Below are 72089 nucleotides of genomic sequence, written 5' to 3'. Positions count from 1 at the left end.
TATTGGTGTCCTGCATGACACTCTCTTCAATGTCTATACCTTTTAGATATGAAAAGGATTCTGCTGTCCATTTGGAAGAACCTGGTGTGGACTCAAGCAGTAGGTGAAAAGAAAACTCTACATGACCAAACAGAATCTTACAGAATATTGCACACTAGTGTCACACCAATTACTGTTTAATGCAGACAATTTATTATGTACACATGTTGTATTCAATGTGTCTTTGATTACCTTCATCTTCTAATGCTTGTTCTGTCCTCTGCTGTTCCGTTCGAGTTGTGCTCAAAAGGTATGGGTGGAAAAATGAAAAAGACCAAGTCAGCCAAAACTCATAAAGAGTGAAAAACATAAAATGTCATTGCAACAATCATGATTCAGTAATGAAAATGTTGGTGTCCTGCATCACACTCTCTTCAATGTCTGTACCTTTTAGATATGAAAAAGATTCTGCTGTCCATTTGGAAGAACCTGATGTGGACTCAAGCAGTAGGTGAAAAGAAAACTCTACATGACCAAACAGAATCTTACAGAATATTGCACACTAGTGTCACACCAATTACTGTTTAATGCTGACAATTTATTATGTACACATGTTGTATTCAATGTGTCTTTGATTACCTTCATCTTCTAATGCTTGTTCTGTCCTCTGCTGTTCCGTTCGAGTTGTGCTCAAAAGGTATGGGTGGAAAAATGAAAAAGACCAAGTCAGCCAAAACTCATAAAGAGTGAAAAATATAAATTGTCATTGCATCAATCATGATTCAGTAATAAAAATGTTGGTGTCCTGTATCGAATTCTCTTCAATGTCTTTACCTTTTAGATATGAAAAGGATTCTGCTGTCCATTTGTAAGAACCTGATGTGGACTCAAGCAGTAGGTGAAAAGAAAACTCTACATGACCAAACAGAATCTTACAGAATATTGCACACTAGTGTCACACCAATTACTGTTTAATGCTGACAATTTATTATGTACACATGTTGTAATCAATGTGTCTTTGATTACCTTCATCTTCTAATGCTTGTTCTGTCTTCTGCTGTTCCGTTCGAGTTGTGCTCAAAAGGTATGGGTGGAAAAATGAAAAAGACCAAGTCAGCCAAAACTCATAAAGAGTGAAAAATATAAAATGTCATTGCATCAATCATGATTCAGTAATAAAAATGTTGGTGTCCTGTATCGAATTCTCTTCAATGTCTTTACCTTTTAGATATGAAAAGGATTCTGCTGTCCATTTGGAAGAACCTGATGTGGACTCAAGCAGTAGGTGAAAAGAAAACTCTACATGACCAAACAGAATCTTACAGAATATTGCACAGTAGTGTCACACCAATTACTGTTTAATGCGGACAATTTATTATGTACACATGTTGTATTCAATGTGTCTTTGATTACCTTCATCTTCTAATGCTTGTTCTGTCCTCTGCTGTTCCGTTCGAGTTGTGCTCAAAAGGTATGGGTGGAAAAATGAAAAAGACCAAGTCATCCAAAACTCATAAAGAGTGAAAAATATAAAATGTCATTGCATAAATCATTAATCAGTAATGAAAATATTGGTATCCTGCATGACACTCTCTTCAATGTCTATACCTTTTAGATATGAAAAGGATTCTGCTGTCCATTTGGAAGAACCTGGTGTGGACTCAAGCAGTAGGTGAAAAGAAAACTCTACATGACCAAACAGAATCTTACAGAATATTGCACACTAGTGTCACACCAATTACTGTTTAATGCGGACAATTTATTATGTACACATGTTGTATTCAATGTGTCTTTGATTACCTTCATCTTCTAATGCTTGTTCTGTCCTCTGCTGTTCCGTTCGAGTTGTGCTCAAAAGGTATGGGTGGAAAAATGAAAAAGACCAAGTCATCCAAAACTCATAAAGAGTGAAAAATATAAAATGTCATTGCATAAATCATTAATCAGTAATGAAAATATTGGTGTCCTGCATGACACTCTCTTCAATGTCTATACCTTTTAGATATGAAAAGGATTCTGCTGTCCATTTGGAAGAACCTGGTGTGGACTCAAGCAGTAGGTGAAAAGAAAACTCTACATGACCAAACAGAATCTTACAGAATATTGCACACTAGTGTCACACCAATACTGTTTAATGCTGACAATTTATTATGTACAGATGTTGTATTCAATGTGTCTTTGATTACCTTCATCTTCTAATGCTTGTTCTGTCCTCTGCTGTTCCGTTCGAGTTGTGCTCAAAAGGTATGGGTGGAAAAATGAAAAGTCATCCAAAACTCATAAAGAGTGAAAAATATAAAATGTCATTGCATCAATCATGATTCAGTAATAAAAATGTTGGTGTCCTGCATCACACTCTCTTCAATGTCTATACCTTTTAGATATGAAAAGGATTCTGCTGTCCATTTGGAAGAACCTGATGTGGACTCAAGCAGTAGGTGAAAAGAAAACTCTACATGACCAAACAGAATCTTACAGAATATTGCACACTAGTGTCACACCAATTACTGTTTAATGCGGACAATTTATTATGTACACATGTTGTATTCAATGTGTCTTTGATTACCTTCATCTTCTAATGCTTGTTCTGTCCTCTGCTGTTCCGTTCGAGTTGTGCTCAAAAGGTATGGGTGGAAAAATGAAAAAGACCAAGTCATCCAAAACTCATAAAGAGTGAAAAATATAAAATGTCATTGCATAAATCATTAATCAGTAATGAAAATATTGGTGTCCTGCATGACACTCTCTTCAATGTCTATACCTTTTAGATATGAAAAGGATTCTGCTGTCCATTTGGAAGAACCTGGTGTGGACTCAAGCAGTAGGTGAAAAGAAAACTCTACATGACCAAACAGAATCTTACAGAATATTGCACACTAGTGTCACACCAATTACTGTTTAATGCGGACAATTTATTATGTACACATGTTGTATTCAATGTGTCTTTGATTACCTTCATCTTCTAATGCTTGTTCTGTCCTCTGCTGTTCCGTTCGAGTTGTGCTCAAAAGGTATGGGTGGAAAAATGAAAAAGACCAAGTCATCCAAAACTCATAAAGAGTGAAAAATATAAAATGTCATTGCATAAATCATTAATCAGTAATGAAAATATTGGTGTCCTGCATGACACTCTCTTCAATGTCTATACCTTTTAGATATGAAAAGGATTCTGCTGTCCATTTGGAAGAACCTGGTGTGGACTCAAGCAGTAGGTGAAAAGAAAACTCTACATGACCAAACAGAATCTTACAGAATATTGCACACTAGTGTCACACCAATACTGTTTAATGCTGACAATTTATTATGTACAGATGTTGTATTCAATGTGTCTTTGATTACCTTCATCTTCTAATGCTTGTTCTGTCCTCTGCTGTTCCGTTCGAGTTGTGCTCAAAAGGTATGGGTGGAAAAATGAAAAGTCATCCAAAACTCATAAAGAGTGAAAAATATAAAATGTCATTGCATCAATCATGATTCAGTAATAAAAATGTTGGTGTCCTGCATCACACTCTCTTCAATGTCTATACCTTTTAGATATGAAAAGGATTCTGCTGTCCATTTGGAAGAACCTGATGTGGACTCAAGCAGTAGGTGAAAAGAAAACTCTACATGACCAAACAGAATCTTACAGAATATTGGACACTAGTGTCACACCAATTACTGTTTAATGCGGACAATTTATTATGTACACATGTTGTATTCAATGTGTCTTTGATTACCTTCATCTTCTAATGCTTGTTCTGTCCTCTGCTGTTCCGTTCGAGTTGTGCTCAAAAGGTATGGGTGGAAAAATGAAAAAGACCAAGTCATCCAAAACTCATAAAGAGTGAAAAATATAAAATGTCATTGCATAAATCATTAATCAGTAATGAAAATATTGGTGTCCTGCATGACACTCTCTTCAATGTCTATACCTTTTAGATATGAAAAGGATTCTGCTGTCCATTTGGAAGAACCTGGTGTGGACTCAAGCAGTAGGTGAAAAGAAAACTCTACATGACCAAACAATCTTACAGAATATTGCACACTAGTGTCACACCAATACTGTTTAATGCTGACAATTTATTATGTACAGATGTTGTATTCAATGTGTCTTTGATTACCTTCATCTTCTAATGCTTGTTCTGTCCTCTGCTGTTCCGTTCGAGTTGTGCTCAAAAGGTATGGGTGGAAAAATGAAAAGTCATCCAAAACTCATAAAGAGTGAAAAATATAAAATGTCATTGCATCAATCATGATTCAGTAATGAAAATGTTGGTGTCCTGCATCACACTCTCTTCAATGTCTGTACCTTTTAGATATGAAAAAGATTCTGCTGTCCATTTGGAAGAACCTGATGTGGACTCAAGCAGTAGGTGAAAAGAAAACTCTACATGACCAAACAGAATCTTACAGAATATTGCACACTAGTGTCACACCAATTACTGTTTAATGCAGACAATTTATTATGTACACATGTTGTATTCAATGTGTCTTTGATTACCTTCATCTTCTAATGCTTGTTCTGTCCTCTGCTGTTCCGTTCGAGTTGTGCTCAAAAGGTATGGGTGGAAAAATGAAAAAGACCAAGTCAGCCAAAACTCATAAAGAGTGAAAAATATAAATTGTCATTGCATCAATCATGATTCAGTAATAAAAATGTTGGTGTCCTGTATCGAATTCTCTTCAATGTCTTTACCTTTTAGATATGACAAGGATTCTGCTGTCCATTTGTAAGAACCTGATGTGGACTCAAGCAGTAGGTGAAAAGAAAACTCTACATGACCAAACAGAATCTTACAGAATATTGCACACTAGTGTCACACCAATTACTGTTTAATGCTGACAATTTATTATGTACACATGTTGTATTCAATGTGTCTTTGATTACCTTCATCTTCTACTGCTTGTTCTGTCCTCTGCTGTTCCGTTCGAGTTGTGCTCAAAAGGTATGGGTGGAAAAATGAAAAAGACCAAGTCAGCCAAAACTCATAAAGAGTGAAAAACATAAAATGTCATTGCAACAATCATGATTCAGTAATGAAAATGTTGGTGTCCTGCATCACACTCTCTTCAATGTCTGTACCTTTTAGATATGAAAAAGATTCTGCTGTCCATTTGGAAGAACCTGATGTGGACTCAAGCAGTAGGTGAAAAGAAAACTCTACATGACCAAACAGAATCTTACAGAATATTGCACACTAGTGTCACACCAATTACTGTTTAATGCTGACAATTTATTATGTACACATGTTGTATTCAATGTGTCTTTGATTACCTTCATCTTCTAATGCTTGTTCTGTCCTCTGCAGTTCCGTTCGAGTTGTGCTCAAAAGGTATGGGTGGAAAAATGAAAAAGACCAAGTCAGCCAAAACTCATAAAGAGTGAAAAATATAAAATGTCATTGCATCAATCATGATTCAGTAATAAAAATGTTGGTGTCCTGTATCGAATTCTCTTCAATGTCTTTACCTTTTAGATATGAAAAGGATTCTGCTGTCCATTTGGAAGAACCTGATGTGGACTCAAGCAGTAGGTGAAAAGAAAACTCTACATGACCAAACAGAATCTTACAGAATATTGCACACTAGTGTCACACCAATTACTGTTTAATGCAGACAATTTATTATGTACACATGTTGTATTCAATGTGTCTTTGATTACCTTCATCTTCTAATGCTTGTTCTGTCCTCTGCTGTTCCGTTCGAGTTGTGCTCAAAAGGTATGGGTGGAAAAATGAAAAAGACCAAGTCAGCCAAAACTCATAAAGAGTGAAAAATATAAAATGTCATTGCATCAATCATGATTCAGTAATAAAAATGTTGGTGTCCTGTATCGAATTCTCTTCAATGTCTTTACCTTTTAGATATGAAAAGGATTCTGCTGTCCATTTGGAAGAACCTGATGTGGACTCAAGCAGTAGGTGAAAAGAAAACTCTACATGACCAAACAGAATCTTACAGAATATTGCACACTAGTGTCACACCAATTACTGTTTAATGCAGACAATTTATTATGTACACATGTTGTATTCAATGTGTCTTTGATTACCTTCATCTTCTAATGCTTGTTCTGTCCTCTGCTGTTCCGTTCGAGTTGTGCTCAAAAGGTATGGGTGGAAAAATGAAAAGTCATCCAAAACTCATAAAGAGTGAAAAATATAAAATGTCATTGCATCAATCATGATTCAGTAATAAAAATGTTGGTGTCCTGCATCACACTCTCTTCAATGTCTATACCTTTTAGATATGAAAAGGATTCTGCTGTCCATTTGGAAGAACCTGATGTGGACTCAAGCAGTAGGTGAAAAGAAAACTCTACATGACCAAACAGAATCTTACAGAATATTGCACACTAGTGTCACACCAATTACTGTTTAATGCGGACAATTTATTATGTACACATGTTGTATTCAATGTGTCTTTGATTACCTTCATCTTCTAATGCTTGTTCTGTCCTCTGCTGTTCCGTTCGAGTTGTGCTCAAAAGGTATGGGTGGAAAAATGAAAAAGACCAAGTCATCCAAAACTCATAAAGAGTGAAAAATATAAAATGTCATTGCATAAATCATTAATCAGTAATGAAAATATTGGTGTCCTGCATGACACTCTCTTCAATGTCTATACCTTTTAGATATGAAAAGGATTCTGCTGTCCATTTGGAAGAACCTGGTGTGGACTCAAGCAGTAGGTGAAAAGAAAACTCTACATGACCAAACAGAATCTTACAGAATATTGCACACTAGTGTCACACCAATTACTGTTTAATGCGGACAATTTATTATGTACACATGTTGTATTCAATGTGTCTTTGATTACCTTCATCTTCTAATGCTTGTTCTGTCCTCTGCTGTTCCGTTCGAGTTGTGCTCAAAAGGTATGGGTGGAAAAATGAAAAAGACCAAGTCATCCAAAACTCATAAAGAGTGAAAAATATAAAATGTCATTGCATAAATCATTAATCAGTAATGAAAATATTGGTGTCCTGCATGACACTCTCTTCAATGTCTATACCTTTTAGATATGAAAAGGATTCTGCTGTCCATTTGGAAGAACCTGGTGTGGACTCAAGCAGTAGGTGAAAAGAAAACTCTACATGACCAAACAGAATCTTACAGAATATTGCACACTAGTGTCACACCAATACTGTTTAATGCTGACAATTTATTATGTACAGATGTTGTATTCAATGTGTCTTTGATTACCTTCATCTTCTAATGCTTGTTCTGTCCTCTGCTGTTCCGTTCGAGTTGTGCTCAAAAGGTATGGGTGGAAAAATGAAAAGTCATCCAAAACTCATAAAGAGTGAAAAATATAAAATGTCATTGCATCAATCATGATTCAGTAATAAAAATGTTGGTGTCCTGCATCACACTCTCTTCAATGTCTATACCTTTTAGATATGAAAAGGATTCTGCTGTCCATTTGGAAGAACCTGATGTGGACTCAAGCAGTAGGTGAAAAGAAAACTCTACATGACCAAACAGAATCTTACAGAATATTGCACACTAGTGTCACACCAATTACTGTTTAATGCGGACAATTTATTATGTACACATGTTGTATTCAATGTGTCTTTGATTACCTTCATCTTCTAATGCTTGTTCTGTCCTCTGCTGTTCCGTTCGAGTTGTGCTCAAAAGGTATGGGTGGAAAAATGAAAAAGACCAAGTCATCCAAAACTCATAAAGAGTGAAAAATATAAAATGTCATTGCATAAATCATTAATCAGTAATGAAAATATTGGTGTCCTGCATGACACTCTCTTCAATGTCTATACCTTTTAGATATGAAAAGGATTCTGCTGTCCATTTGGAAGAACCTGGTGTGGACTCAAGCAGTAGGTGAAAAGAAAACTCTACATGACCAAACAATCTTACAGAATATTGCACACTAGTGTCACACCAATACTGTTTAATGCTGACAATTTATTATGTACAGATGTTGTATTCAATGTGTCTTTGATTACCTTCATCTTCTAATGCTTGTTCTGTCCTCTGCTGTTCCGTTCGAGTTGTGCTCAAAAGGTATGGGTGGAAAAATGAAAAGTCATCCAAAACTCATAAAGAGTGAAAAATATAAAATGTCATTGCATCAATCATGATTCAGTAATGAAAATGTTGGTGTCCTGCATCACACTCTCTTCAATGTCTGTACCTTTTAGATATGAAAAAGATTCTGCTGTCCATTTGGAAGAACCTGATGTGGACTCAAGCAGTAGGTGAAAAGAAAACTCTACATGACCAAACAGAATCTTACAGAATATTGCACACTAGTGTCACACCAATTACTGTTTAATGCAGACAATTTATTATGTACACATGTTGTATTCAATGTGTCTTTGATTACCTTCATCTTCTAATGCTTGTTCTGTCCTCTGCTGTTCCGTTCGAGTTGTGCTCAAAAGGTATGGGTGGAAAAATGAAAAAGACCAAGTCAGCCAAAACTCATAAAGAGTGAAAAATATAAATTGTCATTGCATCAATCATGATTCAGTAATAAAAATGTTGGTGTCCTGTATCGAATTCTCTTCAATGTCTTTACCTTTTAGATATGACAAGGATTCTGCTGTCCATTTGTAAGAACCTGATGTGGACTCAAGCAGTAGGTGAAAAGAAAACTCTACATGACCAAACAGAATCTTACAGAATATTGCACACTAGTGTCACACCAATTACTGTTTAATGCTGACAATTTATTATGTACACATGTTGTATTCAATGTGTCTTTGATTACCTTCATCTTCTACTGCTTGTTCTGTCCTCTGCTGTTCCGTTCGAGTTGTGCTCAAAAGGTATGGGTGGAAAAATGAAAAAGACCAAGTCAGCCAAAACTCATAAAGAGTGAAAAACATAAAATGTCATTGCAACAATCATGATTCAGTAATGAAAATGTTGGTGTCCTGCATCACACTCTCTTCAATGTCTGTACCTTTTAGATATGAAAAAGATTCTGCTGTCCATTTGGAAGAACCTGATGTGGACTCAAGCAGTAGGTGAAAAGAAAACTCTACATGACCAAACAGAATCTTACAGAATATTGCACACTAGTGTCACACCAATTACTGTTTAATGCTGACAATTTATTATGTACACATGTTGTATTCAATGTGTCTTTGATTACCTTCATCTTCTAATGCTTGTTCTGTCCTCTGCAGTTCCGTTCGAGTTGTGCTCAAAAGGTATGGGTGGAAAAATGAAAAAGACCAAGTCAGCCAAAACTCATAAAGAGTGAAAAATATAAAATGTCATTGCATCAATCATGATTCAGTAATAAAAATGTTGGTGTCCTGTATCGAATTCTCTTCAATGTCTTTACCTTTTAGATATGAAAAGGATTCTGCTGTCCATTTGGAAGAACCTGATGTGGACTCAAGCAGTAGGTGAAAAGAAAACTCTACATGACCAAACAGAATCTTACAGAATATTGCACACTAGTGTCACACCAATTACTGTTTAATGCAGACAATTTATTATGTACACATGTTATATTCAATGTGTCTTTGATTACCTTCATCTTCTAATGCTTGTTCTGTCCTCTGCTGTTCCGTTCGAGTTGTGCTCAAAAGGTATGGGTGGAAAAATGAAAAAGACCAAGTCAGCCAAAACTCATAAAGAGTGAAAAATATAAAATGTCATTGCATCAATCATGATTCAGTAATAAAAATGTTGGTGTCCTGTATCGAATTCTCTTCAATGTCTTTACCTTTTAGATATGAAAAGGATTCTGCTGTCCATTTGGAAGAACCTGATGTGGACTCAAGCAGTAGGTGAAAAGAAAACTCTACATGACCAAACAGAATCTTACAGAATATTGCACACTAGTGTCACACCAATTACTGTTTAATGCAGACAATTTATTATGTACACATGTTGTATTCAATGTGTCTTTGATTACCTTCATCTTCTAATGCTTGTTCTGTCCTCTGCTGTTCCGTTCGAGTTGTGCTCAAAAGGTATGGGTGGAAAAATGAAAAAGACCAAGTCATCCAAAACTCATAAAGAGTGAAAAATATAAAATGTCATTGCATAAATCATTAATCAGTAATGAAAATATTGGTGTCCTGCATGACACTCTCTTCAATGTCTATACCTTTTAGATATGAAAAGGATTCTGCTGTCCATTTGGAAGAACCTGGTGTGGACTCAAGCAGTAGGTGAAAAGAAAACTCTACATGACCAAACAGAATCTTACAGAATATTGCACACTAGTGTCACACCAATTACTGTTTAATGCGGACAATTTATTATGTACACATGTTGTATTCAATGTGTCTTTGATTACCTTCATCTTCTAATGCTTGTTCTGTCCTCTGCTGTTCCGTTCGAGTTGTGCTCAAAAGGTATGGGTGGAAAAATGAAAAAGACCAAGTCATCCAAAACTCATAAAGAGTGAAAAATATAAAATGTCATTGCATAAATCATTAATCAGTAATGAAAATATTGGTGTCCTGCATGACACTCTCTTCAATGTCTATACCTTTTAGATATGAAAAGGATTCTGCTGTCCATTTGGAAGAACCTGGTGTGGACTCAAGCAGTAGGTGAAAAGAAAACTCTACATGACCAAACAGAATCTTACAGAATATTGCACACTAGTGTCACACCAATACTGTTTAATGCTGACAATTTATTATGTACAGATGTTGTATTCAATGTGTCTTTGATTACCTTCATCTTCTAATGCTTGTTCTGTCCTCTGCTGTTCCGTTCGAGTTGTGCTCAAAAGGTATGGGTGGAAAAATGAAAAAGACCAAGTCATCCAAAACTCATAAAGAGTGAAAAATATAAAATGTCATTGCATCAATCATGATTCAGTAATAAAAATGTTGGTGTCCTGTATCAACCTCTCTTCAATGTCTATACCTTTTAGATATGAAAAAGATTCTGCTGTCCATTTGGAAGAACCTGATGTGGACTCAAGCAGTAGGTGAAAAGAAAACTACATGACCAAACAGAATCTTACAGAATATTGCACACTAGTGTCACACCAATTACTGTTTAATGCGGACAATTTATTATGTACACATGTTGTATTCAATGTGTCTTTGATTACCTTCATCTTCTAATGCTTGTTCTGTCCTCTGCTGTTCCGTTCGAGTTGTGCTCAAAAGGTATGGGTGGAAAAATGAAAAAGACCAAGTCATCCAAAACTCATAAAGAGTGAAAAATATAAAATGTCATTGCATAAATCATTAATCAGTAATGAAAATATTGGTGTCCTGCATGACACTCTCTTCAATGTCTATACCTTTTAGATATGAAAAGGATTCTGCTGTCCATTTGGAAGAACCTGGTGTGGACTCAAGCAGTAGGTGAAAAGAAAACTCTACATGACCAAACAGAATCTTACAGAATATTGCACACTAGTGTCACACCAATTACTGTTTAATGCGGACAATTTATTATGTACACATGTTGTATTCAATGTGTCTTTGATTACCTTCATCTTCTAATGCTTGTTCTGTCCTCTGCTGTTCCGTTCGAGTTGTGCTCAAAAGGTATGGGTGGAAAAATGAAAAAGACCAAGTCATCCAAAACTCATAAAGAGTGAAAAATATAAAATGTCATTGCATAAATCATTAATCAGTAATGAAAATATTGGTGTCCTGCATGACACTCTCTTCAATGTCTATACCTTTTAGATATGAAAAGGATTCTGCTGTCCATTTGGAAGAACCTGGTGTGGACTCAAGCAGTAGGTGAAAAGAAAACTCTACATGACCAAACAATCTTACAGAATATTGCACACTAGTGTCACACCAATACTGTTTAATGCTGACAATTTATTATGTACAGATGTTGTATTCAATGTGTCTTTGATTACCTTCATCTTCTAATGCTTGTTCTGTCCTCTGCTGTTCCGTTCGAGTTGTGCTCAAAAAGTATGGGTGGAAAAATGAAAAAGACCAAGTCATCCAAAACTCATAAAGAGTGAAAAATATAAAATGTCATTGCATCAATCATGATTCAGTAATAAAAATGTTGGTGTCCTGCATGACACTCTCTTCAATGTCTATACCTTTTAGATATGAAAAGGATTCTGCTGTCCATTTGGAAGAACCTGATGTGGACTCAAGCAGTAGGTGAAAAGAAAACTCTACATGACCAAACAGAATCTTACAGAATATTGCACACTAGTGTCACACCAATTACTGTTTAATGCGGACAATTTATTATGTACACATGTTGTATTCAATGTGTCTTTGATTACCTTCATCTTCTAATGCTTGTTCTGTCCTCTGCTGTTCCGTTCGAGTTGTGCTCAAAAGGTATGGGTGGAAAAATGAAAAAGACCAAGTCATCCAAAACTCATAAAGAGTGAAAAATATAAAATGTCATTGCATAAATCATTAATCAGTAATGAAAATATTGGTGTCCTGCATGACACTCTCTTCAATGTCTATACCTTTTAGATATGAAAATGATTCTGCTGTCCATTTGGAAGAACCTGGTGTGGACTCAAGCAGTAGGTGAAAAGAAAACTCTACATGACCAAACAGAATCTTACAGAATATTGCACACTAGTGTCACACCAATTACTGTTTAATGCGGACAATTTATTATGTACACATGTTGTATTCAATGTGTCTTTGATTACCTTCATCTTCTAATGCTTGTTCTGTCCTCTGCTGTTCCGTTCGAGTTGTGCTCAAAAGGTATGGGTGGAAAAATGAAAAGTCATCCAAAACTCATAAAGAGTGAAAAATATAAAATGTCATTGCATCAATCATGATTCAGTAATGAAAATGTTGGTGTCCTGCATCACACTCTCTTCAATGTCTGTACCTTTTAGATATGAAAAAGATTCTGCTGTCCATTTGGAAGAACCTGATGTGGACTCAAGCAGTAGGTGAAAAGAAAACTCTACATGACCAAACAGAATCTTACAGAATATTGCACACTAGTGTCACACCAATTACTGTTTAATGCAGACAATTTATTATGTACACATGTTGTATTCAATGTGTCTTTGATTACCTTCATCTTCTAATGCTTGTTCTGTCCTCTGCTGTTCCGTTCGAGTTGTGCTCAAAAGGTATGGGTGGAAAAATGAAAAAGACCAAGTCAGCCAAAACTCATAAAGAGTGAAAAACATAAAATGTCATTGCAACAATCATGATTCAGTAATGAAAATGTTGGTGTCCTGCATCACACTCTCTTCAATGTCTGTACCTTTTAGATATGAAAAAGATTCTGCTGTCCATTTGGAAGAACCTGATGTGGACTCAAGCAGTAGGTGAAAAGAAAACTCTACATGACCAAACAGAATCTTACAGAATATTGCACACTAGTGTCACACCAATTACTGTTTAATGCTGACAATTTATTATGTACACATGTTGTATTCAATGTGTCTTTGATTACCTTCATCTTCTAATGCTTGTTCTGTTCTCTGCTGTTCCGTTCGAATTGTGCTCAAAAGGTATGGGTGGAAAAATTAAAAAGACCAAGTCAGCCAAAACTCATAAAGAGTGAAAAATATAAAATGTCATTGCATCAATCATGATTCAGTAATAAAAATGTTGGTGTCCTGTATCGAATTCTCTTCAATGTCTTTACCTTTTAGATATGACAAGGATTCTGCTGTCCATTTGTAAGAACCTGATGTGGACTCAAGCAGTAGGTGAAAAGAAAACTCTACATGACCAAACAGAATCTTACAGAATATTGCACACTAGTGTCACACCAATTACTGTTTAATGCAGACAATTTATTATGTACACATGTTGTATTCAATGTGTCTTTGATTACCTTCATCTTCTAATGCTTGTTCTGTCTTCTGCTGTTCTGTTCGAGATGTGCTCAAAAGGTATGGGTGGAAAAATTAAAAAGACCAAGTCAGCCAAAACTCATAAAGAGTGAAAAATATAAAATGTCATTGCATCAATCATGATTCAGTAATAAAAATGTTGGTGTCCTGTATCGAATTCTCTTCAATGTCTTTACCTTTTAGATATGAAAAGGATTCTGCTGTCCATTTGTAAGAACCTGATGTGGACTCAAGCAGTAGGTGAAAAGAAAACTCTACATGACCAAACAGAATCTTACAGAATATTGCACACTAGTGTCACACCAATTACTGTTTAATGCGGACAATTTATTATGTACACATGTTGTATTCAAAGTGTCTTTGATTACCTTCATCTTCTAATGCTTGTTCTGTCTTCTGCTGTTCCGTTCGAGTTGTGCTCAAAAGGTATGGGTGGAAAAATGAAAAAGACCAAGTCAGCCAAAACTCATAAAGAGTGAAAAATATAAAATGTCATTGCATCAATCATGATTCAGTAATGAAAATGTTGGTGTCCTGCATCACACTCTCTTCAATGTCTGTACCTTTTAGATATGAAAAGGATTCTGCTGTCCATTTGGAAGAACCTGATGTGGACTCAAGCAGTAGGTGAAAAGAAAACTCTACATGACCAAACAGAATCTTACAGAATATTGCACACTAGTGTCACACCAATTACTGTTTAATGCGGACAATGTATTATGTACACATGTTGTATTCAATGTGTCTTTGATTACCTTCATCTTCTAATGCTTGTTCTGTCCTCTGCTGTTCCATTCGAATTGTGCTCAAAAGGTATGGGTGGAAAAATTAAAAAGACCAAGTCAGCCAAAACTCATGAAGACTGAAAAATATAAAATGTCATTGCATCAATCATGATTCAGTAATAAAAATGTTGGTGTCCTGTATCGAATTCTCTTCAATGTCTTTACCTTTTAGATATGACAAGGATTCTGCTGTCCATTTGGAACAACCTGATGTGGACTCAAGCAGTAGGTGAAAAGAAAACTCTACATGACCAAACAGAATCTTACAGAATATTGCACACTAGTGTCACACCAATTACTGTTTAATGCGGACAATTTATTATGTACACATGTTGTATTCAATGTGTCTTTGATTACCTTCATCTTCTAATGCTTGTTCTGTTCTCTGCTGTTCCGTTCGAATTGTGCTCAAAAGGTATGGGTGGAAAAATTAAAAAGACCAAGTCAGCCAAAACTCATAAAGAGTGAAAAATATAAATTGTCATTGCATCAATCATGATTCAGTAATGAAAATGTTGGTGTCCTGCATCACACTCTCTTCAATGTCTGTACCTTTTAGATATGAAAAAGATTCTGCTGTCCATTTGGAAGAACCTGATGTGGACTCAAGCAGTAGGTGAAAAGAAAACTCTACATGACCAAACAGAATCTTACAGAATTTTGCACACTAGTGTCACACCAATTACTGTTTAATGCAGACAATTTATTATGTACACATGTTGTATTCAATGTGTCTTTGATTACCTTCATCTTCTAATGCTTGTTCTGTCCTCTGCTGTTCCGTACGAGTTGTGCTCAAAAGGTATGGGTGGAAAAATGAAAAAGACCAAGTCAGCCAAAACTCATAAAGAGTGAAAAATATAAAATGTCATTGCATCAATCATGATTCAGTAATGAAAATGTTGGTGTCCTGCATCACACTCTTCAATGACTGTACCTTTTAGATATGACAAGGATTCTGCTGTCCATTTGTAAGAACCTGATGTGGACTCAAGCAGTAGGTGAAAAGAAAACTCTACATGACCAAACAGAATCTTACAGAATATTGCACACTAGTGTCACACCAATTACTGTTTAATGCGGACAATTTATTATGTACACATGTTGTATTCAATGTGTCTTTGATTACCTTCATCTTCTAATGCTTGTTCTGTTCTCTGCTGTTCCGTTCGAGTTGTGCTCAAAAGGTATGGGTGGAAAAATGAAAAAGACCAAGTCATCCAAAACTCATAAAGAGTGAAAAATATAAAATGTCATTGCATAAATCATTAATCAGTAATGAAAATATTGGTGTCCTGCATCACACTCTCTTCAGTGTCTGTACCTTTTAGATATGAAAAAGATTCTGCTGTCCATTTGGAAGAACCTGATGTGGACTCAAGCAGTAGGTGAAAAGAAAACTCTACATGACCAAACAGAATCTTACAGAATATTGCACACTAGTGTCACACCAATTACTGTTTAATGCGGACAATTTATTATGTACACATGTTGTATTCAATGTGTCTTTGATTACCTTCATCTTCTAATGCTTGTTGTGTTCTCTGCTGTTCCGTTCGAATTGTGCTCAAAAGGTATGGGTGGAAAAATGAAAAAGACCAAGTCAGCCAAAACTCATAAAGAGTGAAAAATATAAAATGTCATTGCATCAATCATGATTCAGTAATGAAAATGTTGGTGTCCTGCATCACACTCTCTTCAATGTCTGTACCTTTTAGATATGAAAAGGATTCTGCTGTCCATTTGTAAGAACCTGATGTGGACTCAAGCAGTAGGTGAAAAGAAAACTCTACATGACCAAACAGAATCTTACAGAATATTGCACACTAGTGTCACACCAATTACTGTTTAATGCGGACAATGTATTATGTACACATGTTGTATTCAATGTGTCTTTGATTACCTTCATCTTCTAATGCTTGTTCTGTCCTCTGCTGTTCCGTTCGAATTGTGCTCAAAAGGTATGGGTGGAAAAATTAAAAAGACCAAGTCAGCCAAAACTCATGAAGACTGAAAAATATAAAATGTCATTGCATCAATCATGATTCAGTAATAAAAATGTTGGTGTCCTGTATCGAATTCTCTTCAATGTCTTTACCTTTTAGATATGACAAGGATTCTGCTGTCCATTTGGAACAACCTGATGTGGACTCAAGCAGTAGGTGAAAAGAAAACTCTACATGACCAAACAGAATCTTACAGAATATTGCACACTAGTGTCACACCAATTACTGTTTAATGCGGACAATTTATTATGTACACATGTTGTATTCAATGTGTCTTTGATTACCTTCATCTTCTAATGCTTGTTCTGTTCTCTGCTGTTCCGTTCGAATTGTGCTCAAAAGGTATGGGTGGAAAAATTAAAAAGACCAAGTCAGCCAAAACTCATAAAGAGTGAAAAATATAAATTGTCATTGCATCAATCATGATTCATTAATGAAAATGTTGGTGTCCTGCATCACACTCTCTTCAATGTCTGTACCTTTTAGATATGAAAAAGATTCTGCTGTCCATTTGGAAGAACCTGATGTGGACTCAAGCAGTAGGTGAAAAGAAAACTCTACATGACCAAACAGAATCTTACAGAATATTGCACACTAGTGTCACACCAATTACTGTTTAATGCGGACAATTTATTATGTACACATGTTGTATTCAATGTGTCTTTGATTACCTTCATCTTCTAATGCTTGTTCTGTTCTCTGCTGTTCCGTTCGAATTGTGCTCAAAAGGTATGGGTGGAAAAATTAAAAAGACCAAGTCAGCCAAAACTCATAAAGAGTGAAAAATATAAATTGTCATTGCATCAATCATGATTCAGTAATGAAAATGTTGGTGTCCTGCATCACACTCCCTTCAATGTCTGTACCTTTTAGATATGAAAAAGATTCTGCTGTCCATTTGGAAGAACCTGATGTGGACTCAAGCAGTAGGTGAAAAGAAAACTCTACATGACCAAACAGAATCTTACAGAATTTTGCACACTAGTGTCACACCAATTACTGTTTAATGCAGACAATTTATTATGTACACATGTTGTATTCAATGTGTCTTTGATTACCTTCATCTTCTAATGCTTGTTCTGTCCTCTGCTGTTCCGTTCGAGTTGTGCTCAAAAGGTATGGGTGGAAAAATGAAAAAGACCAAGTCAGCCAAAACTCATAAAGAGTGAAAAATATAAAATGTCATTGCATCAATCATGATTCAGTAATGAAAATGTTGGTGTCCTGCATCACACTCTCTTCAATGTCTGTACCTTTTAGATATGACAAGGATTCTGCTGTCCATTTGTAAGAACCTGATGTGGACTCAAGCAGTAGGTGAAAAGAAAACTACATGACCAAACAGAATCTTACAGAATATTGCACACTAGTGTCACACCAATTACTGTTTAATGCGGACAATTTATTATGTACACATGTTGTATTCAATGTGTCTTTGATTACCTTCATCTTCTAATGCTTGTTCTGTCCTCTGCTGTTCCGTTCGAGTTGTGCTCAAAAGGTATGGGTGGAAAAATGAAAAAGACCAAGTCATCCAAAACTCATAAAGAGTGAAAAATATAAAATGTCATTGCATAAATCATTAATCAGTAATGAAAATATTGGTGTCCTGCATGACACTCTCTTCAATGTCTATACCTTTTAGATATGAAAAGGATTCTGCTGTCCATTTGGAAGAACCTGGTGTGGACTCAAGCAGTAGGTGAAAAGAAAACTCTACATGACCAAACAGAATCTTACAGAATATTGCACACTAGTGTCACACCAATTACTGTTTAATGCGGACAATTTATTATGTACACATGTTGTATTCAATGTGTCTTTGATTACCTTCATCTTCTAATGCTTGTTCTGTCCTCTGCTGTTCCGTTCGAGTTGTGCTCAAAAGGTATGGGTGGAAAAATGAAAAAGACCAAGTCATCCAAAACTCATAAAGAGTGAAAAATATAAAATGTCATTGCATAAATCATTAATCAGTAATGAAAATATTGGTGTCCTGCATGACACTCTCTTCAATGTCTATACCTTTTAGATATGAAAAGGATTCTGCTGTCCATTTGGAAGAACCTGGTGTGGACTCAAGCAGTAGGTGAAAAGAAAACTCTACATGACCAAACAATCTTACAGAATATTGCACACTAGTGTCACACCAATACTGTTTAATGCTGACAATTTATTATGTACAGATGTTGTATTCAATGTGTCTTTGATTACCTTCATCTTCTAATGCTTGTTCTGTCCTCTGCTGTTCCGTTCGAGTTGTGCTCAAAAAGTATGGGTGGAAAAATGAAAAAGACCAAGTCATCCAAAACTCATAAAGAGTGAAAAATATAAAATGTCATTGCATCAATCATGATTCAGTAATAAAAATGTTGGTGTCCTGCATGACACTCTCTTCAATGTCTATACCTTTTAGATATGAAAAGGATTCTGCTGTCCATTTGGAAGAACCTGATGTGGACTCAAGCAGTAGGTGAAAAGAAAACTCTACATGACCAAACAGAATCTTACAGAATATTGCACACTAGTGTCACACCAATTACTGTTTAATGCGGACAATTTATTATGTACACATGTTGTATTCAATGTGTCTTTGATTACCTTCATCTTCTAATGCTTGTTCTGTCCTCTGCTGTTCCGTTCGAGTTGTGCTCAAAAGGTATGGGTGGAAAAATGAAAAAGACCAAGTCATCCAAAACTCATAAAGAGTGAAAAATATAAAATGTCATTGCATAAATCATTAATCAGTAATGAAAATATTGGTGTCCTGCATGACACTCTCTTCAATGTCTATACCTTTTAGATATGAAAATGATTCTGCTGTCCATTTGGAAGAACCTGGTGTGGACTCAAGCAGTAGGTGAAAAGAAAACTCTACATGACCAAACAGAATCTTACAGAATATTGCACACTAGTGTCACACCAATTACTGTTTAATGCGGACAATTTATTATGTACACATGTTGTATTCAATGTGTCTTTGATTACCTTCATCTTCTAATGCTTGTTCTGTCCTCTGCTGTTCCGTTCGAGTTGTGCTCAAAAGGTATGGGTGGAAAAATGAAAAGTCATCCAAAACTCATAAAGAGTGAAAAATATAAAATGTCATTGCATCAATCATGATTCAGTAATGAAAATGTTGGTGTCCTGCATCACACTCTCTTCAATGTCTGTACCTTTTAGATATGAAAAAGATTCTGCTGTCCATTTGGAAGAACCTGATGTGGACTCAAGCAGTAGGTGAAAAGAAAACTCTACATGACCAAACAGAATCTTACAGAATATTGCACACTAGTGTCACACCAATTACTGTTTAATGCAGACAATTTATTATGTACACATGTTGTATTCAATGTGTCTTTGATTACCTTCATCTTCTAATGCTTGTTCTGTCCTCTGCTGTTCCGTTCGAGTTGTGCTCAAAAGGTATGGGTGGAAAAATGAAAAAGACCAAGTCAGCCAAAACTCATAAAGAGTGAAAAACATAAAATGTCATTGCAACAATCATGATTCAGTAATGAAAATGTTGGTGTCCTGCATCACACTCTCTTCAATGTCTGTACCTTTTAGATATGAAAAAGATTCTGCTGTCCATTTGGAAGAACCTGATGTGGACTCAAGCAGTAGGTGAAAAGAAAACTCTACATGACCAAACAGAATCTTACAGAATATTGCACACTAGTGTCACACCAATTACTGTTTAATGCTGACAATTTATTATGTACACATGTTGTATTCAATGTGTCTTTGATTACCTTCATCTTCTAATGCTTGTTCTGTTCTCTGCTGTTCCGTTCGAATTGTGCTCAAAAGGTATGGGTGGAAAAATTAAAAAGACCAAGTCAGCCAAAACTCATAAAGAGTGAAAAATATAAAATGTCATTGCATCAATCATGATTCAGTAATAAAAATGTTGGTGTCCTGTATCGAATTCTCTTCAATGTCTTTACCTTTTAGATATGACAAGGATTCTGCTGTCCATTTGTAAGAACCTGATGTGGACTCAAGCAGTAGGTGAAAAGAAAACTCTACATGACCAAACAGAATCTTACAGAATATTGCACACTAGTGTCACACCAATTACTGTTTAATGCAGACAATTTATTATGTACACATGTTGTATTCAATGTGTCTTTGATTACCTTCATCTTCTAATGCTTGTTCTGTTCTCTGCTGTTCTGTTCGAGATGTGCTCAAAAGGTATGGGTGGAAAAATTAAAAAGACCAAGTCAGCCAAAACTCATAAAGAGTGAAAAATATAAAATGTCATTGCATCAATCATGATTCAGTAATAAAAATGTTGGTGTCCTGTATCGAATTCTCTTCAATGTCTTTACCTTTTAGATATGAAAAGGATTCTGCTGTCCATTTGTAAGAACCTGATGTGGACTCAAGCAGTAGGTGAAAAGAAAACTCTACATGACCAAACAGAATCTTACAGAATATTGCACACTAGTGTCACACCAATTACTGTTTAATGCGGACAATTTATTATGTACACATGTTGTATTCAAAGTGTCTTTGATTACCTTCATCTTCTAATGCTTGTTCTGTCTTCTGCTGTTCCGTTCGAGTTGTGCTCAAAAGGTATGGGTGGAAAAATGAAAAAGACCAAGTCAGCCAAAACTCATAAAGAGTGAAAAATATAAAATGTCATTGCATCAATCATGATTCAGTAATGAAAATGTTGGTGTCCTGCATCACACTCTCTTCAATGTCTGTACCTTTTAGATATGAAAAGGATTCTGCTGTCCATTTGGAAGAACCTGATGTGGACTCAAGCAGTAGGTGAAAAGAAAACTCTACATGACCAAACAGAATCTTACAGAATATTGCACACTAGTGTCACACCAATTACTGTTTAATGCGGACAATGTATTATGTACACATGTTGTATTCAATGTGTCTTTGATTACCTTCATCTTCTAATGCTTGTTCTGTCCTCTGCTGTTCCATTCGAATTGTGCTCAAAAGGTATGGGTGGAAAAATTAAAAAGACCAAGTCAGCCAAAACTCATGAAGACTGAAAAATATAAAATGTCATTGCATCAATCATGATTCAGTAATAAAAATGTTGGTGTCCTGTATCGAATTCTCTTCAATGTCTTTACCTTTTAGATATGACAAGGATTCTGCTGTCCATTTGGAACAACCTGATGTGGACTCAAGCAGTAGGTGAAAAGAAAACTCTACATGACCAAACAGAATCTTACAGAATATTGCACACTAGTGTCACACCAATTACTGTTTAATGCGGACAATTTATTATGTACACATGTTGTATTCAATGTGTCTTTGATTACCTTCATCTTCTAATGCTTGTTCTGTTCTCTGCTGTTCCGTTCGAATTGTGCTCAAAAGGTATGGGTGGAAAAATTAAAAAGACCAAGTCAGCCAAAACTCATAAAGAGTGAAAAATATAAATTGTCATTGCATCAATCATGATTCAGTAATGAAAATGTTGGTGTCCTGCATCACACTCTCTTCAATGTCTGTACCTTTTAGATATGAAAAAGATTCTGCTGTCCATTTGGAAGAACCTGATGTGGACTCAAGCAGTAGGTGAAAAGAAAACTCTACATGACCAAACAGAATCTTACAGAATTTTGCACACTAGTGTCACACCAATTACTGTTTAATGCAGACAATTTATTATGTACACATGTTGTATTCAATGTGTCTTTGATTACCTTCATCTTCTAATGCTTGTTCTGTCCTCTGCTGTTCCGTACGAGTTGTGCTCAAAAGGTATGGGTGGAAAAATGAAAAAGACCAAGTCAGCCAAAACTCATAAAGAGTGAAAAATATAAAATGTCATTGCATCAATCATGATTCAGTAATGAAAATGTTGGTGTCCTGCATCACACTCTCTTCAATGACTGTACCTTTTAGATATGACAAGGATTCTGCTGTCCATTTGTAAGAACCTGATGTGGACTCAAGCAGTAGGTGAAAAGAAAACTCTACATGACCAAACAGAATCTTACAGAATATTGCACACTAGTGTCACACCAATTACTGTTTAATGCGGACAATTTATTATGTACACATGTTGTATTCAATGTGTCTTTGATTACCTTCATCTTCTAATGCTTGTTCTGTTCTCTGCTGTTCCGTTCGAGTTGTGCTCAAAAGGTATGGGTGGAAAAATGAAAAAGACCAAGTCATCCAAAACTCATAAAGAGTGAAAAATATAAAATGTCATTGCATAAATCATTAATCAGTAATGAAAATATTGGTGTCCTGCATCACACTCTCTTCAGTGTCTGTACCTTTTAGATATGAAAAAGATTCTGCTGTCCATTTGGAAGAACCTGATGTGGACTCAAGCAGTAGGTGAAAAGAAAACTCTACATGACCAAACAGAATCTTACAGAATATTGCACACTAGTGTCACACCAATTACTGTTTAATGCGGACAATTTATTATGTACACATGTTGTATTCAATGTGTCTTTGATTACCTTCATCTTCTAATGCTTGTTGTGTTCTCTGCTGTTCCGTTCGAATTGTGCTCAAAAGGTATGGGTGGAAAAATGAAAAAGACCAAGTCAGCCAAAACTCATAAAGAGTGAAAAATATAAAATGTCATTGCATCAATCATGATTCAGTAATGAAAATGTTGGTGTCCTGCATCACACTCTCTTCAATGTCTGTACCTTTTAGATATGAAAAGGATTCTGCTGTCCATTTGTAAGAACCTGATGTGGACTCAAGCAGTAGGTGAAAAGAAAACTCTACATGACCAAACAGAATCTTACAGAATATTGCACACTAGTGTCACACCAATTACTGTTTAATGCGGACAATGTATTATGTACACATGTTGTATTCAATGTGTCTTTGATTACCTTCATCTTCTAATGCTTGTTCTGTCCTCTGCTGTTCCGTTCGAATTGTGCTCAAAAGGTATGGGTGGAAAAATTAAAAAGACCAAGTCAGCCAAAACTCATGAAGACTGAAAAATATAAAATGTCATTGCATCAATCATGATTCAGTAATAAAAATGTTGGTGTCCTGTATCGAATTCTCTTCAATGTCTTTACCTTTTAGATATGACAAGGATTCTGCTGTCCATTTGGAACAACCTGATGTGGACTCAAGCAGTAGGTGAAAAGAAAACTCTACATGACCAAACAGAATCTTACAGAATTTTGCACACTAGTGTCACACCAATTACTGTTTAATGCAGACAATTTATTATGTACACATGTTGTATTCAATGTGTCTTTGATTACCTTCATCTTCTAATGCTTGTTCTGTCCTCTGCTGTTCCGTTCGAGTTGTGCTCAAAAGGTATGGGTGGAAAAATGAAAAAGACCAAGTCAGCCAAAACTCATAAAGAGTGAAAAATATAAAATGTCATTGCATCAATCATGATTCAGTAATGAAAATGTTGGTGTCCTGCATCACACTCTCTTCAATGTCTGTACCTTTTAGATATGACAAGGATTCTGCTGTCCATTTGTAAGAACCTGATGTGGACTCAAGCAGTAGGTGAAAAGAAAACTCTACATGACCAAACAGAATCTTACAGAATATTGCACACTAGTGTCACACCAATTACTGTTTAATGCGGACAATTTATTATGTACACATGTTGTATTCAATGTGTCTTTGATTACCTTCATCTTCTAATGCTTGTTCTGTTCTCTGCTGTTCCGTTCGAATTGTGCTCAAAAGGTATGGGTGGAAAAATTAAAAAGACCAAGTCAGCCAAAACTCATAAAGAGTGAAAAATATAAATTGTCATTGCATCAATCATGATTCAGTAATGAAAATGTTGGTGTCCTGCATCACACTCCCTTCAATGTCTGTACCTTTTAGATATGAAAAAGATTCTGCTGTCCATTTGGAAGAACCTGATGTGGACTCAAGCAGTAGGTGAAAAGAAAACTCTACATGACCAAACAGAATCTTACAGAATTTTGCACACTAGTGTCACACCAATTACTGTTTAATGCAGACAATTTATTATGTACACATGTTGTATTCAATGTGTCTTTGATTACCTTCATCTTCTAATGCTTGTTCTGTCCTCTGCTGTTCCGTTCGAGTTGTGCTCAAAAGGTATGGGTGGAAAAATGAAAAAGACCAAGTCAGCCAAAACTCATAAAGAGTGAAAAATATAAAATGTCATTGCATCAATCATGATTCAGTAATGAAAATGTTGGTGTCCTGCATCACACTCTCTTCAATGTCTGTACCTTTTAGATATGACAAGGATTCTGCTGTCCATTTGTAAGAACCTGATGTGGACTCAAGCAGTAGGTGAAAAGAAAACTCTACATGACCAAACAGAATCTTACAGAATATTGCACACTAGTGTCACACCAATTACTGTTTAATGCAGACAATTTATTATGTACACATGTTGTATTCAATGTGTCTTTGATTACCTTCATCTTCTAATGCTTGTTCTGTCCTCTGCTGTTCCGTTCGAGTTGTGCTCAAAAGGTATGGGTGGAAAAATGAAAAAGACCAAGTCAGCCAAAACTCATAAAGAGTGAAAAATATAAAATGTCATTGCATCAATCATGATTCAGTAATAAAAATGTTGGTGTCCTGTATCGAATTCTCTTCAATGTCTTTACCTTTTAGATATGAAAAGGATTCTGCTGTCCATTTGTAAGAACCTGATGTGGACTCAAGCAGTAGGTGAAAAGAAAACTCTACATGACCAAACAGAATCTTACAGAATATTGCACACTAGTGTCACACCAATTACTGTTTAATGCAGACAATTTATTATGTACACATGTTGTATTCAAAGTGTCTTTGATTACCTTCATCTTCTAATGCTTGTTCTGTCTTCTGCTGTTCCGTTCGAGTTGTGCTCAAAAGGTATGGGTGGAAAAATGAAAAAGACCAAGTCAGCCAAAACTCATAAAGAGTGAAAAATATAAAATGTCATTGCATCAATCATGATTCAGTAATGAAAATGTTGGTGTCCTGTATCACACTCTGTAATGAAAATGTTGGTGTCCTGCATCACACTCCCTTCAATGTCTGTACCTTTTAGATATGAAAAAGATTCTGCTGTCCATTTGGAAGAACCTGATGTGGACTCAAGCAGTAGGTGAAAAGAAAACTCTACATGACCAAACAGAATCTTACAGAATTTTGCACACTAGTGTCACACCAATTACTGTTTAATGCTGACAATTTATTATGTACACATGTTGTATTCAATGTGTCTTTGATTACCTTCATCTTCTAATGCTTGTTCTGTCCTCTGCTGTTCCGTTCGAGTTGTGCTCAAAAGGTATGGGTGGAAAAATGAAAAAGACCAAGTCAGCCAAAACTCATAAAGAGTGAAAAATATAAAATGTCATTGCATCAATCATGATTCAGTAATGAAAATGTTGGTGTCCTGCATCACACTCTCTTCAATGTCTGTACCTTTTAGATATGACAAGGATTCTGCTGTCCATTTGTAAGAACCTGATGTGGACTCAAGCAGTAGGTGAAAAGAAAACTCTACATGACCAAACAGAATCTTACAGAATATTGCACACTAGTGTCACACCAATTACTGTTTAATGCAGACAATTTATTATGTACACATGTTGTATTCAATGTGTCTTTGATTACCTTCATCTTCTAATGCTTGTTCTGTCCTCTGCTGTTCCGTTCGAGTTGTGCTCAAAAGGTATGGGTGGAAAAATGAAAAAGACCAAGTCAGCCAAAACTCATAAAGAGTGAAAAATATAAAATGTCATTGCATCAATCATGATTCAGTAATAAAAATGTTGGTGTCCTGTATCGAATTCTCTTCAATGTCTTTACCTTTTAGATATGAAAAGGATTCTGCTGTCCATTTGTAAGAACCTGATGTGGACTCAAGCAGTAGGTGAAAAGAAAACTCTACATGACCAAACAGAATCTTACAGAATATTGCACACTAGTGTCACACCAATTACTGTTTAATGCAGACAATTTATTATGTACACATGTTGTATTCAAAGTGTCTTTGATTACCTTCATCTTCTAATGCTTGTTCTGTCTTCTGCTGTTCCGTTCGAGTTGTGCTCAAAAGGTATGGGTGGAAAAATGAAAAAGACCAAGTCAGCCAAAACTCATAAAGAGTGAAAAATATAAAATGTCATTGCATCAATCATGATTCAGTAATGAAAATGTTGGTGTCCTGTATCACACTCTGTAATGAAAATGTTGGTGTCCTGTATCACACTCTCTTCAATGTCTTTACCTTTTAGATATGACAAGGATTCTGCTGTCCATTTGGAAGAACCTGATGTGGACTCAAGCAGTAGGTGAAAAGAAAACTCTACATGACCAAACAGAATCTTACAGAATATTGCACACTAGTGTCACACCAATTACTGTTTAATGCGGACAATTTATTATGTACACATGTTGTATTCAATGTGTCTTTGATTACCTTCATCTTCTAATGCTTGTTCTGTTCTCTGCTGTTCCGTTCGAATTGTGCTCAAAAGGTATGGGTGGAAAAATTAAAAAGACCAAGTCAGCCAAAACTCATAAAGAGTGAAAAATATAAAATGTCATTGCATCAATCATGATTCAGTAATAAAAATGTTGGTGTCCTGTATCGAATTCTCTTCAATGTCTTTACCTTTTAGATATGAAAAGGATTCTGCTGTCCATTTGTAAGAACCTGATGTGGACTCAAGCAGTAGGTGAAAAGAAAACTCTACATGACCAAACAGAATCTTACAGAATATTGCACACTAGTGTCACACCAATTACTGTTTAATGCAGACAATTTATTATGTACACATGTTGTATTCAAAGTGTCTTTGATTACCTTCATCTTCTAATGCTTGTTCTGTCTTCTGCTGTTCCGTTCGAGTTGTGCTCAAAAGGTATGGGTGGAAAAATGAAAAAGACCAAGTCAGCCAAAACTCATAAAGAGTGAAAAATATAAAATGTCATTGCATCAATCATGATTCAGTAATAAAAATGTTGGTGTCCTGTATCGAATTCTCTTCAATGTCTTTACCTTTTAGATATGACAAGGATTCTGCTGTCCATTTGGAACAACCTGATGTGGACTCAAGCAGTAGGTGAAAAGAAAACTCTACATGACCAAACAGAATCTTACAGAATATTGCACACTAGTGTCACACCAATTACTGTTTAATGCGGACAATTTATTATGTACACATGTTGTATTCAATGTGTCTTTGATTACCTTCATCTTCTAATGCTTGTTCTGTTCTCTGCTGTTCCGTTCGAATTGTGCTCAAAAGGTATGGGTGGAAAAATTAAAAAGACCAAGTCAGCCAAAACTCATAAAGAGTGAAAAATATAAATTGTCATTGCATCAATCATGATTCAGTAATGAAAATGTTGGTGTCCTGCATCACACTCTCTTCAATGTCTTTACCTTTTAGATATGAAAAAGATTCTGCTGTCCATTTGGAAGAACCTGATGTGGACTCAAGCAGTAGGTGAAAAGAAAACTCTACATGACCAAACAGAATCTTACAGAATTTTGCACACTAGTGTCACACCAATTACTGTTTAATGCAGACAATTTATTATGTACACATGTTGTATTCAATGTGTCTTTGATTACCTTCATCTTCTAATGCTTGTTCTGTCCTCTGCTGTTCCGTTCGAGTTGTGCTCAAAAGGTATGGGTGGAAAAATGAAAAAGACCAAGTCAGCCAAAACTCATAAAGAGTGAAAAATATAAAATGTCATTGCATCAATCATGATTCAGTAATGAAAATGTTGGTGTCCTGCATCACACTCTCTTCAATGACTGTACCTTTTAGATATGACAAGGATTCTGCTGTCCATTTGTAAGAACCTGATGTGGACTCAAGCAGTAGGTGAAAAGAAAACTCTACATGACCAAACAGAATCTTACAGAATATTGCACACTAGTGTCACACCAATTACTGTTTAATGCGGACAATTTATTATGTACACATGTTGTATTCAATGTGTCTTTGATTACCTTCATCTTCTAATGCTTGTTCTGTCCTCTGCTGTTCCGTTCGAATTGTGCTCAAAAGGTATGGGTGGAAAAATTAAAAAGACCAAGTCAGCCAAAACTCATGAAGACTGAAAAATATAAAATGTCATTGCATCAATCATGATTAAGTAATAAAAATGTTGGTGTCCTGTATCGAATTCTCTTCAATGTCTTTACCTTTTAGATATGACAAGGATTCTGCTGTCCATTTGTAAGAACCTGATGTGGACTCAAGCAGTAGGTGAAAAGAAAACGCTACATGACCAAACAGAATCTTACAGAATATTGCACACTAGTGTCACACCAATTACTGTTTAATGCGGACAATTTATTATGTACACATGTTGTATTCAATGTGTCTTTGATTACCTTCATCTTCTAATGCTTGTTCTGTCTTCTGCTGTTCCGTTCGAATTGTGCTCAAAAGGTATGGGTGGAAAAATTAAAAAGACCAAGTCAGCCAAAACTCATGAAGACTGAAAAATATAAATTGTCATTGCATCAATCATGATTCAGTAATGAAAATGTTGGTGTCCTGCATCACACTCCCTTCAATGTCTGTACCTTTTAGATATGAAAAAGATTCTGCTGTCCATTTGGAAGAACCTGATGTGGACTCAAGCAGTAGGTGAAAAGAAAACTCTACATGACCAAACAGAATCTTACAGAATTTTGCACACTAGTGTCACACCAATTACTGTTTAATGCAGACAATTTATTATGTACACATGTTGTATTCAATGTGTCTTTGATTACCTTCATCTTCTAATGCTTGTTCTGTCCTCTGCTGTTCCGTTCGAGTTGTGCTCAAAAGGTATGGGTGGAAAAATGAAAAAGACCAAGTCAGCCAAAACTCATAAAGAGTGAAAAATATAAAATGTCATTGCATCAATCATGATTCAGTAATGAAAATGTTGGTGTCCTGCATCACACTCTCTTCAATGTCTGTACCTTTTAGATATGACAAGGATTCTGCTGTCCATTTGTAAGAACCTGATGTGGACTCAAGCAGTAGGTGAAAAGAAAACTCTACATGACCAAACAGAATCTTACAGAATATTGCACACTAGTGTCACACCAATTACTGTTTAATGCGGACAATTTATTATGTACACATGTTGTATTCAATGTGTCTTTGATTACCTTCATCTTCTAATGCTTGTTCTGTTCTCTGCTGTTCCGTTCGAATTGTGCTCAAAAGGTATGGGTGGAAAAATTAAAAAGACCAAGTCAGCCAAAACTCATAAAGAGTGAAAAATATAAATTGTCATTGCATCAATCATGATTCAGTAATGAAAATGTTGGTGTCCTGCATCACACTCTCTTCAATGTCTGTACCTTTTAGATATGACAAGGATTCTGCTGTCCATTTGTAAGAACCTGATGTGGACTCAAGCAGTAGGTGAAAAGAAAACTCTACATGACCAAACAGAATCTTACAGAATATTGCACACTAGTGTCACACCAATTACTGTTTAATGCGGACAATTTATTATGTACACATGTTGTATTCAATGTCACATTGATTTCCTTTCTCTGCTGTTCCTTACGAGTTTTGCTCACATATTATTTAACAGTATTAATTGAATGTATTCATGCACAACACTGGAAACAAAGACAAGCAAAGCATAAGACCAAACACAGGGTATTTTAACATGGAAGTAAACTAGTCACACATAAAACCAATGAAGTTTGGAGTTATTACCAACAAGGGTGTGACACCTGAAATGAAAAAATAAAACACATGCAACACTAAAACTGGGATATGACTAATAGTTGGGGGCGGGCAAGGCTTAACATAGCGTTGCATTTCTTAAGTAATGGTCTACAAACCTCAAGATGATTGGCTCTAAAAACATATTCCAATGTCTATCCCACTTTGGCAACAGTGTTAAGTATGGTTTTAAAAAGTGACTGAATTGATATAGAATCTATTCACAGATGGAGAAATGTTACTAATCTAACCTTACTAATACTTTTTTGCTGTTGAATAGAAATAAAAACCTTTTTGTCATCATAAGGAAATTCAATGTTTGGTGAAACTCTTCAGAACATTAGAATATTACTTAAGAGAACATTACATAACATACTCTTTCAAAAAATGCAGAACAGTAAATGGCATTTATATTTTCTTTTCTTTCGTAGTCTGAATGACCATTCACTAAAGAGCATCTGTAATTAAAGCCCGTGGATTTTTATAGCGTTAATCAGCATTCATTCACTGCCATATTTTACTCACGTATTGTACTGCATTCAATGATTACCATTTTTTTGGTCTTCACAAGCTTCCTGCTTGCCGTACTGAGGCATTTTACTAGCGGTGGGCTCAAGCAGTCCGTGAAAACAAAATGATAACTAACCATTTTTAAAAAGCACATACCATAGGCTTCTCTAATTCTAACTACTTGACGATCATTTTAACTACTCGATTTAAACGACTCGAAAAGGCCGTCGATATCGTTTTGTGGCCGGTGTGCGATCGGTTTCAGATGTCGGTCGGTTTTCAGCATTCAAGAATTGTAAAGCGCGACGCCAACACAACATATCACAACATGTTGCTGTTTGAACCCAAACATTCTAGACATCTTCACCAGAGCCCAGTCGATCAGAACCACACACGTGTGATGTAGCTCGGGTATATAAAAACCCACATCTTCCCTCTGAGGTCTCCTGTTGATGTTTTTCGATGGTTTTATTAATATCTCTTGGATAAGACATCGTAGCAACATGGTTCAAACATTTCCTGAGTCTATAAAACTCGCCCTTTAAATTTCGTCCAAAGTAGCAGTTACAAACCAATTAACATCCCTACACGTGATTGTAAATTCGTGTCATTAACTTTTAACATACAAACTCAAAAGAAGTGGTGGACATTTATTTTTTTATTACAAAAAATAATGCTGTTGTATCACGTGTTGCCAGTGGCGAGTGAAATAATTATATTACTCGCAAATTAATATTTGTGGTCGCGATTGCGTCCATTTTAGTCGCAGTATGGAGCCCTGATAAACCGTTTCTTAGATGGTTCGTTAGTGCTACAACAAACTAACTAGCAATTTTCACGAGAGTGTTGTGAAAAATCTGCTACCATCGATGTACCGTTGGCCAGTGATGGGACAAACGACACTGGTGTGTCAGCCATTGATCTACACTAATAATAGTAGTAATATACTATAGTATATATAGTAGTAATATATTAATAGTATTAATAATAATAGTAATATAGATCATTGGCGTCAGCACTGTCCGAGCGCACAAGAGTGAAACTTATTGGTGCGTGTATCGCTTTAAACACACGTGACCGATACAGGAAGTGTATCGTTTGGACGTGCAGCGCCAAATTGTGTTTATAAGGAAGCGAACTGTATCGCCATATCGCGGGTTTGTTGGATGGAGTTCAAAATACCTATGAGTGAAAATAGGTAAGCAAACTGATGACATTCACCTTGATAGTTTAGCTCGGTTGTATTCCTAACCAAATTGCACAGTAGCGGCGAGAACGAGTTTTTAAACCTGTTAATTACAAATCGTACGTGTGTTTATATGGATGCAGCCACGAAGTCGCCAGGTTTGCTTCATGGAAAATTCATTTTTAAATACTAAATGTTGGCTTACATTTCAAATCTCATGTTTAGCTGAATAAACACGTTATCAACCCCTTTAAATGTACAGTAGGCTTACAAATTCATGTTTGACTAAATATGCCCTCTTAAAGTATGTAGGCATACAGTACTATTTTCATGTTTAACTGAATAAACCTTTGAACACGTACATTTTATTGAGCTTTTTTTCTTTTCTTCAAGTATCAAAGTAGAACAGCTTCCTCAAGCAGTCATTGATGCAAATTGGAAACAGGAGATGAGCCCCTGGTCTAATGCACCCCCTGTATTAAGAAACCCTATCTCAAAGACTGACTTTTAGTCATTACTTGGGTAGCACGCATATTCTGAATGAGCCATTTTAATCTAGATAAATTTCAAGATTTCAGTGAGATTAATCTAGTAAAAAAAATTTAATCTATGCCCACCCCTACTTTAAACCAAAGCAAAAATACTGACCAGGTCTTTCAGCTGCAGCATCCTGTGATGTTGAAGCTGCAGCTGAAGATGGATGCGATTCTCTGGAGATTACACTGGCACATTCAGAGGTGAGTCGTTTTATTGCTTCATCTGCCTTTGTTGGGCTAAAGAAACCAAGTGATTTGTACCTTGGGTCTAGTAGTGTTGCCAGTGACATAATGCTCATGCTTTGGATTTTGTCAAGCCTTTCCTTAAGGAGTCTGATGAGGTGCTCCCCCAGCTCCCTACACTGTAAAAAAATTTCAGGTTGGTTAAACTTACAAACTCAAGTTCACCTGCTGCCTTAAAAATGTGAGTAAACTCAACTTCATTATAACCTTTGTTTCTACTCAGAATGGTAAGTTTTGGAAGTTGTTTAACTAATGATAAATTAGTTGTTTGAACTTGAAACAGAGAATTAGAATAACTTACCATTTTACTGTAGTAATTCCCTACAATTGACTTTGTCTTGTCAAATATACACATAATTCCTCTTTATTTAGATTCATGCTTTCAAGTGAACTTAACTTCCAACTATATTCACAACTGCCATTTTAAAGTTAAGAACACTAATGCTTTTAAGTAGATTCTATTAAGATTTCTCATCTTGACTAAAAATGGCAAGTTTACCAGTCAAATCCAGTGTTCACTTGTTTAGAAATATTAAATTTATTTGAATGAGGACATTACACATTACATAAAACGTGTATATTTCTAAACAATGCTTAGTGTTGACAATGCATTTCCTCCAAGTAAATGATTTGTGTTACTAAAACTTGAAGAACAATTGCATGCCATGTTTCTGCCTCTAAATCTCACGAGTTGCTCTGCACAAGCAAGCAGATTAACATCGACAAGGATTGAGAGCAAACAAATTAACAAAAATTTTAACGTCTCAACATTCAACAGTGCTTGCTTTTGATATGGTAAATAAAAAGAATTTTGTACAGCAACAGTGTCCAACAGTGTGAGATGAAACAAAAATCTATTGTTTTCAACATTTTGTCAATATCACCCTCCCAGATGAGACTTGGTGTGCAGCCAATCAATCTATAAACAAAATCTCAGCAATTTATTTCTAAGTCCATGTACCCTTGCTGAACACTGGTCAGGGTTCATCTTCATGACGACCTTCTGCAGGAATTCAGATGAGTACTTCATTTTGTGAGGGTACTGCAGATTAAGGCAGTAGATGGTGCCCATTAACATAGCAAAACCAGTGGGCACGTCTCTGATTTCATGAAGAACGACTGCCTCTTCTACCACCACAGCCACGTTGATAATTTCATGAAGGAAAGCATCATGCAGGACACCTTCATGTCCAATTAGAATTCCAACACACTTTCCCTTCATGAGGACATCCAGGGTTTCACCATGAACCTAAAACAAATGCACAAATTTAGTTCTAATGTATCCTGACCTGCTACTTTATTAAAACCACCTCCTTATTTCAGCTCCACTGATGTGTGCACTACTCTTTGACCATTTGAACATGGCTGTTTGTCATCTAACCAGACATACAACAGAAATTTGACACAAAAACTTCAAAGTTTAAACACTGCCAACAACTATCCCAAACATTGCCAACTAGGGTTACTTGTTGGTTAAAATGCTTATAATGGAAGTACTTTTGAAGATAGTGATTAACTAGTCAGCTGAATTCTGAATGAATGCACCCATTATCTTAATGCATAAATATATTTTCTTACATCACACATCCTGATTATGTCAGAGGTGTCTTCTGACAAGAACAGTGGAAGACCAAGCAGGGCAGCCGTTCTTCTGTTCTGATTTGTGTCCTACATACAAAGAGAGACTGAGTAAATACAGTAATTAAACAAGATTCTTTAATGTAGTACATATTGTTAAGTACATTTTCATACGTACCTCCTTATTAAGGCACTGCATAACACTGCTAAGAGTCAACCTCCTGTTTGATGAGACAGCTGCTTTATAGAATTCCAAAAGACTTGACATCAAGGCATCCAGTCCATCCAGGAATGACTGGAGCAGGTCAGCAGTGACTATTCTACAGAACTCTGCCTTTATCTCAAACAGACGTATAAGACAGTAAACATGGGGTGATAAGAGTGTAAAAGTCTAGTAGAGTGTAAAGCAATAGCAAATGAAAATCTTACATATGAATTTACATATTAAAATTACATGTGATCTTTTAACATTAACCAACAGATAATTTCTTTGTTCATCATCCTGTGGATGTATACTTACCTGTCTCTCATTAAACAATGCAGGCCATCTGTCCATAAGTTCAGAGATGAGTGGCTCATCCCCAATTATTTCCTTTCTTCGCTGAGATGATCACAGAAGAAGACCTCTAGAAGCATGGTCTTCTGTTTTTCCTCTGATATATCTGCACTTTGACCTTCAGGTGGATCTGGCAAGAAGTGAATCTCTCCCTTCTTTGACTTCTTGATTGCCTTGTGGTTGGTCTGCCCCTTCTTTCTCTTATTTACAAGAACCTCAGGGCATCCAGCTACCATCAGTCTATGATGGTAATTGCCCATTTTGAATTTCAAGCTGAATACCCAGCAATACCTTTGACAGAACCCGGCTCTCTGAGACTAGGGTGCTTTTCTACAAGAGCTGTGGCTACACTTTCATAGTGGTCTTTTCTTGGATAAGGAGTGATTTTGGAGATCATGTCAGCTAGTTTGTCAAGTATTTCACTCTTAACACTCTTGGAGATGGCCATCACTGTGCCATCTTTGGCACAGGCATCATTTGCTGCACTGAGCTGAAGTTCAACATCATGGGAGGAATCAGGAATAAGAAAAGGGTCAGGCCATTCCACTGAGGAAGCACTACTTGGGGAACTCAAGCTTGCAGTATCTAGTGTTGAGTCAGATACAGAACCAGAAAAAGTGAACAAAATTTTCAGTGTTGCTCGATCATTTGGTAGATCTTTGATATCCGTCAAATTGCAGAGCTCATTTCCAAAGTCTGGATCTTCAAACTGTAAAATGAAGTTTCCTCGCAAAGCCCATATTTGTACGCAGTGCTTCACATAGGTCCTTTACCGAGTCAGGTACACTCTCTAGGGTGACACGCCTGATCTCTTGAGGTGAAACAATGACTCGAAGAAGCATCATGGAGGCACCAACAGCTATAACAGTGTGACACAAAAGGAGAAAAAGTTGAAAATCTGTAACCAGCATAAAATTAAACTATCATGAGTGAAGTGCATGGTCTTTAGTTAATATGGTGTATGATTGTATTAGACCACCTGTGAGTTAAAACACACACAAAATTAATAATAATAAAAAGCAAGGATCTTTTTTCTGTACCTTACTGTATTATAAACGTCCTTGGAGTGACGAGCACCTTTCCATCAACAAGATATGCAGCAAGGGGGGTGTAGTCATTCAGCTGGTCAGGATCAACAACCACAGTTACTGCAGGAACTTTGATGTTGAGCTGGTAACACCTTAGATGCTCAACAAAGCCAGCTTCAAACATTTCAACAATGAAAAATATGTGGCCATCCACTAAACAGATCTCAAGCACTCTCCCAAGATCTGGTATTCCGCTTGTGTAGCCAACAGAGAGCACCTTTGGAATATTTTGTCCCACTTAAATAAGCTGTTGAGGTGAGTGAAACAGAGTCCAGGGCTTTAAACTTGTTTGAAATAGCCACGCTGATTGTAGCATCCAAGATGTTCACAGGTACAACAGATACTCGTCCCGTTTCGATGCTTGGTTTAAAAAGAGTTGGCATCTCCAAATATGCTAACATTAGTTGATGTCTTGTAGCCAAAGTGTGAAGAATATTTTTGAAGTTACCAGAATCACGAACCACCTTTTTAAAGAAACAGTGTTTAGCCTCAAATCTCATAGTCCAAAATTCAATTAAGGGACCACATTTTTTTATTAGCATAGGGTAATGTTCCAAATAATGATGTTTAGGGTGCAATTTAGTACAAGGAAAAACTTCTAAAAGCAACTGTCGGTGGTCAGAAAATTTGGCTTGAAGGTAGCACAGGGTTTCTGTTGTGAACGAGGGGCTGCTTAACAACTCAACAATGTCTTTCAATTCAAGAATTAAATGCCAAGCCTTTTCACTTTCTGGAATGAGATGACCAACTAACAGTGGAAGAAATCTCAGAAGTGTCCAATTCTCATGTCCATTGCCACCTATTGTTCCATTTTTTTTGAAAGTTTGTTTGTATTGTCTGAGGTCTGTTAGTTTTGTCACAGAACTGAAAGGGGAATGTTGTTATTCTGCAATTAAGATCATTCAATGTAAAATACCTCTTTGAAATCAGATGCGAGAGGCATATACAGAGTTCCACAGGTACAATTCCTTCTAATGCATCATGAAGAAAATCAGGTGGAAATCCTTTTGTAGCATGAAAGTGTGTCAGTCTGTTTAAAGGACAGTCCTTCTTCACTCCATCAAAAGAAGTCAGATCACTTTGTTTAAGCACCTTAACAGCTTCATCAAATGATTCTGGTGTTCTCAAGGTAAAAGCCCCACTTCTAACATCATAATGCTGAATATCAGCACGATTTGTCAAACAAAATTGGCACAACTTATCAACATTGAAAGACTCTTGAAATCCAGCAAGCGAGTGTACCCCCAGATTATCGGCAGATATGTACAAAACAGTCCCTTTGACATGAGAGCCAACACTTTGAACACACACACCTTCTCTCTCAAGGAGCTTAAGATCCCTAATTAAGGGCTCTAAAACCTTGCTGTAACCATATTGTTTTATGTGTATGTTTTTGCACAATACAGCTAGATAAATTGATGATAATGTTGAGCGTAGTCTAATAGGTAAATTTGCAATCACCCAATATATAGCACAAACTTTGTGCTTCTTTTTTGAAGTACCTAATGGATTACAAAGCTCAAAATCATCAATATATAGTCCAAGAGCTACACCTAATTCCTCAGCGAGAATTCTGTTTTCTTTAAAGTATTCTCCATCTTTAACTGAACAGTAATTGCCTTCTTGTTCACTGGATCTCTCAAGTGCCTTATTTCTCATTTCTTTCCAACAGTTTACTGAGCAAATCTAAAATAGGAACATAAACAAAAGTGTGCTTTTTTTCCTGTACATTTAACACATACTCGACTGGTTCAATAACAGTAAAATTCTTCCTATAAAATGTCTGTCTTTTGCACTCTGTGCCAAGAGGACCCTGCCTTGAAAGCAATTTTAAGGGGTTCAAAGTTTGTAATTGTTCAATGATGCTACAACAGAGGCCGGTAATTGACATCATAGGTAGACTATGAGAGACAAAATGTGGAAAAAAAAAAAAAATTGAGAAAATCATTTTGTCTGACGTTTAAAGAATTTATTTGCAAATAATGGTGGAAAATAAGTATTTGGTCAATAACAAAAGTTCATCTCAATACTTTGTTGTATATCCTCTGTTGGCAATGACAGAGGTCAAATGTTTTCTGTAAGTCTTCACAAGGTTGGCACACACTGTTGCTGGTATGTTGGCCCATTCCTCCATGCAGATCTCCTCTAGAGCAGTGATGTTTTGGGGCTGTCGGCGGGCAACACGGACTTTTAACTCCCTCCAAAGGTTTTCGATGGATGCAACTCAGCATTCACTGTCCTCCAAACACAACGAGTTATGTTTTTACCAAATAGTTCTACTTTGGTTTCATCTGACCATATGACATTCTCCCAATACTCTTCTGGAACATCCAAATGCTCTCTAGCAAACTTCAGACGTGCCTGGATATGGACTGGCTTAAGCAGGGGGACACGTCTGGCACTGCAAGATCTGAGTCCCTGGCGTCGTAGTGTGTTGCTGATGGTAGCCTTTGTAACGTTGGTCCCAGCTTTCTGCAGGTCATTCACTAGATCCCCCCTTGTGGTTCTGGGATTTTTCCTCACCGTTCTTGTGATCATTTTGACCCCACGGGCTGAGATCTTGCGTGGAGCCCCAGATCGAGGGAGATTGGTAGTGGTCTTGTAGGTCTTCCATTTTCTGATTATTGCTCTCACAGTAGATTTCTTCACACCAAGCTGCTTGCCTATTGCAGATTCAGTCTTCCCAGCCTGGTGCAGGTCTACAATTCGGTTTCTGGTGTCCTCCGACAGCTCTTTCGTCTTCACCATAGTGGAGTTTGGAGTGTGACTGTTTGAGGTTGTGGGCAGGTGTCTTTTATACTGTTAACGACTTCAAACAGGTGCCATTAATACAGGTAATGAGTGGGGGAAAGAGGAGCCTCTTAAAAAAGAAGTTACAGGTCTGTGACAGCCAGAAATCTTGCTTGTTTGTAGGTGACCAAATACTTATTTTCCACCATTATTTGCAAATAAAGTCTTTAAAAGTCAGACAAAATGATTTTCTCAATTTTTTTTCACATTTTGTCTCTCATAGTCTACCTATGATGTCAATTACAGGCCTCTCTCATCTTTTTAAGTGGGAGAACTTGCACAATTGGTGACTGACCAAATACTTATTTTGCCCACTGTATGTACAACAGTTTTAATATTTTGTTGGGTAAATTCTCCAATATCAATAATTTCTTGTATTGCTGAATTTGATACATGCAAAATTGTTTGCATGCGAAGAAATAAACTTCCCAACTGATGCTCAATTACCTTTCCATTTTCAAGTCCATTCTCAATCTCTGCTGCAGAATCAAATGCAGTGTCAGTGTCGGAAACAAAATCCTCTTCTATTAAAGGCACAGGATGAATATTCTGTGCCAATAGCTCCGGTATGAAATTTTCTAAGGTGGAGAACTTATGATTACGACTTCTATGTGCAGTAAAAGTCGACAGCACACTTAAAAGAACTCCCTGCAAATGGACATCTAACAACTTCTCTGTTTCTCAAATGAGTCTTCAGATGAGTGAAGTATTTGTTAATGTTGCTAGGCTCTGAGAATTTACACAAATCACAGGATAATTTGGCTACAGTCTTCTGTGATTCTATTGTATGTTCTTTCAAATGAATTTTAAGTTCTGCTTGGGTTTGAAATGTTTTCAAACAGTCTGCATGAATACAGATGAGGCCTGAACACCTTCGGTAATGTCTGTGATGCTCTTTTTGTAGTGCTGTAGTATTCTTCCTTGACCATTAGTAGAGATTGCACAAAACTTACATTTCCACTTCATGAATGGGACATGCCTGAAAAAATCTGTCAAGGAAAAAAAAAAGATTTTAAGTAATTGCCGTTTGCTAGCTAGCCAATGTATTCTCACAGACCATTCCAAGTTATTTTCATTCTTATGGGATAAGAAAAAGAGAAAAGAGCTGGATCAGTTTTAATGTAAAATGGCTAGTTAGCTAGCATTAACTAGTGAGATAACCTAGCTAGCCAAGTTGTCAGTTCACCAGTTAGCTAAACGAGCTAGCTAACTAGTTAGCTAAGCGTGCAGTCCACTCGTCATCGTTCTCTAGATAGAGCGGGGGGCTTAAGACACATTCTCAGGCTGATAATACAAAGGGTTCAAAAATTCTCTTCTCTTTGAATATTAAAAATCATCGGTTCATTTTCATGTCTGGTCTGAAATGGATTAAAACGTTTCCGTTGAAAAACTACCTCACCTTAGAGAGAACCGTCTATAACTCGAGCTCCGTTAAGGAAAAAAGCGGGAATCCAATTTGTTCGCCTTCTGGAACTTTCCACAGTACTTTATCCGCCTCTAATTGTAGTCCGTAGTGAGGGGTGTCCCTCCGCCACTGGAAGAAGTCCACTATTGTTTTCAACAGTGTAAACGTTGTGATTACCTCTGTCGCAAATAAATAAAAAACATACATAACTGTAAAGGGAAGTTGAAATTGGTTAATCAAACAGATTACCTTTATGAGTTTGGTGCCTCATTAAACGCAGCACCGCACCATTTAACATGGAAAGGAAAATTAAAACAAGGCACTGGCGACTAATAAACAAAATTTTTTAAAGCAGATCTGCTGTATCTGATGTATTAAAGGCTATCAGGCTGATAAACAGCACGAATTAACCAGTTTTCATTTCTAATTTTTAATAGATTTATTTTATCATGTCACGACTAATACAGACTTGTCTGTGGTAAAACTCCCTCACCTCAGAACGAACCGTACAGATGTCTGCCTTTGGTAATGTGTTGACTATAGGGCAGAAAAGACTTACATTCTAGCAGTTTCCACACATAATAATTCTACAACAATCACTCTGCCTCTAATTGTAGTCCGTAATCAGTTAAATATTTCGCTAGAATATTATGGCTTAACTGCCGTGAAAAGCCAGATCATACTTATTGTTTTGTCCAGCTCCAAAATGGCGCCAATCCCCCCTCTCCACACACCGTATTATCAGCATTTCTCCACCTCCACCCTCCTTTTTTAATGATAAACGTCAGTTAAATCAGTGGTTCCCAAAGTGGGGGGCGCGCCCCCTAGGTGGGGCGCGGAGCTATTGCAGGGGGGGGCGCGGAGCTTGAAAGTAAAACGTGCACATGTGTCAATATTAGGGATGCACCGATTCCGATATTAATATCTGAAAAAATTCTAGATCGGGTATCGGGGACAATGTGACCGAACCATAAAAACAGATCTATTCACTCTAATTATATGCTTGTATTGCTTGCTTTTCGGAGTTAGTTCAACCCTAATACTCGCGCTGGTGGTATTCCACTTAGTCCGTTTATTTGCTGGTTGACCAAAATAAACCTGGGCTCCAGCAATACTTCACTGTTCATACATGAACTGGTGAGTTGTCCAAAGCTCATTTAATGCGTTACTTACAGAAATAAATTAAAGAGCAGTGGTCTGACTCGGTCTACGGCGGAAAGCTAAAAAAACAATATTCCATACGCACGCTCAACTCGCTCCCTTAAAGAGACAGTACACATATTTCTGGCCGTTACATGCTTTGTGCTCTGCGTGATGTCTGCGCTTGCAAACTAGCCGCATATGTATTGCTGTTTCTCTTATTTCATCTCCTTATTTATTTTAAATTACATTTAGAATTCTTGAACCATTTAAAATGTTTCTTGCAGTTAATTTTTTTCATGTTTGACCAAAGTTGTGAACCTATTGTTTTTGTAAGTTTTCAACACATCCCTAGTCAATATGGGGGGGGGGGGGGGGGGGGGGGGCGCAAAAATATTCTCATCTACTAAAGGGGGGCACGGCAGAAAAAGTTTGGGAACCACTGAGTTAAATGAACTCTAACAACCCAGACAAAACTCTCAAATAGTCAAGACAATGGATTACCGTAAGTTTAATTTTGGAAAACTTATAAACCTGAGTTCATTATTCAAAACTTGTTATGGCATGTGAAGTTCAAGAGAAAAAATGAGTTCACATAATTAAATGGAGCTGAAATTGGGACTGTTGCCTTTGCTGCCACTTCCTGGAGCATCTTTTCAACCATTTTCAATGATGGCACCACTTTGGAGCCAGATACCTTTTTCTCCTCCGACAGCTCTATAGTAGCCTCATGAAAAGGACAGTATAGACAGGCATGCACAGATATTATTGTAATCATCAGAGGTCAGTGCAGGAATGTCAGTTTGTAAGGCAGCCAAAGCTGCCCCCACAGGCTCCCCGAGTTCTGCTACTCGCTCCAGCATTTGAAATGTGCTGTTCCATCTTGTTTCAACCTCCTGAATCAGTTTCTTTTTTGGTTTTCTCATGTGCTCTTGAACAAGGTCCAGCTTCTCCTTTAAAGATAAAAAGAAAGTGTTAAGTGATAAAATGTGTTACATATGTAGCAATACAAAATGTGTAAACAATATGAAAATAAAAGTTACTGACGTTGGCAGTTGTGCTGCTCCTAAAATAGCCCACCAGCTTCCTTGCCTTTGTACGAATGGTGGACAGCACTGGGGTCAGTTCAAGAGCCTTTTTAACAACTAGATTCAGGGTGTGAGCAATGCAGACTGCATGACGCAGCTTAAGGTTCTTGCCACAGGCAGATGCGCCATCAGTAACCAGACATGTGACTTTTGATTTTATTCCCCATTCTTCCATGAGGGAGGATTTCACACATGCCAAATTTTCAGCTGTATGTGCCTGTGGGAATTTCAAATATGCATCCATATTGAGAGATGTCCACATGTCTGCAGTCAAACTCACTGCAGGGACTTTCAGGACCTCAGCTTTGGCCTTCTCCTTCTCTTGCTGGTATTTGGCCTCAGCCATGGCCTTTACAGCCTAAAGGGAAGGTAGAAAATAATGATTATTTCAGTACTACTTTAGTAGTACTAAAGTATTTCAGTACTTTTTCCATGTCATCACACATACCTTCCTAGTTGGGAGAACATAAGTTGGATCCAATGTAGCTACAAAGTCCCTGAGAACCTGTCTCATCCCCATTACTGCAAAGACTCTATGATTTGATTATTTACTGTTATCATATGCTTTATGAATCATGTTGTGAAAGGGGAAATGTATGTGCACTTGGGAAATGTATACTTACCTGTGTTGGGGAAATGCAAGGGAGTGCGGGTGCCTCTCAGTGCTTCCTTTATGCAGGCCAGAAGAGCCCATGGTCATATAGCATAGAGGGGGGCAGCTGAAGCATCCTGGGAAAAGAATACACAAAGGTAAAAGATACAAAGGGATATCCATGTAAATATTGTTTGAAGGTACCTATGTTGTGTATGTGTTATTATTTGTCATATTATGTATGTGTTTATGTTAGAGTATTCTATTGCATATCCCTGTGAACGCACCCCAGTCAATAATTGGTTTGGTCCAATTAGACAGAGGGCGGGGTTATGGGTTTATAGGGACATGAGAGTGCAGTGAGGAATGAGAGGTTTGTTTGGTTTCTAGAGTGTGTGAAACTGGTGGGGTGAGTAGTCATTGGGACAATTCCATTTCCTTACTGGTTGCAGTAAGCCGGTAACAGAGAGGTTGCTTTAACCTGCTATGGTGCAGTTGAATCTCTGTTGGTAACCCCAGAATTTTAACTTTCATTTGTTTTCTCTTTATACAAGTTTTTCTTTTCCTTTTTTCCACGTGTGCTGTGAATAAATGTACCAATCAGGATTTAAAATATATCCTTCGAGCCCTGCCTGATCTCTCTCCAACACGAACTCAGCGCTCCGATTAGGAAACGCTATGACCAAAAGTGTGGTATTCGGACACAAGGGACCTGAGGGCGACCGGTGCACCCCCTCACCTGTGTGTGTGTGTGTGTGTGTGTGTGTGTGTGTGTGTGTGTGTGTGTGTGAAGGGGACCTGAGGGCGACCGGTGCACCCCCTCACCTGTATATCTGTGTGTGTGTGTGTGTGTGAAGGGGACCTGAGAGCGACCGGTGCACCCCCTCACCTGTATATTTGTGTGTGTGTGTGTGTGTGAAGGGGACCTGAGAGTGACCGGTGCACCCCCTCACCTGTATATCAGTGTGTGTGTGTGTGTGTGAAGGGGACCTGAGAGCGGCCGGTGCACCCCCTCACCTGTATATCTGTGTGTGTGTGTGTGTGTGTGTGTGTGTGTGTGTGTGTGTGTGTGTGTGAAGGGGACCTGAGAGCGGCCGGTGCACCCCCTCACCTGTATATCTGTGTGTGTGTGTGTGTGTGTGTGTGTGTGAAGGGGACCTGAGAGCGACCGGTGCACCCCCTCACCTGTATATTTGTGTGTGTGTGTGTGTGTAGGGGACCTGAGGGCGGCCGGTGCACCCCCTCACCTGTATATTTGTGTGTGTGTGTGAAGGGGACCTGAGAGTGACCGGTGCACCCCCTCACCTGTATATTTGTGTGTGTGTGTGAAGGGGACCTGAGAGTGACCGGTGCACCCCCTCACCTGTATATCAGTGTGTGTGTGTGTGTGAAGGGGACCTGAGAGCGACCGGTGCACCCCCTCACCTGTATATCAGTGTGTGTGTGTGTGTGAAGGGGACCTGAGAGCGGCCGGTGCACCCCCTCACCTGTATATTTGTGTGTGTGTGTGAAGGGGACCTGAGAGTGACCGGTGCACCCCCTCACCCGATGACAACGATATAAAAGAAAAGAATCTATAACCTGTAATAAAACAAACGTCATACTGTGGGACTCTGTGGACTTTTGTTTGCAGTTTCCTGTCACCACACAGTGACTCAAAGTATGTTGGTCATTACAGCACTGAAGAACATGTATAAAGTGTCCCGAACGCAGCTGGTGAAATGCACACGCACGCACTCATGCACACTGTACCTTCATGATGATGTAGAAGGCAAAGTATAATACATGTACATGTGTACATAATAAATTGTCAGCATTAAACAGTAATTGGTGTGACACTAGTGTGCAATATTCTGTAAGATTCTGTTTGGTCATGTAGAGTTTTCTTTTCACCTACTGCTTGAGTCCACATCAAGTTCTTCCAAATGGACAGCAGAATCTTTTTCATATCTAAAAGGTAAAGACATTGAAGAGAATTCGATACAGGACACCAACATTTTCATTACTGAATCATAATTGATGCAATGACATTTTATATTTTTCACTCTTTATGAGTTTTGGCTTACTTGGTCTTTTTCGTTTTTCCACCCATACCTTTTGAGCACAACTCGAACGGAACAGCAGAGGACAGAACAAGCATTAGAAGATGAAGGTAATCAAAGACACATTGAATACAACATGTGTACATAATAAATTGTCAGCATTAAACAGTAATTGGTGTGACACTAGTGTGCAATATTCTGTAAGATTCTGTTTGGTCATGTAGTTTTCTTTTCACCTACTGCTTGAGTCCACATCAGGTTCTTCCAAATGGACAGCAGAATCCTTTTCATATCTAAAAGGTAAAGACATTGAAGAGAATTCGATACAGGACACCAACATTTTTATTACTGAATCATGATTGATGCAATGACATTTTATATTTTTCACTCTTTATGAGTTTTGGCTGACTTGGTCTTTTTCATTTTTCCACCCATACCTTTTGAGCACAACTCGAAGAGAACAGCAGAAGACAGAACAAGCATTAGAAGATGAAGGTAATCAAAGACACATTGAATACAACATGTGTACATAATAAATTGTCTGCATTAAACAGTAATTGGTGTGACACTAGTGTGCAATTTTCTGTAAGATTCTGTTTGGTCATGTAGAGTTTTCTTTTCACCTACTGCTTGAGTCCACATCAGGTTCTCCCAAATGGACAGCAGAATCTTTTTCATATCTAAAAGGTATAGACATTGAAGAGAGTGTGATGCAGGACACCAACATTTTCATTACTGAATCATGATTGATGCAATGACATTTTATATTTTTCACTCTTTATGAGTTTTGGCTGACTTGGTCTTTTTCGTTTTTCCACCCATACCTTTTGAGCACAACTCGAACAGAACAGCAGAAGACAGAACAAGCATTAGAAGATGAAGGTAATCAAAGACACATTGAATACAACATGTGTACATAATAAATTGTCTGCATTAAACATGCCTTCACCATGCTTGGAAACACACCAGTAGATGTCTAGAAGGAGCTGAGTATCACAGTCCTTTTAAATCTGCCTAATTGGTGCTTATCATGCTTGATTGCTGCTCGTTGACATCCACAGATGTTTTCAATACCTGATGGAAAACACTGGAATGAACCTCTGTTCTTAGGAGTGGTAGTCGTAAAGGGGTTGAATAATTGTGTCAATGAAGAAATCACAAAAAGGCCATTTAATACTATATGACAAAAAAAATTGATGCTATCTTTAGTTGCATTTAGTTCTTTAACAAGTCCTTGTAAGATTTCATTATGAACACAATTACAAATGTGCACTGAATTCCATAAAACCCTTCGCAGCATTGGGGGTTGAATAAATTTGATCACAACTGTATTTCTGGAAAATTGTAGTTTAAAGTATGAATATTTTTGCAGCTAATTTTAACAAATTGAACTGTGCAATAAAGAGGTGTAATTTAAATTTTTTTTATACTTCGTGTTTTCAGTTGCACATGTTTTATCAAGATTTGAGGAGAATACAGATTTAAAAAAGAACACATGTCTATTATTTACATTTAAAATATAAATATAAGTCGAAAGGACTTGAAATTCCAAGTTTCAGACTTGGGACTTGACTTGACTGTTGCCTGTCTTGACTCGAGACTTGACTTGACTGTCTTTGCTTGAGACTTGACTCGGGACTTGAGGATAAAGACTTGGACTTACTTGAGACTTGCAAAACACTGACTTGGTCCCACCTCTGGCTAAAGAGTTTGGAGTAGCACACACACCTACACACACTCAAATAAAGCAGGTAAAGTACCTGAGCATGGAGTAGCACACACACACCTACACACACTCAAATAACGCAGGTAAAGTACCTGAGTTTGGAGTAACACACACACACACACACACACTCTCTCTCTCTCTCTCACACACACACACACACACACACACACACACACACACTCAAATAAAGCAGGTAAAGTACCTGAGTTTGGAGTAGCACACACACACCTACACGCACTCAAATAAAGTAGGTATAGTACCTGAGTTTGGAGTAGCACACACACACCTACACACACTCAAATAAAGCAGGTAAAGTACCTGAGTTTGGAGTAGCACACACACACCTACACACACCCACACACTCAAATAACGCAGGTAAAGTACCTGAGTTTGGAGTAGCAGTTGCTGAGTTTTGAGCTCTTTGGTTTTCATGTCCAGTTGCTCCATCATCTTCTGCACTTCTAACTCCTAAACACACACACAAGAAAAACAAACAAATACAAACAACTCTCACCGTCTTTATACACATAAACACCCGACTGGGTACGGCAGAAGAGGCGTTTTTGCGCGTGCGTATCGTGTGGGTGTGGGATCTTACTTTCTGCTTGTGTATTTTGTGGGTGTGTTGAAGCTGAGAGTCGAGCTGTAATCTGAGCTGATCCAGCTGGGATGTGTGTGAAGCCTGCATCCTCTCCCTCTCCTCCAGATGAGCCCTCAACAAGCGTTCCCTCTCCACGCTCTCCTGCACACACACCGTGTGATGAACACACATTGGCTCGGTCTCTCAGGTGATCACTGAGCTGTGAGTAAATGAATTCTCCCTGCCGCACCTCCTCCAGGTGCTCGTGTCTGAGGGTGAGGAGCTGCTCCTGGTGCTCCTGCGACAGCTGCTCCAGCTTCCTGCTGTGCTCCCTCTGCACCTCCTCCCTCACCTCCTGCAGCAGACCAGACAGCTGGCCACAAACACACACAAATAGACACACACACCTTAAACAACTGAAATGAACCATTCCTTCAAGATGAAAGTGTACCAGAAAGCTTAAAAATATGTGGAATCAAAGATAGTTCCACTTTGAACCTAAATTTGGAGTTAATAATTTAGTTCGAAACAACTAAATGAAGATTTTGGCAGGTCTTAACAAAATTAATTAATTTTCCCCATGCACGCTCACTGTCTAACCTCTAGTTTGAGTGAAGCTAACTGTTCCTCTTTCCTCTCCTGAAGCCGTTTCCTCTCAGCGTTAAGCTCCTCCTCTGACTCCGCCTTTAACTTGTCCAGGTCCCGCCTCCTCTGCGCCTGCAGTCTCTCTCGCTCTGCTTCCAGTTCAGAGTGCATCTCTCTCGACCTGGCCTCATTCTCCTCCCTATAAGCTCACACATACACACGTGTCATTGTGTTTCAGTGCGTTTGGATCATTACACAGCGGGATTTAACGCTGAAATCATGAAGCTCACTTAGTAAGCAAGTGTTGCTGTTCAATGTATAGTAATGCTAATTTCTGTTGGCACGGTTATGGGATTTCAGGATAGGTTTAGCTCCAAGCTAGTGGCAGTGGTTTTCCCGTTGGATTTTACAGTAGCTCTAATGCAGGGATGTCAAAGTCAAATACACCGAGGGCCAAAAAACCAAATTTGCTACAAGCCGAGGGCCGTACTGGTTCAATGTTTATTAAAACATATTGAAATGATTGCACATGGCCTATTGAACCAAGACCTAACACAGTGTATATTATTTAATGCTTAAATGAATAAAGCAATATTTTCTTATGGATCTGTCAGTAATTTCAAGTGAAAACATTTTTCAACAAGCAAACAGATAAAAACAAACTTCCTTCAAAGAAAACGTGTCCTGTACATTAAATGAATAAAGTAATAAAGGTTTGAAAAGTGCTGCAATTTAGGCTAAAGTACTTGAAAATGCTTGAAATTGTAACGACTTCGTTTCCCAACAAACAGCTGTCTGACTGAACAGTTCCTGTATTACGTTAACAAATACGAGCCTCTTGCAATTCCAGGACGAAACATGAGAGAACGTGAAGACGTTAATATTGGGCGTTTTGAAAATAAACCATTAAATAATGTGAATAAAAAATTATTTCGAATAATTTCGAATATATATAGGCACCTGGGGGATGGTCTGGCTGCCGGTGGATGTGCTGATACCGGGGTTCACCTGGGGAGTAACACTGCAGTCGGAGCCTACAATACCAGCATCACTGCTCCGACAAGGAATGAAAGCCTGGCATTCATCAACAGACATTTACAGTGACAATATCAAAACCCAGAACTTTCAATTCTACCTTTTACCTAGTCTGATTGTGTGAATTATGTGTGACTTGTGTATTTGTGTGTTAACGGGCCGCCCAATGGAGGATGGGTTCCCTTTTGAGTCTTGGTTCTCCCGAGGTTTCTTCCTATTCCCCACCATCATAGGGAGTTTTTCCTCGCCACTGTCGCCTTTGGCTTGCTCATTAGGGTTCTGGACCCATAGTATTGTTAACCTTGTAAATCCTGTAAAGCTGCTTTGCGACAACTTGAGTTGTTAAAAGTGCTATACAAATAAACTTTGACTAAACTTTGATATATGTATAAATATTTAACTTAATTAAGTTTAACTGGTGCGCGCAAATTCGAGAGGTGCACGACCTTGCGAATCGACAGTGTGCGACGCCCTCGGGCACGGGCGGAGCCACTGCGATTACGTCATTTTCGCTGCGCAGACCCTCACCGCTTGTGTGCGCTGCAGTGACTTCGCGGGCTACCGTTGCATTGTGGGGAATGTAGTGTTTGTGCGTGCAAAACACTACACGTCGGGCGGCTGTGGCCTGCGGGCCGGTTCTAATAGTAATTAAATATCATCCAGGGGGCCATAGATAATCAATTTGCGGGCCGGATCTGGCCCGCGGGCCTTGACTTTGACATATGTGCTCTAATGCCTTCGAAAACACAGAAGGTGAGTGTCGGATGTACCTGGTAGGTTTTGAATCCTACCAAAAACAACTGCATATACACTTCATCAAAAGCTTTGAGCCAAGCGATCTAACTTGTCTAGTCTTCTCCAGTAAAGACTGTTACAGGTATTTGCAGCATCCCTATTGCAGGTGTCACTGAGTCATTCCCCACATTACAAATCTCTCAGTCCCTGTACTTTGTACTTCTATAGTTTGGTGTGTGTTTGTTTATTTGTGTTTCACTTTCTGTCCATGTCTGCTCCCTAAGCTGCTGTCGTTTGAGGTGTGTGTGTGTGTGTGTGTGTGTGTGTGTGTGTGTGTGTGTGTGTGTACCTGAGTTTGTTTATTTGTGTGTCTTTTTCTCAAATTTTTAACTGAATTGAAGTTGAATTATCAAAAGCTGTGTGTGTATATGCATGTGTGTGCGTGTGTTGACCACATTCTGGTATCAACAGCATTAGTGAGACCAACCTCTCTGCCACTTGTGGTCTCATCTTCTCATCTTCCTCTCTCTTTCCATCTTTCTAATCCTGCCAAAGGGAAGGATGTGTAAAAGTGTTTAGTACATCCACACACTCAACATCCCATGATACTGGTGAGACAAATTCATTCCTCATGCACATGTATTGGATTTGTGTAGGATCTGGTCAGGTTGGCTATCCAAATGCATCACAGAAACCATGTACAACACAAGGTAACTGGAAAATTAAAGTAAAGTAATGTAAAGTAGCCATTGTCTGTAGTTAACCCTGTCTGTAAAGTAGCCAATGTCTGTAGTTAACCCTGTCTGTAAAGTAGCCAATGTCTGTAGTTAACCCTGTCTGTAAAGTAGCCATTGTTATTTCTAAATACGATTTCTAAATGGCAAACAGATGATCGAGCTACCCAAGTGTTGCTGGACTATGTGTGTGTAGATGTGTGTGTAAGGTGCCTCCTGGACAGGTGTGTGTGGGCATGTGTCCTGGGGGGGGTGCCTACACCTGCTGGAGGGTGAGGGGGCCCGGGACTCACCAGCCCTGCGAAGGGTTCTGCTGGGGAGAGGTCCACCGGGTCGAGAATGTGGTCCGAAAATTTGGAGATGAAACCCACCTGATTGGAAGTGATAAAGATCACAAATAAGGACAATTCATAAAAATATGCAAAGTGGGTTTAAAAGAAATTTAAAAATCACAATCAGGTAATAGTGAAAATCCAATAGTGAAGATCCAAACTCACTCCTGGGGCCTTCAGTCCCTCTGATTCCTTGTTTATTTTCTCCTTCTTCTTCTCTTTCTTCTTCTTCTCCTTGTTCTTTCTGGTTCCTGTGGAGGCGGAGCCTGAGATGGCAGAGGCAGTCCGGCCGTGGCATGTCTGAACACGCTCCCGCTCCTGGGCCACTAGTTGGCGGTAGTGCTCATCACAGGGGTGGTCCCAGGTGGACTGGCCCGTGGAGAAGTTGTGTGTGTGTGTGTGTGTGTGTGTGTGTGCGCTCTCCCCTGCAGGAACATTGCCACTATTGCCGTGTTCTACGCCCTGCCAGTGATCCAGCTGGTCATCATGTATCAGACAGTGTGTGTTCTCCACTGTACACTGTCATCCGCAGCTCTAGTGTTTGTCGGTCATGCCTTCCGCCTCCCATCTGTATAACACAGTCTACAGTCAGACAAATGTGCTGAGAAGAGCTGAGAGGTTCTGAGAGGAGCTGAGAGGTTCTGAGAGGTACTGAGAGGAGCTGAGAGGTACTGAGAGGTTCTGAGAGGTACTGAGAGGATGTACAGGAACAGGTTTTCCTCTCCTTAGACATTTGGACTGTGACATTAGGACCTTGGTAATTACAGCATCAGAGTAGCATCAGATGTAAACATGGCATCACAGTCCAGACACGATGTTTTGAAGATGAGTGCTGACCCCACTCTGTTATTCTCTTTTGTGTGTTTATTAGGTTGTAAATGTGACGGGTAACCAAGACATCTGCTACTACAACTTCCTCTGTGCCCACCCACTAGGGGCTCTGAGGTATGAAAGAAATCTGCTACTTTAAGATCCACCTTTGTTACATTAAACCACCTGTTTTATAATGAGCATCTTGGAGTCTTCTTAATTTTGTATGTACCAATAAACATTAATTGACCTTCTTCCAAAGGTAGTTTATGGCTGATCTTTAACTTAATATGAGCATCTCTTTATTCTGCACCTGACGGGACCAGCTAACAAAAAGGAAAATAACTCATTTTACGCTTTCCGGACATAAACGGCGTCTCAGCGGAAGTGACAAAATAAGAGACAAAATAGTTAACAAAATAGCATCAAATAAGAATACAGAAGATTACTCAAATATACATTCTGACTTGGAAATGACATGTAAACATGTAACCTTTATAGTAGCTACAGTGACAACAGCAGTAAGAGAACCTGGACCTCTCACTCACAATCTCCCTCATTCTTTCACATCCCCCCTCCCTCTCTCTCTCCATCCTTCTCTTCCTCTACATCCCTCCCTCTCTCACCCTCTATCTCTCAGGTATTTGGGAAGGGTAACAGAGTATTCTGGATTGTATTCTCGGTCATTCATGTAGTGGCTACTAAGCTGCTGAGCACCCAGCTCTATTACGTGGTGGCGCTGGAGACTGGGTGAGGACTCACACACACACACACACACACACACACACACACACACACACACTGGAGACTGGGTGAGGACTCACACACACACACACACACACACACACACACACTGGAGACTGGGTGAGGACTCACACACACACACACACACACTGGAGACTGGGTGAGGACTCACACACACTCACACACACACTGGAGACTGGGTGAAGACTCACACACACTCACACACACACACACTGGAGACTGGGTGAGGACTCACACACACATACACACACACACACTGGAGACTGGGTGAAGACTCACACACACTCACACACACTGGAGACTGGGTGAGGACTCACACACACACACACACACACTGGAGACTGGGTGAGGACTCACACACACACACACACACACTGGAGACTGGGTGAAGACTCACACACACTCACACACACTGGAGACTGGGTGAGGACTCACACACACTCACACACACTGGAGACTGGGTGAGGACTCACACACACACACACACACTGGAGACTGGGTGAGGACTCACACACACACACACACACACACACACACACACACACACACTGGAGACTGGGTGAAGACTCACACACACTCACACACACTGGAGACTGGGTGAGGACTCACACACACTCACACACACTGGAGACTGGGTGAGGACACACACACACACACACACACACACACTGGAGACTGGGTGAGGACTCACACACACACAGGAGACTGGGTGAGGACTCACACACACACACACACACTGGAGACTGGGTGAGGACTCACACACACACACACACACACACACACACTGGAGACTGGGTGAGGACACACACACACACACACACACACACACACACACACTTACAGACATGCACAAATATGCCAAACAATTTTACAAGCAGCACAGATCCTGAGCAACACTGCATGGCTATGGGAACAAGTGACAATAGACTTTTAAAGTGTTGGTGTGTGTGTGTTTCAGACTCTGGTAGATTACGCAGGATGCTCTAGGTCATCTACACTGATTGTATTCGGCAGTGCAGCGGGCCCATGTATATAGTAAGTACAGCGTGCCTTAACACACTCTGTGTTCCTTTCTACCCCAGAGCACCACTGTACACTCTCACACACACTGAACACTCACACTGTACACTCTCACACATCTGTCTCTTCTGTTAGGACCGCATGGTGCTGTTTGTAATGGGAAACATAGTTAACTGGTCACTGTAAGTGTTTACTCTCTCTCCCTCTCTCACACACACACTGGATGATTGTCTATGATTGCCCTGGATTGCCCATGTGGTATAAACATGCATTTAAATGGTTTTTGCACTGTGTGTGTCTGTTTTGTGTCTGTGCACACATGGCTGCATATGGTCTCATTAAAAGGCCCAATGACTTTGCCTCCTACCTGCTGGCTATTGCTATCTGTAAGCTGCTATTATACTTTGCCTTCTACATCATCATGAAGGTACAGTGTGCGTGAGTGCGTGCGTGTGCATTTCACCAGCTGCGTTCGGGACACTTTATACATGTTCTTCAGTGCTGTAATGACCAACATACTTTGAGTCACTGTGTGGTGACAGGAAACTGCAAACAAAAGTCCACAGAGTCCCACAGTATGACGTTTGTTTTATTACAGGTTATAGATTCTTTTCTTTTATATCGTTGTCATCGGGTGAGGGGGTGCACCGGTCACTCTCAGGTCCCCTTCACACACACACACAAATATACAGGTGAGGGGGTGCACCGGCCGCTCTCAGGTCCCCTTCACACACACACACACACACACTGATATACAGGTGAGGGGGTGCACCGGTCGCTCTCAGGTCCCCTTCACACACACACACACACACTGATATACAGGTGAGGGGGTGCACCGGTCGCTCTCAGGTCCCCTTCACATACACACACACACACACACACACACACACAGGTGAGGGGGTGCACCGGTCACTCTCAGGTCCCCTTCACACACACACACAAATATACAGGTGAGGGGGTGCACCGGTCGCTCTCAGGTCCCCTTCACATACACACACACACACACACACACACACACAGGTGAGGGGGTGCACCGGTCACTCTCAGGTCCCCTTCACACACACACACACAAATATACAGGTGAGGGGGTGCACCGGTCGCTCTCAGGTCCCCTTCACACACACACACAAATATACAGGTGAGGGGGTGCACCGGTCGCTCTCAGGTCCCCTTCACACACACACACTGATATACAGGTGAGGGGATGCACCGGTCGCTCTCAGGTCCCCTTCACACGCACACACACACACACACACACAGATATACAGGTGAGGGGGTGCACCGGTCGCCCTCAGGTCCCCTTCACACACACACACACACACACACACACACACACACACACACACACACACACAGATATACAGGTGAGGGGGTGCACCGGTCGCCCTCAGGTCCCCTTCACACACACACACACACACAAATATACAGGTGAGGGGATGCACCGGTCGCTCTCAGGTCCCCTTCACACACACACACTGATATACAGGTGAGGGGATGCACCGGTCGCTCTCAGGTCCCCTTCACACGCACACACACACACACACACACAGATATACAGGTGAGGGGGTGCACCGGTCGCTCTCAGGTCCCCTTCACACACACACACACACACACACACACACACACACACACACACACACACACACAGGTGAGGGGGTGCACCGGTCGCCCTCAGGTCCCCTTCACACACACACACACACACACACACACAGGTGAGGGGGTGCACCGGTCGCCCTCAGGTCCCTTGTGTCCAAATACCACACTTTTGGTCATAGCGTTTCCTAATCGGAGCGCCGAGTTCGTGTTGGAGAGAGATCAGGCAGGGCTCGAAGGATATATTTTAAATCCTGATTGGTACATTTATTCACAGCACACGTGGAAAAAAGGAAAAGAAAAACTTGTATAAAGAGAAAACAAATGAAAGTTAAAATTCTGGGGTTACCAACAGAGATTCAACTGCACCATAGCAGGTTAAAGCAACCTCTCTGTTACCGGCTTACTGCAACCAGTAAGGAAATGGAATTGTCCCAATGACGACTCACCCCACCAGTTTCACACACTCTAGAAACCAAACAAACCTCTCATTCCTCACTGCACTCTCATGTCCCTATAAACCCATAACCCCGCCCTCTGTCTAATTGGACCAAACCAATTATTGACTGGGGTGCGTTCACAGGGATATGCAATAGAATACTCTAACATAAACACATACATAATATGACAAATAATAACACATACACAACATAGGTACCTTCAAACAATATTTACATGGATATCCCTTTGTATCTTTTACCTTTGTGTATTCTTTTCCCAGGATGCTTCAGCTGCTCCCCCTCTATGCTATATGACCATGGGCTCTTCTGGCCTGCATAAATGAAGCACTGAGAGGCGACCGCACTCCCTTGCATTTCCCCAACACAGGTAAGTATACATTTCCCAAGTGCACATACATTTCCCCTTTCACAACATGATTCATAAAGCATATGATAACAGTAAATAATCAAATCATAGAGTCTTTGCAGTAATGGGGATGAGACAGGTTCTCAGGGACTTTGTAGCTACATTGGATCCAACTTATGTTCTCCCAACTAGGAAGGTATGTGTGATGACATGGAAAAAGTACTGAAATACTTTAGTACTACTAAAGTAGTACTGAAATAATCATTATTTTCTACCTTCCCTTTAGGCTGTAAAGGCCATGGCTGAGGCCAAATACCAGCAAGAGAAGGAGAAGGCCAAAGCTGAGGTCCTGAAAGTCCCTGCAGTGAGTTTGACTGCAGACATGTGGACATCTCTCAATATGGATGCATATTTGAAATTCCCACAGGCACATACAGCTGAAAATTTGGCATGTGTGAAATCCTCCCTCATGGAAGAATGGGGAATAAAATCAAAAGTCACATGTCTGGTTACTGATGGCGCATCTGCCTGTGGCAAGAACCTTAAGCTGCGTCATGCAGTCTGCATTGCTCACACCCTGAATCTAGTTGTTAAAAAGGCTCTTGAACTGACCCCAGTGCTGTCCACCATTCGTACAAAGGCAAGGAAGCTGGTGGGCTATTTTAGGAGCAGCACAACTGCCAACGTCAGTAACTTTTATTTTCATATTGTTTACACATTTTGTATTGCTACATATGTAACACATTTTATCACTTAACACTTTCTTTTTTTCTTTAAAGGAGAAGCTGGACCTTGTTCAAGAGCACATGAGAAAACCAAAAAAGAAACTGATTCAGGAGGTTGAAACAAGATGGAACAGCACATTTCAAATGCTGGAGCGAGTAGCAGAACTCGGGGAGCCTGTGGGGGCAGCTTTGGCTGCCTTACAAACTGACATTCCTGCGCTGACCTCTGATGATTACAATAATATCTGTGCATGCCTGTCTATACTGTCCTTTTCATGAGGCTACTATAGAGCTGTCGGAGGAGAAAAAGGTATCTGGCTCCAAAGTGGTGCCATTATTGAAAATGGTTGAAAAGATGCTCCAGGAAGTGGCAGCAAAGGCAACAGTCCCAATTTCAGCTCCATTTAATTGTGTGAACTCATTTTTTCTCTTGAACTTCACATGCCATAACAAGTTTTGAATAATGAACTCAGGTTTATAAGTTTTCCAAAATTAAACTTACGGTAATCCATTGTCTTGACTATTTGAGAGTTTTGTCTGGGTTGTTAGAGTTCATTTAACTGACGTTTATCATTAAAAAAGGAGGGTGGAGGTGGAGAAATGCTGATAATACGGTGTGTGGAGAGGGGGGATTGGCGCCATTTTGGAGCTGGACAAAACAATAAGTATGATCCGGCTTTTCACGGCAGTTAAGCCATAATATTCTAGCGAAATATTTAACTGATTACGGACTACAATTAGAGGCAGAGTGATTGTTGTAGAATTATTATGTGTGGAAACTGCTAGAATGTAAGTCTTTTCTGCCCTATAGTCAACACATTACCAAAGGCAGACATCTGTACGGTTCGTTCTGAGGTGAGGGAGTTTTACCACAGACAAGTCTGTATTAGTCGTGACATGATAAAATAAATCTATTAAAAATTAGAAATGAAAACTGGTTAATTCGTGCTGTTTATCAGCCTGATAGCCTTTAATACATCAGATACAGCAGATCTGCTTTAAAAAATTTTGTTTATTAGTCGCCAGTGCCTTGTTTTAATTTATGATGCGGTGCTGCGTTTAATGAGGCACCAAACTCATAAAGGTAATCTGTTTGATTAACCAATTTCAACTTCCCTTTACAGTTATGTATGTTTTTTATTTATTTGCGACAGAGGTAATCACAACGTTTACACTGTTGAAAACAATAGTGGACTTCTTCCAGTGGCGGAGGGACACCCCTCACTACGGACTACAATTAGAGGCGGATAAAGTACTGTGGAAAGTTCCAGAAGGCGAACAAATTGGATTCCCGCTTTTTTCCTTAACGGAGCTCGAGTTATAGACGGTTCTTTCTAAGGTGAGGTAGTTTTTCAACAGAAACGTTTTAATCTATTTCAGACCCGACATGAAAATGAACCGATGATTTTTAATATTCAAAGAGGAGAGAATTTTTGAACCCTTTGTATTATCAGCCTGAGAATGTGTCTTAAGCCCCCCCCCCCCCGCACACAGCGAGCAACTAGCTGAGCAAACGGTCCGTTTGCTAAGCTACTTGCTCGCTGTGTGCGGGCGGGGTTACTTTAATTACTGCTCAATGACACTATAGGCAGCTGTCTTTAACTGTTTTAATTGTCATGTCTTGTCTGGAACAGTAAAACGTTTCCATTTTTTACCATCTATTTTAACCGTCGTGGAACCTTATCAAACCGATTCTTTAGACGCTCTATCTAGAGAACGATGACTAGTGGACTGCACGCTTAGCTAACTAGTTAGCTAGCTCGTTTAGCTAACTGGTGAACTGACAACTTGGCTAGCTAGGTTATCTCACTAGTTAATGCTAGCTAACTAGCCATTTTACATTAAAACTGATGCAGCTCTTTTCTCTTTTTCTTATCCCATAAGAATGAAAATAACTCGGAATGGTCTGTGAGAATACATTGGCTAGCTAGCAAACGGCAATTACTTAAAATCTTTTTTTTTTCCTTGACAGATTTTTTCAGGCATGTCCCATTCATGAAGTGGAAATGTAAGTTTTGTGCAATCTCTACTAATGGTCAAGGAAGAATACTACAGCACTACAAAAAGAGCATCACAGACATTACCGAAGGTGTTCAGGCTTCATCTGTATTCATGCAGACTGTTTGAAAACATTTCAGACCCAAGCAGAACTTAAAATTCATTTGAAAGAACATACAATAGAATCACAGAAGACTGTAGCCAAATTATCCTGTGATTTGTGTAAATTCTCAGAGCCTAGCAACATTAACAAATACTTCACTCATCTGAAGACTCATTTGAGAAACAGAGAAGTTGTTAGATGTCCGTTTGCAGGGAGTTCTTTTAAGTCTAGTGTGCTGTCGACTTTTACTGCACATAGAAGTTCTCCACCTTAGAAAATTTCATACCAGAGCTATTGGCACAGAATATTCATCCTGTGCCTTTAATAGAAGAGGATTTTGTTTCCGACACTGACACTGCATTTGATTCTGCAGCAGAGATTGAGAATGGACTTGAAAATGGAAAGGTAATTGAGCATCAGTTGGGAAGTTTATTTCTTCGCATGCAAACAATTTTGCATGTATCAAATTCAGCAATACAAGAAATTATTGATATTGGAGAATTTACCCAACAAAATATTAAAACTGTTGTACATACAGTGGGGAAAATAAGTATTTGGTCAGTCACCAATTGTGCAAGTTCTCCCACTTAAAAAGATGAGAGAGGCCTGTAATTGACATCATAGGTAGACCTCAACTATGAGAGACAAAATGTGAAAAAAAATTGAGAAAATCATTTTGTCTGACTTTTAAAGACTTTATTTGCAAATAATGGTGGAAAATAAGTATTTGGTCACCTACAAACAAGCAAGATTTCTGGCTGTCACAGACCTGTAACTTCTTTTTTAAGAGGCTCCTCTTTCCCCCACTCATTACCTGTATTAATGGCACCTGTTTGAAGTTGTTAACAGTATAAAAGACACCTGCCCACAACCTCAAACAGTCACACTCCAAACTCCACTATGGTGAAGACGAAAGAATTCTACAAACCGAATTGTAGACCTGCACCAGGCTGGGAAGACTGAATCTGCAATAGGCAAGCAGCTTGGTGTGAAGAAATCTACTGTGGGAGCAATAATCAGAAAATGGAAGACCTACAAGACCACTACCAATCTCCCTCGATCTGGGGCTCCACGCAAGATCTCAGCCCGTGGGGTCAAAATGATCACAAGAACGGTGAGGAAAAATCCCAGAACCACAAGGGGGGATCTAGTGAATGACCTGCAGAAAGCTGGGACCAACGTTACAAAGGCTACCATCAGCAACACACTACGACGCCAGGGACTCAGATCTTGCAGTGCCAGACGTGTCCCCCTGCTTAAGCCAGTCCATATCCAGGCACGTCTGAAGTTTGCTAGAGAGCATTTGGATGTTCCAGAAGAGTATTGGGAGAATGTCATATGGTCAGATGAAACCAAAGTAGAACTATTTGGTAAAAACATAACTCGTCGTGTTTGGAGGACAGTGAATGCTGAGTTGCATCCATCGAAAACCTTTGGAGGGAGTTAAAAGTCCGTGTTGCCCGCCGACAGCCCCAAAACATCACTGCTCTAGAGGAGATCTGCATGGAGGAATGGGCCAACATACCAGCAACAGTGTGTGCCAACCTTGTGAAGACTTACAGAAAACATTTGACCTCTGTCATTGCCAACAGAGGATATACAACAAAGTATTGAGATGAACTTTTGTTATTGACCAAATACTTATTTTCCACCATTATTTGCAAATAAATTCTTTAAACGTCAGACAAAATGATTTTCTCAATTTTTTTTTTTCACATTTTGTCTCTCATAGTCTACCTATGATGTCAATTACCGGCCTCTCATATTTTTAAGTGGGAGAACTTGCACAATTGGTGACTGACTAAATACTTATTTTCCCCACTGTAACGTTTTGAGAGACAGTAATTGCATAGCTGACACCTCTGTTGTAGCATCATTGAACAATTACAAACTTTGAACCCCTTAAAATTGCTTTCAAGGCAGGGTCCTCTTGGCACAGAGTGCAAAAGACAGACATTTTATAGGAAGAATTTTACTGTTATTGAACCAGTCGAGTATGTGTTAAATGTACAGGAAAAAAAGCACACTTTTGTTTATGTTCCTATTTTAGATTTGCTCAGTAAACTGTTGGAAAGAAATGAGAAATAAGGCACTTGAGAGATCCAGTGAACAAGAAGGCAATTACTGTTCAGTTAAAGATGGAGAATACTTTAAAGAAAACAGAATTCTCTCTGAGGAATTAGGTGTAGCTCTTGGACTATATATTGATGATTTTGAGCTTTGTAATCCATTAGGTACTTCAAAAAAGAAGCACAAAGTTTGTGCTATATATTGGGTGATTGCAAATTTACCTATTAGACTACGCTCAACATCATCAATTTATCTAGCTGTATTGTGCAAAAACATACACATAAAACAATATGGTTACAGCAAGGTTTTAGAGCCCTTAATTAGGGATCTTAAGCTCCTTGAGAGAGAAGGTGTGTGTGTTCAAAGTGTTGGCTCTCATGTCAAAGGGACTGTTGTGTACATATCTGCCGATAATCTGGGGGTACACTCGCTTGCTGGATTTCAAGAGTCTTTCAATGTTGATAAGTTGTGCCGATTTTGTTTGGCAAATCGTGCTGATATTCAGCATTATGATGTTAGAAGTGGGGCTTTTACCTTGAGAACACCAGAATCATTTGATGAAGCTGTTAAGGTGCTTAAACAAAGTGATCTGACTTCTTTTGATGGAGTGAAGAAGGACTGTCCTTTAAACAGACTGACACACTTTCATGCTACAAAAGGATTTCCACCTGATTTTCTTCATGATGCATTAGAAGGAATTGTACCTGTGGAACTCTGTATATGCCTCTGGCATCTGATTTCAAAGAGGTATTTTACATTGAATGATCTTAATTGCAGAATAACAACATTCCCCTTTCAGTTCTGTGACAAAACTAACAGACCTCAGACAATACAAACAAACTTTCAAAAAAATGGAACAATATGTGGCAATGGACATGAGAATTGGACACTTCTGAGATTTCTTCCACTGTTAGTTGGTCATCTCATTCCAGAAAGTGAAAAGGCTTGGCATTTAATTCTTGAATTGAAAGACATTGTTGAGTTGTTAAGCAGCCCCTCGTTCACAACAGAAACCCTGTGCTACCTTCAAGCCAAATTTTCTGACCACCGACAGTTGCTTTTAGAAGTTTTTCCTTGTACTAAATTGCACGCTAAACATCATTATTTGGAACATTACCCTATGCTAATAAAAAAAAATGTGGTCCCTTAATTGAATTTTGGACTATGAGATTTGAGGCTAAACACTGTTTCTTTAAAAAGGTGGTTCGTGATTCTGGTAACTTCAAAAATATTCTTCACACTTTGGCTACAAGACATCAACTAATGTTAGCATATTTGGAGATGCCAACTCTTTTTAAACCAAGCATCGAAACGGGACGAGTATCTGTTGTACCTGTGAACATCTTGGATGCTACAATCAGCGTGGCTATTTCAAACAAGTTTAAAGCCCTGGACTCTGTTTCACTCACCTCAACAGCTTATTTAAGTGGGACAAAATATTCCAAAGGTGCTCTCTGTTGGCTACACAAGCGGAATACCAGATCTTGGGAGAGTGCTTGAGATCTGTTTAGTGGATGGCCACATATTTTTCATTGTTGAAATGTTTGAAGCTGGCTTTGTTGAGCATCTAAGGTGTTACCAGCTCAACATCAAAGTTCCTGCAGTAACTGTGGTTGTTGATCCTGACCAGCTGAATGACTACACCCCCCTTGCTGCATATCTTGTTGATGGAAAGGTGCTCGTCACTCCAAGGACGTTTATAATACAGTAAGGTACAGAAAAAAGATCCTTGCTTTTTATTATTATTAATTTTGTGTGTGTTTTAACTCACAGGTGGTCTAATACAATCATACACCATATTAACTAAAGACCATGCACTTCACTCATGATAGTTTAATTTTATGCTGGTTACAGATTTTCAACTTTTTCTCCTTTTGTGTCACACTGTTATAGCTGTTGGTGCCTCCATGATGCTTCTTCGAGTCATTGTTTCACCTCAAGAGATCAGGCGTGTCACCCTAGAGAGTGTACCTGACTCGGTAAAGGACCTATGTGAAGCACTGCGTACAAATATGGGCTTTGCGAGGAAACTTCATTTTACAGTTTGAAGATCCAGACTTTGGAAATGAGCTCTGCAATTTGACGGATATCAAAGATCTACCAAATGATCGAGCAACACTGAAAATTTTGTTCACTTTTTCTGGTTCTGTATCTGACTCAACACTAGATACTGCAAGCTTGAGTTCCCCAAGTAGTGCTTCCTCAGTGGAATGGCCTGACCCTTTTCTTATTCCTGATTCCTCCCATGATGTTGAACTTCAGCTCAGTGCAGCAAATGATGCCTGTGCCAAAGATGGCACAGTGATGGCCATCTCCAAGAGTGTTAAGAGTGAAATACTTGACAAACTAGCTGACATGATCTCCAAAATCACTCCTTATCCAAGAAAAGACCACTATGAAAGTGTAGCCACAGCTCTTGTAGAAAAGCACCCTAGTCTCAGAGAGCCGGGTTCTGTCAAAGGTATTGCTGGGTATTCAGCTTGAAATTCAAAATGGGCAATTACCGTCATAGACTGATGGCAGCTGGATGCCCTGAGGTTCTTGTAAATAAGAGAAAGAAGGGGCAGACCAACCACAAGGCAATCAAGAAGTCAAAGAAGGGAGAGATTCACTTCTTGCCAGATCCACCTGAAGGTCAAAGTGCAGATATATCAGAGGAAAAACAGAAGACCATGCTTCTAGAGGTCTTCTTCTGTGATCATCTCAGCGAAGAAAGGAAATAATTGGGGATGAGCCACTCATCTCTGAACTTATGGACAGATGGCCTGCATTGTTTAATGAGAGACAGGTAAGTATACATCCACAGGATGATGAACAAAGAAATTATCTGTTGGTTAATGTTAAAATATCACATGTAATTTTAATATGTAAATTCATATGTAAGATTTTCATTTGCTATTGCTTTACACTCTACTAGACTTTTACACTCTTATCACCCCATGTTTACTGTCTTATACGTCTGTTTGAGATAAAGGCAGAGTTCTGTAGAATAGTCACTGCTGACCTGCTCCAGTCATTCCTGGATGGACTGGATGCCTTGATGTCAAGTCTTTTGGAATTCTATAAAGCAGCTGTCTCATCAAACAGGAGGTTGACTCTTAGCAGTGTTATGCAGTGCCTTAATAAGGAGGTACGTATGAAAATGTACTTAACAATATGTACTACATTAAAGAATCTTGTTTAATTACTGTATTTACTCAGTCTCTCTTTGTATGTAGGACACAAATCAGAACAGAAGAACGGCTGCCCTGCTTGGTCTTCCACTGTTCTTGTCAGAAGACACCTCTGACATAATCAGGATGTGTGATGTAAGAAAATATATTTATGCATTAAGATAATGGGTGCATTCATTCAGAATTCAGCTGACTAGTTAATCACTATCTTCAAAAGTACTTCCATTATAAGCATTTTAACCAACAAGTAACCCTAGTTGGCAATGTTTGGGATAGTTGTTGGCAGTGTTTAAACTTTGAAGTTTTTGTGTCAAATTTCTGTTGTATGTCTGGTTAGATGACAAACAGCCATGTTCAAATGGTCAAAGAGTAGTGCACACATCAGTGGAGCTGAAATAAGGAGGTGGTTTTAATAAAGTAGCAGGTCAGGATACATTAGAACTAAATTTGTGCATTTGTTTTAGGTTCATGGTGAAACCCTGGATGTCCTCATGAAGGGAAAGTGTGTTGGAATTCTAATTGGACATGAAGGTGTCCTGCATGATGCTTTCCTTCATGAAATTATCAACGTGGCTGTGGTGGTAGAAGAGGCAGTCGTTCTTCATGAAATCAGAGACGTGCCCACTGGTTTTGCTATGTTAATGGGCACCATCTACTGCCTTAATCTGCAGTACCCTCACAAAATGAAGTACTCATCTGAATTCCTGCAGAAGGTCGTCATGAAGATGAACCCTGACCAGTGTTCAGCAAGGGTACATGGACTTAGAAATAAATTGCTGAGATTTTGTTTATAGATTGATTGGCTGCACACCAAGTCTCATCTGGGAGGGTGATATTGACAAAATGTTGAAAACAATAGATTTTTGTTTCATCTCACACTGTTGGACACTGTTGCTGTACAAAATTCTTTTTATTTACCATATCAAAAGCAAGCACTGTTGAATGTTGAGACGTTAAAATTTTTGTTAATTTGTTTGCTCTCAATCCTTGTCGATGTTAATCTGCTTGCTTGTGCAGAGCAACTCGTGAGATTTAGAGGCAGAAACATGGCATGCAATTGTTCTTCAAGTTTTAGTAACACAAATCATTTACTTGGAGGAAATGCATTGTCAACACTAAGCATTGTTTAGAAATATACACGTTTTATGTAATGTGTAATGTCCTCATTCAAATAAATTTAATATTTCTAAACAAGTGAACACTGGATTTGACTGGTAAACTTGCCATTTTTAGTCAAGATGAGAAATCTTAATAGAATCTACTTAAAAGCATTAGTGTTCTTAACTTTAAAATGGCAGTTGTGAATATAGTTGGAAGTTAAGTTCACTTGAAAGCATGAATCTAAATAAAGAGGAATTATGTGTATATTTGACAAGACAAAGTCAATTGTAGGGAATTACTACAGTAAAATGGTAAGTTATTCTAATTCTCTGTTTCAAGTTCAAACAACTAATTTATCATTAGTTAAACAACTTCCAAAACTTACCATTCTGAGTAGAAACAAAGGTTATAATGAAGTTGAGTTTACTCACATTTTTAAGGCAGCAGGTGAACTTGAGTTTGTAAGTTTAACCAACCTGAAATTTTTTTACAGTGTAGGGAGCTGGGGGAGCACCTCATCAGACTCCTTAAGGAAAGGCTTGACAAAATCCAAAGCATGAGCATTATGTCACTGGCAACACTACTAGACCCAAGGTACAAATCACTTGGTTTCTTTAGCCCAACAAAGGCAGATGAAGCAATAAAACGACTCACCTCTGAATGTGCCAGTGTAATCTCCAGAGAATCGCATCCATCTTCAGCTGCAGCTTCAACATCACAGGATGCTGCAGCTGAAAGACCTGGTCAGTATTTTTGCTTTGGTTTAAAGTAGGGGTGGGCATAGATTAAATTTTTTTTACTAGATTAATCTCACTGAAATCTTGAAATTTATCTAGATTAAAATGGCTCATTCAGAATATGCGTGCTACCCAAGTAATGACTAAAAGTCAGTCTTTGAGATAGGGTTTCTTAATACAGGGGGTGCATTAGACCAGGGGCTCATCTCCTGTTTCCAATTTGCATCAATGACTGCTTGAGGAAGCTGTTCTACTTTGATACTTGAAGAAAAGAAAAAAAGCTCAATAAAATGTACGTGTTCAAAGGTTTATTCAGTTAAACATGAAAATAGTACTGTATGCCTACATACTTTAAGAGGGCATATTTAGTCAAACATGAATTTGTAAGCCTACTGTACATTTAAAGGGGTTGATAACGTGTTTATTCAGCTAAACATGAGATTTGAAATGTAAGCCAACATTTAGTATTTAAAAATGAATTTTCCATGAAGCAAACCTGGCGACTTCGTGGCTGCATCCATATAAACACACGTACGATTTGTAATTAACAGGTTTAAAAACTCGTTCTCGCCGCTACTGTGCAATTTGGTTAGGAATACAACCGAGCTAAACTATCAAGGTGAATGTCATCAGTTTGCTTACCTATTTTCACTCATAGGTATTTTGAACTCCATCCAACAAACCCGCGATATGGCGATACAGTTCGCTTCCTTATAAACACAATTTGGCGCTGCACGTCCAAACGATACACTTCCTGTATCGGTCACGTGTGTTTAAAGCGATACACGCACCAATAAGTTTCACTCTTGTGCGCTCGGACAGTGCTGACGCCAATGATCTATATTACTATTATTATTAATACTATTAATATATTACTACTATATATACTATAGTATATTACTACTATTATTAGTGTAGATCAATGGCTGACACACCAGTGTCGTTTGTCCCATCACTGGCCAACGGTACATCGATGGTAGCAGATTTTTCACAACACTCTCGTGAAAATTGCTAGTTAGTTTGTTGTAGCACTAACGAACCATCTAAGAAACGGTTTATCAGGGCTCCATACTGCGACTAAAATGGACGCAATCGCGACCACAAATATTAATTTGCGAGTAATATAATTATTTCACTCGCCACTGGCAACACGTGATACAACAGCATTATTTTTTGTAATAAAAAAATAAATGTCCACCACTTCTTTTGAGTTTGTATGTTAAAAGTTAATGACACGAATTTACAATCACGTGTAGGGATGTTAATTGGTTTGTAACTGCTACTTTGGACGAAATTTAAAGGGCGAGTTTTATAGACTCAGGAAATGTTTGAACCATGTTGCTACGATGTCTTATCCAAGAGATATTAATAAAACCATCGAAAAACATCAACAGGAGACCTCAGAGGGAAGATGTGGGTTTTTATATACCCGAGCTACATCACACGTGTGTGGTTCTGATCGACTGGGCTCTGGTGAAGATGTCTAGAATGTTTGGGTTCAAACAGCAACATGTTGTGATATGTTGTGTTGGCGTCGCGCTTTACAATTCTTGAATGCTGAAAACCGACCGACATCTGAAACCGATCGCACACCGGCCACAAAACGATATCGACGGCCTTTTCGAGTCGTTTAAATCGAGTAGTTAAAATGATCGTCAAGTAGTTAGAATTAGAGAAGCCTATGGTATGTGCTTTTTAAAAATGGTTAGTTATCATTTTGTTTTCACGGACTGCTTGAGCCCACCGCTAGTAAAATGCCTCAGTACGGCAAGCAGGAAGCTTGTGAAGACCAAAAAAATGGTAATCATTGAATGCAGTACAATACGTGAGTAAAATATGGCAGTGAATGAATGCTGATTAACGCTATAAAAATCCACGGGCTTTAATTACAGATGCTCTTTAGTGAATGGTCATTCAGACTACGAAAGAAAAGAAAATATAAATGCCATTTAGTGTTCTGCATTTTTTGAAAGAGTATGTTTATGTAATGTTCTCTTAAGTAATATTCTAATGTTCTGAAGAGTTTCACCAAACATTGAATTTCCTTATGATGACAAAAAGGTTTTTATTTCTATTCAACAGCAAAAAAGTATTAGTAAGGTTAGATTAGTAACATTTCTCCATCTGTGAATAGATTCTATATCAATTCAGTCACTTTTTAAAACCATACTTAACACTGTTGCCAAAGTGGGATAGACATTGGAATATGTTTTTAGAGCCAATCATCTTGAGGTTTGTAGACCATTACTTAAGAAATGCAACGCTATGTTAAGCCTTGCCCGCCCCCAACTATTAGTCATATCCCAGTTTTAGTGTTGCATGTGTTTTATTTTTTCATTTCAGGTGTCACACCCTTGTTGGTAATAACTCCAAACTTCATTGGTTTTATGTGTGACTAGTTTACTTCCATGTTAAAATACCCTGTGTTTGGTCTTATGCTTTGCTTGTCTTTGTTTCCAGTGTTGTGCATGAATACATTCAATTAATACTGTTAAATAATATGTGAGCAAAACTCGTAAGGAACAGCAGAGAAAGGAAATCAATGTGACATTGAATACAACATGTGTACATAATAAATTGTCCGCATTAAACAGTAATTGGTGTGACACTAGTGTGCAATATTCTGTAAGATTCTGTTTGGTCATGTAGAGTTTTCTTTTCACCTACTGCTTGAGTCCACATCAGGTTGTTCCAAATGGACAGCAGAATCCTTGTCATATCTAAAAGGTAAAGACATTGAAGAGAGTGTGATACAGGACACCAACATTTTTATTACTGAATCATGATTGATGCAATGACATTTTATATTTTTCACTCTTTATGAGTTTTGGATGACTTGGTCTTTTTCATTTTTCCACCCATACCTTTTGAGAACAACTCGAACGGAACAGCAGAGGACAGAACAAGCATTAGAAGATGAAGGTAATCAAAGACACATTGAATACAACATCTGTACATAATAAATTGTCAGCATTAAACAGTAATTGGTGTGACACTAATGTGCAATATTCTGTAAGATTCTGTTTGGTCATGTAGAGTTTTCTTTTCACCTACTGTTTAAGTCCACATCAGGTTCTTTCAAATGGACAGCAGAATCTTTTTCATATCTAAAAGGTATAGACATTGAAGAGAGTGTCATGCAGGACACCAATATTTTCATTACTGAATCATGATTTATGCAATGACATTTTATATTTTTCACTCTTTATGAGTTTTGGCTGACTTGGTCTTTTTCATTTTTCTACCCATACCTTTTGAGCACAACTCGAACGGAACAGCAGAGGACAGAACAAGCATTAGAAGATGAAGGTAATCAAAGACACATTGAATACAACATGTGTACATAATAAATTGTCCGCATTAAACAGTAATTGGTGTGACACTAGTGTGCAATTTTCTGTAAGATTCTGTTTGGTCATGTAGAGTTTTCTTTTCACCTACTGCTTGAGTCCACATCAGGTTCTCCCAAATGGACAGCAGAATCTTTTTCATATCTAAAAGGTATAGACATTGAAGACAGTGTGATGCAGGACACCAACATTTTCATTACTGAATCATGATTGATGCAATGACATTTTATATTTTTCACTCTTTATGAGTTTTGGCTGACTTGGTCTTTTTCATTTTTCCACCCATACCTTTTGAGCACAACTCGAACGGAACAGCAGAGGACAGAACAAGCATTAGAAGATGAAGGTAATCAAAGACACATTGAATACAACATGTGTACATAATAAATTGTCCGCATTAAACAGTAATTGGTGTGACACTAGTGTGCAATATTCTGTAAGATTCTGTTTGGTCATGTAGAGTTTTCTTTTCACCTACTGCTTGAGTCCACATCAGGTTCTTCCAAATGGACAGCAGAATCCTTTTCATATCTAAAAGGTAAAGACATTGAAGAGAGTGTGATACAGGACACCAACATTTTTATTACTGAATCATGATTGATGCAATGACATTTTATATTTTTCACTCTTTATGAGTTTTGGCTGACTTGGTCTTTTTCATTTTTCCACCCATACCTTTTGAGCACAACTCGAACGGAACAGCAGAGGACAGAACAAGCATTAGAAGATGAAGGTAATCAAAGACACATTGAATACAACATGTGTACATAATAAATTGTCCGCATTAAACAGTAATTGGTGTGACACTAGTGTGCAATATTCTGTAAGATTCTGTTTGGTCATGTAGAGTTTTCTTTTCACCTACTGCTTGAGTCCACATCAGGTTCTTCCAAATGGACAGCAGAATCCTTTTCATATCTAAAAGGTAAAGACATTGAAGAGAGTGTGATACAGGACACCAACATTTTTATTACTGAATCATGATTGATGCAATGACATTTTATATTTTTCACTCTTTATGAGTTTTGGATGACTTGGTCTTTTTCATTTTTCCACCCATACCTTTTGAGCACAACTCGAACGGAACAGCAGAGGACAGAACAAGCATTAGAAGATGAAGGTAATCAAAGACACATTGAATACAACATCTGTACATAATAAATTGTCAGCATTAAACAGTATTGGTGTGACACTAGTGTGCAATATTCTGTAAGATTCTGTTTGGTCATGTAGAGTTTTCTTTTCACCTACTGCTTGAGTCCACACCAGGTTCTTCCAAATGGACAGCAGAATCCTTTTCATATCTAAAAGGTATAGACATTGAAGAGAGTGTGATGCAGGACACCAATATTTTCATTACTGATTAATGATTTATGCAATGACATTTTATATTTTTCACTCTTTATGAGTTTTGGATGACTTGGTCTTTTTCATTTTTCCACCCATACCTTTTGAGCACAACTCGAACGGAACAGCAGAGGACAGAACAAGCATTAGAAGATGAAGGTAATCAAAGACACATTGAATACAACATCTGTACATAATAAATTGTCAGCATTAAACAGTATTGGTGTGACACTAGTGTGCAATATTCTGTAAGATTCTGTTTGGTCATGTAGAGTTTTCTTTTCACCTACTGCTTGAGTCCACACCAGGTTCTTCCAAATGGACAGCAGAATCCTTTTCATATCTAAAAGGTATAGACATTGAAGAGAGTGTGATGCAGGACACCAATATTTTCATTACTGATTAATGATTTATGCAATGACATTTTATAATTTCACTCTTTATGAGTTTTGGCTGACTTGGTCTTTTTCATTTTTCCACCCATACCTTTTGAGGACAACTCGAACGGAACAGCAGAGGACAGAACAAGCATTAGAAGATGAAGGTAATCAAAGACACATTGAATACAACAGGTGTACATAATAAATTGTCTGCATTAAACAGTAATTGGTGTGACACTAGTGTGCAATATTCTGTAAGATTCTGTTTGGTCATGTAGAGTTTTCTTTTCACCTACTGCTTGAGTCCACATCAGGTTCTTCCAAATGGACAGCAGAATCCTTTTCATATCTAAAAGGTAAAGACATTGAAGAGAGTGTGATACAGGACACCAACATTTTTATTACTGAATCATGATTGATGCAATGACATTTTATATTTTTCACTCTTTATGAGTTTTGGCTGACTTGGTCTTTTTCATTTTTCCACCCATACCTTTTGAGCACAACTCGAACGGAACAGCAGAGGACAGAACAAGCATTAGAAGATGAAGGTAATCAAAGACACATTGAATACAACATGTGTACATAATAAATTGTCCGCATTAAACAGTAATTGGTGTGAAACTAGTGTGCAATATTCTGTAAGATTCTGTTTGGTCATGTAGAGTTTTCTTTTCACCTACTGCTTGAGTCCACATCAGGTTGTTCCAAATGGACAGCAGAATCCTTTTCATATCTAAAAGGTAAAGACATTGAAGAGAGTGTGATACAGGACACCAACATTTTTATTACTGAATCATGATTGATGCAATGACATTTTATATTTTTCACTCTTTGAGTTTTGGCTGACTTGGTCTTTTTCGTTTTTTCACCCATACCTTTTGAGCACAACTCGAACAGAACAGCAGAAGACAGAACAAGCATTAGAAGATGAAGGTAATCAAAGACACATTGAATACAACATGTGTACATAATAAATTGTCTGCATTAAACAGTAATTGGTGTGACACTAGTGTGCAATATTCTGTAAGATTCTGTTTGGTCATGTAGAGTTTTCTTTTCACCTACTGCTTGAGTCCACATCAGGTTCTTCCAAATGGACAGCAGAATCCTTTTCATATCTAAAAGGTAAAGACATTGAAGAGAGTGTGATACAGGACACCAACATTTTTATTACTGAATCATGATTGATGCAATGACATTTTATATTTTTCACTCTTTATGAGTTTTGGCTGACTTGGTCTTTTTCGTTTTTCCACCCATACCTTTTGAGCACAACTCGTTCAGAACAGCAGAAGACAGAACAAGCATTAGAAGATGAAGGTAATCAAAGACACATTGAATACAACATGTGTACATAATAAATTGTCAGCATTAAACAGTAATTGGTGTGACACTAGTGTGCAATATTCTGTAAGATTCTGT

The 72089-nt window shown here is 38.4% G+C and overlaps 4 protein-coding genes and 2 long non-coding RNA genes across 10 annotated transcripts; 2 read left to right on the top strand and 4 right to left on the bottom strand.

Annotated features, from left to right (window-relative positions):
* Positions 1-33233: 33233 nt before the first annotated feature.
* Positions 33234-37756, bottom strand: LOC143493477 (uncharacterized). 2 transcript variants are annotated; one of them, XM_076991918.1, is made up of 5 exons: positions 35854-37756; positions 34778-35672; positions 34436-34597; positions 34258-34347; positions 33234-33928 (listed from the first exon to the last, which is right to left on the bottom strand). In XM_076991918.1, exons 2-5 carry the CDS (start codon positions 34811-34813, stop codon positions 33599-33601), a joined length of 618 nt encoding a protein of 205 aa, XP_076848033.1. In that variant the 5' UTR covers positions 34814-35672; positions 35854-37756; the 3' UTR covers positions 33234-33598. The 2 variants fall into 2 exon arrangements, with proteins under 2 accessions (XP_076848033.1, XP_076848034.1); XM_076991919.1 differs by having other exon boundaries at positions 34436-34591.
* A 1320-nt stretch (positions 37757-39076) lies between these two features.
* Positions 39077-40741, bottom strand: LOC143493469 (uncharacterized). The gene is made up of 3 exons (XR_013125473.1): positions 40590-40741; positions 40091-40275; positions 39077-39680 (listed from the first exon to the last, which is right to left on the bottom strand). It is a non-coding gene; the product is annotated as an uncharacterized LOC143493469 (long non-coding RNA).
* Positions 40742-41694: 953 nt separating this feature from the next.
* LOC143493458 (E3 SUMO-protein ligase ZBED1-like) lies at positions 41695-48020 on the bottom strand. The gene is made up of 6 exons (XM_076991878.1): positions 47857-48020; positions 44814-44866; positions 42948-43053; positions 42773-42857; positions 42284-42682; positions 41695-42189 (listed from the first exon to the last, which is right to left on the bottom strand). Exons 1-6 carry the CDS (start codon positions 48018-48020, stop codon positions 41965-41967), a joined length of 1032 nt encoding a protein of 343 aa, XP_076847993.1. The 3' UTR covers positions 41695-41964.
* Positions 48021-50141: 2121 nt separating this feature from the next.
* On the bottom strand, positions 50142-50972 carry LOC143493454 (uncharacterized). The gene is made up of 3 exons (XR_013125443.1): positions 50851-50972; positions 50647-50724; positions 50142-50165 (listed from the first exon to the last, which is right to left on the bottom strand). It is a non-coding gene; the product is annotated as an uncharacterized LOC143493454 (long non-coding RNA).
* A 4734-nt stretch (positions 50973-55706) lies between these two features.
* LOC143493475 (E3 SUMO-protein ligase ZBED1-like) lies at positions 55707-56737 on the top strand. 2 transcript variants are annotated; one of them, XM_076991917.1, is made up of 3 exons: positions 55707-55876; positions 55967-56044; positions 56460-56737. In XM_076991917.1, exons 1-3 carry the CDS (start codon positions 55805-55807, stop codon positions 56682-56684), a joined length of 375 nt encoding a protein of 124 aa, XP_076848032.1. In that variant the 5' UTR covers positions 55707-55804; the 3' UTR covers positions 56685-56737. The 2 variants fall into 2 exon arrangements, with proteins under 2 accessions (XP_076848032.1, XP_076848031.1); XM_076991916.1 differs by having other exon boundaries at positions 55967-56365.
* A 4132-nt stretch (positions 56738-60869) lies between these two features.
* On the top strand, positions 60870-64908 carry LOC143493479 (uncharacterized). Of its 3 annotated transcripts, none has more exons than XM_076991924.1 (5): positions 60870-62288; positions 62470-63364; positions 63551-63706; positions 63795-63884; positions 64214-64908. In XM_076991924.1, exons 2-5 carry the CDS (start codon positions 63329-63331, stop codon positions 64541-64543), a joined length of 612 nt encoding a protein of 203 aa, XP_076848039.1. In that variant the 5' UTR covers positions 60870-62288; positions 62470-63328; the 3' UTR covers positions 64544-64908. The 3 variants fall into 3 exon arrangements, with proteins under 3 accessions (XP_076848039.1, XP_076848037.1, XP_076848038.1); XM_076991922.1 differs by having other exon boundaries at positions 63545-63706; XM_076991923.1 differs by having other exon boundaries at positions 60870-63364; positions 63545-63706.
* Positions 64909-72089: the final 7181 nt, after the last annotated feature.

Source organism: Brachyhypopomus gauderio, unplaced genomic scaffold (genome assembly GCF_052324685.1).
Source record: "Brachyhypopomus gauderio isolate BG-103 unplaced genomic scaffold, BGAUD_0.2 sc87, whole genome shotgun sequence".
NCBI classification, from domain to species: Eukaryota; Metazoa; Chordata; class Actinopteri; order Gymnotiformes; family Hypopomidae; genus Brachyhypopomus; species Brachyhypopomus gauderio.
Note: the sequence above shows the minus strand (reverse complement) of the source record. Positions and strands in the feature narration are given on the sequence as shown.

Excerpts from the sequence above, each read along its gene's own strand:
- LOC143493477 (XM_076991918.1), bottom strand. The coding sequence starts at position 34,813 with ATGGACAGATGGCCTGCATTGTTTAATGAGAGACAG. Across the intron at positions 34,598-34,777 it reads CATTGTTTAATGAGAGACAG|ATAAAGGCAGAGTTCTGTAG; the intron begins GTAAGTATACAT and ends CGTCTGTTTGAG. Across the intron at positions 34,348-34,435 it reads TGCAGTGCCTTAATAAGGAG|GACACAAATCAGAACAGAAG; the intron begins GTACGTATGAAA and ends CTTTGTATGTAG.
- LOC143493458 (XM_076991878.1), bottom strand. The coding sequence starts at position 48,020 with ATGCACTCTGAACTGGAAGCAGAGCGAGAGAGACTGCAGGCGCAGAGG. Across the intron at positions 44,867-47,856 it reads CTCAAACTAGAGGTTAGACA|ATATGAAAAAGATTCTGCTG; the intron begins GTGAGCGTGCAT and ends TTTACCTTTTAG. Across the intron at positions 42,858-42,947 it reads CTTGCATTTCCCCAACACAG|AGTCTTTGCAGTAATGGGGA; the intron begins GTAAGTATACAT and ends ATCAAATCATAG.
- LOC143493475 (XM_076991916.1), top strand. The coding sequence starts at position 55,805 with ATGGGGATGAGACAGGTTCTCAGGGACTTTGTAGCTACATTGGATCCA. Across the intron at positions 55,877-55,966 it reads ATGTTCTCCCAACTAGGAAG|GCTGTAAAGGCCATGGCTGA; the intron begins GTATGTGTGATG and ends CCTTCCCTTTAG. Across the intron at positions 56,366-56,459 it reads GGAGCAGCACAACTGCCAAC|GAGAAGCTGGACCTTGTTCA; the intron begins GTCAGTAACTTT and ends TTTTCTTTAAAG.
- LOC143493479 (XM_076991922.1), top strand. The coding sequence starts at position 63,329 with ATGGACAGATGGCCTGCATTGTTTAATGAGAGACAG. Across the intron at positions 63,707-63,794 it reads TGCAGTGCCTTAATAAGGAG|GACACAAATCAGAACAGAAG; the intron begins GTACGTATGAAA and ends CTTTGTATGTAG. Across the intron at positions 63,885-64,213 it reads ACATAATCAGGATGTGTGAT|GTTCATGGTGAAACCCTGGA; the intron begins GTAAGAAAATAT and ends CATTTGTTTTAG.